This window comes from Ptychodera flava, chromosome 15 (genome assembly GCF_041260155.1).
Source record: "Ptychodera flava strain L36383 chromosome 15, AS_Pfla_20210202, whole genome shotgun sequence".
Lineage (NCBI taxonomy): Eukaryota > Metazoa > Hemichordata > Enteropneusta > Ptychoderidae > Ptychodera > Ptychodera flava.
In genome coordinates this window covers 29187104-29259192 of record NC_091942.1, presented here as the reverse complement: position 1 = coordinate 29259192, position 72089 = coordinate 29187104, and the positions used below count along the sequence as shown (strand labels likewise).

The 72089-nt window shown below is 39.1% G+C and overlaps 2 protein-coding genes and 1 long non-coding RNA gene across 3 annotated transcripts; 1 reads left to right on the top strand and 2 right to left on the bottom strand.

Annotated features, from left to right (window-relative positions):
• Positions 1 to 14276: 14276 nt before the first annotated feature.
• Positions 14277 to 17665, top strand: LOC139151818 (uncharacterized). The gene is made up of 2 exons (XM_070724817.1): positions 14277 to 15367; positions 17516 to 17665. The coding sequence occupies exons 1-2, from the start codon at positions 14450 to 14452 to the stop codon at positions 17531 to 17533; spliced, it is 936 nt and encodes a 311-aa protein (XP_070580918.1). The 5' UTR covers positions 14277 to 14449; the 3' UTR covers positions 17534 to 17665.
• Positions 17666 to 19523: 1858 nt separating this feature from the next.
• LOC139151816 (xanthine dehydrogenase/oxidase-like) lies at positions 19524 to 53917 on the bottom strand. Its single transcript, XM_070724815.1, has 32 exons — positions 53763 to 53917; positions 51708 to 51765; positions 50354 to 50450; positions 49665 to 49773; positions 48883 to 49071; positions 48204 to 48260; positions 47520 to 47600; positions 39845 to 39986; positions 38891 to 39058; positions 38356 to 38432; positions 37609 to 37705; positions 37002 to 37111; positions 36620 to 36807; positions 36192 to 36351; positions 35492 to 35590; positions 35047 to 35164; positions 34654 to 34705; positions 34095 to 34230; positions 33311 to 33430; positions 32395 to 32613; positions 30731 to 30864; positions 28802 to 28976; positions 28043 to 28234; positions 27406 to 27554; positions 26574 to 26655; positions 25512 to 25736; positions 23230 to 23304; positions 22852 to 22904; positions 22337 to 22523; positions 21598 to 21786; positions 20975 to 21148; positions 19524 to 20507 (listed from the first exon to the last, which is right to left on the bottom strand). Exons 1-32 carry the CDS (start codon positions 53826 to 53828, stop codon positions 20469 to 20471), a joined length of 4017 nt encoding a protein of 1338 aa, XP_070580916.1. The 5' UTR covers positions 53829 to 53917; the 3' UTR covers positions 19524 to 20468.
• A 4133-nt stretch (positions 53918 to 58050) lies between these two features.
• On the bottom strand, positions 58051 to 66090 carry LOC139151809 (uncharacterized). Its single transcript, XR_011556495.1, has 2 exons — positions 65828 to 66090; positions 58051 to 58843 (listed from the first exon to the last, which is right to left on the bottom strand). It is a non-coding gene; the product is annotated as an uncharacterized lncRNA (long non-coding RNA).
• Positions 66091 to 72089: the final 5999 nt, after the last annotated feature.

Below are 72089 nucleotides of genomic sequence, written 5' to 3'. Positions count from 1 at the left end.
TTGCAACATGGTAAGCCTGCAATGTGTAGGTACAGAGGTTATTTATTCATTTTTTAAGCAACGTAGAGGTGCAATGTCATGACAAGTTCGCCCTCTGTCACCATTTGTCAAGATTTCAGGACAACTCAATATATTTCTTCCAGGAGTACCCTTGACCCGTTTTGAAAACTGACCAGAGTTTAAAACCTCCCGGAGTGTGACCTCATTTTGCGTCCGATTAAACTTGTATAAACGCATTTTTTATTTCTTAGAATTAAGGAGGCGTTCATTCAATTGTATAATATTCCATAATTTTTTCTGCGTTGTGCAAGGAGATTAACTTTTAGAAATTACTGGAATCCAATTTGGATTAAGATTACTGTTACATTTTCAAGTTGACAAGCACACGTTTTTGTTGTACCCTACGCCTGCAGACGGGGAACTAATCTTTTGGTCGTGATTCCAATCGCTTTGTTGTTCGCTAAGCTTTCAGTGGAGGTTATGTCTGACACCGACACATCTCTTGATGTAAAACCGCGGTGCACCGCTGAAATTTAACCTCAGAACGAACATGTTCAGTTCAGGCCTCAATCTAAAGCCCTGTTTTTCTGAATTTCTGACGAAGAGCGTCTGATAATGTGCTTCAGATTCGCAAAGTCTGTTCTTTAAGAGCAGAGCTTGCGACGTAACGTTGATACACAAAGTGGTGATAGCAACCGGGCCATCGTTTTTAACTCCAGGGCACCTGCTTAAACTGCAGTCACGTGACGTCCTTGTTTGCCCCTGTCCGCTTGGCACAAAAACACGAATTACCGTTGGTTAAATAAGATAATGGCAGTGTAAATGGTTTGTCCAGAAATAACTGTGAAAACAAACATCAGGTGAGTTTTTGGAGTGCTATGCAAACACGCCGAAGAAGCCCCTAACTTTTCATTTACATAATATTATGCGGATTTTGCATATTGATGACGACATTGTGTTAGTGGAAGTTTGTCTATGCGACTTGTGGGATTATGGTGAACATTTAGCATCAGGTTGATAAGTCTTCGTAGAATCCATCAGACATACGCCGTTGTTTTTCCATTCATGTATTGTGCCAAACGGGGATTTTTTTTTTACTTGTTATGCACCTGTTTCGCCTCTCTGCTGAAAAAGGAGTTTTATCGAACAACAAATAATATAGCAACACGAGTTGGATTCGGACGCCGCCGCTGGCAAAGTTCTGTGAAAAGGCGCAGAGGGTCAAGTCAGAAAAAATTCGACACGCACCCTCTACGGTTTGTGCGAGTTTAAACAGATTCAGTTGTAGGCGACGAGTAAACACACTTGTCAAAAACCGAAAACTGAGCTAGGGCAAAGTTAGCGACAGAGACCGTAGGAATCCGTTCAAGCAATGCAAGCCATATACGTTGGCGATTAAAACAAGAATAGGTTTCAGTGTCTGTTTGGAATTCACCGTCGATAAATCGATTCGAAAAAAAAATATGTGTTTGACATTCTCCCTTAAAATACTCAAGCTTTTCCACTCACTATGGCGAAAATTTTAAACATGTCTTTGCTAATGTGTTCCCTTTCAAGTTGTAAACTTTCCGACCTAAACTGAAGAATAGTTGAAATACCATCAACCTCTCGGACATCGATTCCGGATTTGTATTATTGAAATTTGAAAATGAGTGTTCCGATTATCTGTGCCACTCAGACACGTTCAGCCCCTCTCAAGTCAGTCAATTTTGAATTATTGATGAGGTCGATTTAGGTCTAGGGGAGTAAAGTACATAGCTGGACAATGAGAAATCTATGTAATTCCTGTCGGAACAGAATGGCATATGAATACCACTTGATTTAAAACGACAGTGCGATTTTCTGGTTTTTCCCCCCAATGGCAACGGTGTCTTTACATTGACACACTACCATGCAGTGGACAGCGGGTTTGAAGGTCAGTCTTGTACCATTAATGAACCGATGCCCCCGGGAGAGAAACTGATATTGAAAACTTGGAGACAACCAACACTTAAACATTCCAGACTAGACCTTCCGCGTTGATAAAAGTTGTCAACGTTGAATATCACAAGGAAGACGTTGTGCTGTATTCAGTTTTCCATGCAAAATTTGGGGAAATGGACAACTACTGTTGAAATTGATGCATCCTGGTCACCAGGATTAGCTTCACTATGTTACAAGAGTGACCTTTTTATTTTATTTGTTTGTCTTTTGTTCAATAACAAATTTACCTGACAAGGTGCAAGGTTTTATTCCCAGTCGTCCTATAGACTAGTAAAATCGAATAGAAAGGTTTATGACTTTGTGATAATGTGTTAAAGTCCCCCTGAATATTCCGTCCAGCATTCTAGCCAGACTGCTAAAAGCCGAACAAAACCACACTACGCATTATTGTAAAGCATTAATATTGACTTTCAAATGTAATATTTTGAAGTATTTTGTCAGTATTAACTTCAAGTTGAAAGTAGAGACCACTTTCTAAGTCGTATTTCATTTTTTTATATATGTAAATAAGAGAATGTGCCAACTAGAAGTGTATTTTAAAGTTAATAACTCAGATATTCGTTTCCGTCGTAAGACGTCCTTTTCGGATTATTTGGACAGTTCTGTGTTTTCGCACATATTGTCTGTTTGTCGCTTGAACATCTCGACTCAGAGAATTCAGCTGCTTGAAATGTGATCCGGGTGTTTTATCTGAAGCGAGTACAAGCGCTGAATTTTTAGAGTCTGGTTTATAAGGGGGCTGTCGTTAAAACCAGTCAAACGCCGTGGTTAGTGCGATCAAAAACCGGACACCTGCAAAAGAAATGTGTTGTTTGCAATCTTGTAAAGTCACCAACATTCAACAAACAAGTTGTATCTTGCCGGACGTGAGCACTTACACGTTAATCACTGGTTGTGCTCCGAGACTTAACGACTGAATTTGCCAGGGTATGTCACATACAGCTAGCCTTTAACATCACGCCCGGTATATTCTTTGGTCACTGAGTTGATCGTCAATGTTTTCTTTGGCGAACCCAGAACGCCTAACAAGACGTTTCCATGGCGACAATACCAGGTTTACTTCGCCGTAGTTGACATTGAGATCGAGAATTATAAATACGTAGAACTGTTATCATTTTTTTCCCGAAATTCTGTAATATACACAGGTTTGACGAACTCTCTTATGTAATATATTTATAAATCTAGTGTGAATACGAGTCATTTTAATTGAAAAAAATTCATTGTGGACTCCCGCGACTTTGCAACGGGGAACTCTTTTTTTATAGTCGCTGGCATGTAAACCAGCTAAGTCAACTTGTAAATAAAGAAGAATTATTTTTCCTTTTCTTTTGTCATCTTTATGAATCGTTGTTATTTGCTGTTCTATGGCATTGTGTGTTTTCCAGGGGAAATTGTGTTAATGGAATTTGAAGGGTCCTTTCTCTCCAGGACAATGTCTTTTATCTCAATGCCATTCTGCGTTGAATAACAGCAAGTACAGGCTCTACTGTGAGCGCTGGCCGCTCCAGGATGAAGTCATCACGCCAAGGGTCACGAGGGTTATCTCATTCAAACATACTTGTATATGTGTTTGCAACGCCGCGATGTTTTCTGACAACGGCACACATTGGTGAAAAGAGGTTTGACAAATGCTTTTCTCCCCTCGCTGCATGGTCCTGCAATCACTTTTAAAAGGTTGTACATCTTCCAGGCCGATGTAATACGCTTCCCCTTTACGCGGGACGACGAGGTGACCTTTGGTTCTGCACTGAAACCCCGTGGGGACTTCGCGTCCATGTCGTTATGCTCGGAAGCCTGTTAAGGCAGTGTCTGCATTTCTTTAACTATCGCAATGACTGACTTCAATTGTGGTCGGTGACATTTAAATTTTATGTTCTTCAGGGTATTTATTTCGGCCGTTGGCTGACTCTCAGTGGATTCATTGTCAGATCGCGTTATCTTTTATTCCGGTCAGAATGAAAACACCCTTTTTATTAAAAATTTGGGGTAAATACCCGAGTATATTATACCATTTATCTTTATTGGCAAAGACTTAAGCGCATTCCAATGAAATGAAGAAACTTCGTCAAAACTTTGGTCAGTCCCGCTCATAGTGTTTTCGTCGTTATGGCGACAGCGCCGGATCAATATGTCATGATCATGCGCAGTGGGTTCAATGGCCCATGTCGCGTCTCTTCAACACGCTCAGCTTGATCGTCATTGAGTTGCTTTATTTAAGAATGGCCATTAGGTTTAGACAATGTTCAACGTCGCGTGAACTCAACAGCATTGGCGTAAAACGTCAAATTTATAGTAAAAGATATGACTTTGTGATAGTGAAACAAAGCGAATAAAGAGGGGAGAAATTTCAGAAATTAAAATTGACCTAATTGGGCTTACCAACAGCTCGAGATACTATCGGAGATACGCGTAAGCCCTTCGGCAAAGTAATTCAGAGTTTTACAATTCGTAATCAACAATATAATAGAGCCCATCGCTTGGGACTGACCGCATTGTTCCACACATCAGGCAGTGACGAAAGCGATCCTCCGACCTGACACGTAGGCACACTTCAAAACAACAGACATGTACGTTTTGACCCCAGCCACTCCCTACGAGGCTATTGGCTGACCTAAAGTGTCCACAGACTGTAAAATCAAAACGCTTTAAATGTTTCTGTTAGCCCCACAGTTGTTGTGGATTTCGTTGGTTGGCATAGCCTGAAAGTCATTAACCATAGAGGGGGAGGGGGGGGGCGTAGACGGATGTTTTCAAGGCACGCTCGATGTGTAGGGATGGGCGCTGACAAGTTGAAATTTTCGAGTTCGCAAAATGTCAACTTGGAACCAAATACATTTCGCGACTTCTTCCCAAATTGCGGTCAGAAGTTGGCGAAAAGAATTTCACTATTTAAACCCAGCCATCAAGAAACCGGCGCGACTCGGTTACCGGGAAACTGTGTATTAGCGTTGTTGATCGTGCCAATCGACAGGTGATTTGTACGGTTGAATTGGGGATTAATTTTACAAATAATTTACAGTTGCAGTTCACACCATTCACCTCAAGTGGTAAACTTCAACCCGACAAAAAAAACAACAACAATAAATTTAATTAAAAGCAATATCATTACGCCGTGTAAATAGTGACAACCGCCGATCGGAATACGGCTCCAGGTGAGGGTTCACTCATTGAACGCGGCCGCCGAGAAATATTTCCCCGCGATATAACTTCTTGAGTCTCCAAAAACTTGGCACGGACGTTTAAAAGCACAGTTTGGGGTATTAAAATCTATCAAACATATGTTCATTGTTGCGAAAAGCCAGTGTATTGTCGATGTCCGCTATTGTTATCTGCTGTTAGTCATCGAATTACTTGTGAAATTTTACAAGCCTCAAGTGGGGTCTTATTTATTAAACAAAAATTTACTGTCATGTCGTGTTGTCCTTCGTGTCCTCTTGTTTATTTCACCGAAGTTTCCCTTCAGAAAATAACATGTGTACACATAATTCCGGACAATGGCGTGTTCCGATGCCGAATCTCTTGTAAACACAGGCCTTGATTCCGCTTCAGCGAACATGCCAAGTTCCACATAGATTGGACTTTGTAAAGGCAGATGGGTGTCGATTTTGAATACGTCACGACACGAATTGGACATCTTGCATTTTTTTGCGCGATAAAAAATCAATACAAAACAATGTTTGTTATTTTTTCAAGCCTCGTTTTTATCTCCATTTCTATTCAGCGTACTATTGACAAAGTTATTCAGATCGATAGCTAAGTCTCGTATTGAACGGATATAATAAGAAACGACTGTCAATTCCCACAATATTTGAATTTCTTCTGAATGAGCAGGGCTTATCAGGGGCTTACATTTGTCATATTTCTCAGCACTTAAGAACTTTGGAGAAGACAGGTGAAAGTAAGAAGTCAACTGTTTAAACCATTATCTGACTTACGTATTACGCCCACGATGTAAGAACACTTCTCAAACCGGAAAATATTTAGCTGTGAAGCACCAAGGACTTGGTGATATCTTGACTTCAATTATGATTATATTTTCCAAAGATAAACATCAAAACAGTAAGTTTCGATTATTTTCAAAGGTGGACTATTTCATGTGATCGGCGGTTTAACTCCTCAAGAGTTCTGAAACAAGATCATTTGCGAATGCACTCAAAGCATTTTCATTGAATGAGCAAATACTTCATTTATATCATTTGTTTAAGAAAAAGTCCATGGTCAATGTATTATTCGTAACACATTGCACATGGTTCATTTGATAGAAGTGCACATCTAAAAATTTGGATGAGTAGCTGTTGGTAACTCAACACGCCAAACTTTGAAATCCCTTTTGTCCTTTACCACAAAAATCATCTTCCCCTCAAGCACATTGCCAAATCCGAATATTTTACCTGTTAAAATACTGGATAGTGTTTGAAAGATAATTATGGTCTTGTACTTGAAGAGAATGTATGATTGATTTTTTCCAGTTGTCAAATTCCAGTTGTCAAACCACACATGGAGGGACTGCATGGTCCTAAAAAGGAAAATGCCTTGTAGTTCTGTACACGCATCTTTAAGTCTCTTTTCTTGCTAATATTTTCTCTTGCCCGCTACTGTATACTTTGAACACGAACTAAATCGACGCTGCATACAAAAGGAGAAATTGTCGCAGAGCCCTGGTTAATTTGTGTAGAAAAACCTATCTTTACATTAGCTCTATGTCAATTAATAACTGCTGCGCGTACTGAAAAAATGAAACTGGCCGTTGGAATGATGTTCCAAGAGCTCATACATTAAGCGAAATATACTGTTTGAAAATTGTTGAAGACGAATTTCATTTCTGCATGCTCGCTTTACTAATGTATTGAAAACTACCATGTAAATTTACTGCTCACTACTATTATAGTCCATCACTTTTATATAAATTTAGGATGCTTCTATCTTGTATCTTTCCTTAACAAAACTAGGAAATCTCACGATTTTGCTACCAAACAACTCAGGGAGTATATTTTTTTAAAACTAAAGATATAACTAGTAAATTTTGTTTTCTTATATTATATGAGCTGTATGTTTATACTCTCGATCACCAGCGATCTGCATCTCGACATGTATTGCTGTTGTTCTGTTCTTTTGGCCGCAGGCACTGGTACTAAAATATCTATCTATCTATCTATCTATCTATCTATCTATCTATCTATCTATCTATCTATCTATCTATCTTCTCTAAAAGTAACAACAGTGATACATCATTCCTGCATCTCATCACAAATAAAAATAGGGACAACGGATTAATAATGCTTACTGCAGTCGTGGACACAATCATATTCATATTTCCCCTCGATCTATGAAACTATAATTTGACACAAAATGAACACTCTATGAGTCGGTGTCTGTATTCGTGGGGAAAATATTTCACTTATAAACAGAAATCGAAGTAGAAATAGTTCAATGCCGCGCACAAGCCCTAATGTAGCGCCTATTACGGCAGTTTTGAAATAAGTAATTCATGTGTACTGCGAAATCGTGAATAGAAACACAGGAAAGAAAAGGAACAACGCTCGAAGACAAAGCAAGACGGAATAACTGTAATAAGAAAGTGCCTTTTTGAAGTACTGTATTTCGTGATCGACCCAATTCTTTGCAAGGGAGGCTTTCATGTCTTTCAATTGAGTTTACTGCCCGAAATGCGACTTTCAACCCCCATTAGTCCAATATACTGACGCCATTTTACACACCCCCATTACTTCACCTCAATACATAACATAATGGCTTTACTATCGTCTCGGGTTTTCGCGTGTCAAGCATTTGACGAACGAATGTACCAAGTTAATTACGTCATCGATGACGGCTGTCGATCACCTAATATAAAGTACTTTCCATTAAAAACTATGAAATCGTATACACATCTGAGATACAAAAGAGCTGGCAAATATGGAGGAGTCTTCCATTGTTACCCGCAATGCCATGACGACGAGTTTGAAAATGCTGATCATTCTGGTGGCAATACATCTGTGAGACGTTCAGATGGATTACAAATATCTGCAGCATTCACTGTATAACTTGAGGGAAGATTTAAGAAAGTGAAATTGTGACAGCTTGATGTTTTTGATTTTGCAAAAGCATATACTAAAGTCGATACAACCTTATCCACATTTCATGCAGTCCTCAATCCCTGGTTCTCGCATCAATGGTTATTGACATTGACTATTCATGTGATTTTACTTCTTTGTTCTCCTTTGAAATTTGTGCACAGTTAGTCAATTTGCTTAGAGATAAAGCCAAATAGATAAATAAATAAATAAATAAATAAATAAATAAATAAATAAATAAATAAATAAAATAAATAAATAAATAAATAAATAAATAAATAAATAAATAAATAAATAAATGTTACGATAACATGGGTTTTCAAAAATAGGGTAGGGAGGTCGGCAGGAATTTTTTTCCGAAATATTTTTAAATTTGCATTTTTCAGGGGTTCAGGGCGGTCAAACACTGGCCACAACATTTCCAGAAAAATGTATCATACATATAAAAGGAAAAACCATAAAAGACATAATCGTTCAAGCAAAAATCAAATGCCAAGTAACGAACACGTTATTTTACGGTTTCTTTCTTTTTTTCACTTCCCGTGTTTACGTAGCTCTAAAAATTTAGGGTCGGCAGGTAAAAACAGGGTAGGCACCGTTATCGGAACAGCACAATTTTATTTTGTTCGGCCTAACGCTGATAGAGAACCTGTCCCTTTAAGCGCTTGACGTCTTAATTTTACATAGTATAGAAAGTAACCCACTCCAAGAGACTACAGCATTCTTCTCGACCATTTCCCTCCTCTGCCTCCCCTCCCCTCTCCTTCCGAAAATCATCGATAGTCTGTCTCCTTCCGCGGGGTGCTACTTTTCTTCTTCGGCAGCAACTGCGAAGATACGATTTGTGATAGAATGAACAGTTCTGCAAAGGTTTTCATCTTTACAGCATCATAAAGACACTGAAGACAGCAGACAGATGTGTACAGACAGTGTCTTCGAAGGTAAATGACGCTTTAGTTCATCATTGTGTCCCATCGTGCAAAAGTGATGAAATGAAGTGGGTTACTGGCTATATTTACACACGCGTTCGATAATGCAATAAAGGCTATGCAATTCGTCACACATCTGGCGCGTCTGATAGGTGAAATGTACAAACAGCATGTTGCGGCATTTGATCTACAGTTATACGCTGGGACTTTCATGTGTTACTGGGAGGTATAAAGATTGAGACTGCCCCTTCAAATGACCAGAAGCTGAATAATGTAACGTTGACTTATATCCAAGCACATCGTATAGAGCAGGTATTGTCGCATCTCGGACAATTTCAGGGCGTATTTATGAGTAAACTCATTATGCTCCATTTTCACTCAAATTTTTGAAGAAAAGTCGAAAGTCGAGAGTTTACCTTGAAGTTTTCACAATGCCATGTCGTACACTGCGACACGCGATCGCATACAGACCAGGAACGCGCTCAGCTTTGAGAATTAAAATACAACGCAGTAAGGTTTACAACGTAAGGAACGATTGTGGTTCAGCAGAATTATATTACACAAATTCAAAGCTTTTGGTCTGGCAATCGCTCACTGGGTGACTCAGTGATGAATGGATATGGCAGAACCAGAAGAGGGCGCACTTTATCACTCAAGGTCTCACGCTGAGGTACTCAAGTATGTACTTATTCTTCAATTAGAAAAAAAGATGGTTCCACCAATGTTAAAAGCAATTGGACAAAAGTATCTGTGAATACTGTCGAATCAACGTCTCTGCATTGCATCGGCCGCCACATCGTTTTCCAGGGTGTGGGTTTAACTAGTGTTAATGTAATACTACACCTGTACATTGTATATGTAGTTATGTTAACAAAATGATTTGATATGTTTCTATGTCTATCTGTCTGTCTGTATATATATGGATGAATGGATGCATGCATGCATGCATGCATGGTTGCATGCATGCATGCATGCACGTACGCATGGACGGACGGACGGACGGACGGACGGATGGATGAATAGATGGATGGATGGGAGGGGGAGGGAGGAGGGAGGAATGGATTTACACGTCTGTATTTCCTTATTTCTATCTTTTGAGTCCTTTTAGTAATATGCAACACAAATAGCAAGGAACGGTTTTTGTTCGAAATTGCAACCATCAAATGGTCAGCAGTTTCTATTTTAACCTTTCCAGTCCGAATATTTATTTTTTCCACTATCGTATGATTTCTCCTGATGACTGTGACAGAAGCAAACATTACAGTACAGAACCTTAATGAGAAATAAGCTTTGCCACTCATTTCTGTCACCAAGTCAAACACCATCTAGTAGAAACATTTGTGTGTTATTTCCATGGTTTCCTTCTTCTTAAAAATCTTTCATCAATATCAGAACAAAGTAAGCACTTGTTGTGAAACTGCTGACCACTTGGTAGTTGTCGAACAAAATGCCTTTCCTTATGATTTGTGTTGCATACAAAGTGATGAAATCCAAACATCTTGTGCAGTATTCATTGTCGGATAAAAACAAATATGAGTGTCCGATCATGTTGAGGGCGCAATGCTAGACCTAATCCTTGCCCCTTGGCCTGCCCAACATGACTGAACAAAAGCCCCCGTGTATCCAGCATTATGTTAATTCACTTTTTGACCTATCGGGAGAGGCAAGTGATTAAAACTCTACAAGGAATTTTAACATCTATTGAAATATGGAATATCCATACAGTTCCAACGAAGTAGGTCTCCATCAACTTTTGTGCTTTACTGGACAAAGCACTTCTAGCGAATAACAACAGTGCAAATACGTTGTCGGTTTTCCTTCTTAAGGAGGTACGCTACCTTTCCAAAAAATGTTGGGACATTCTTGAAGTTGACTTTTCTGAAAAAATCTTTATGTGTACATTGCAAATATATGAAAAAAATATGGGGTACCCATGCAAACTTTTTGAAAAAAACACATGCCAAAATTGACAGAAAACCACTAAATCTCCCATTTTGCGAAATTTGCACTTGCCAGCAGAGTCTTTATTTTATCGCAAACGATTAACAGATCCCAGTGTGCATAGCACAATTTTACATTGCCAGGACAGCTGCATTAGGACACTCAACTAAAATTTGTGATGTCTTGTCTTAAAAATTAAATATTAGACCCTAAATTTATCATTTAACTGTAAAATTAGTCTTTTTTAAAAATATAAACTTCAAATAAATGCACAAAATAATTTTCAAAATGTTAAAAAATACAGCAATATCTATCAAACAGACAGTGTTCTTAGATTTAGAAGCAAAAAAAGTTGGGGTCACCACGCAAATTTTCTTACTAAACAGCAAAAAGTGATAAAAAAAAAGTGAATTTTGTTAGTCCTGAGATTTGACCCTCTAGCTTACTGATATTATGTCAGAGCTACAATTGTTAATTATTCTCTACTGATCTTTCAAAATGAAAATAACTGTCGATTTTTCAGTGCAAAAATATACTTTCGGTTGTTTTGATTCATAAAAACTTCTGAAAGAAATATTATAAGGTCACTAGCATGATTTTTTGCCATTTTGTCCTGTTATTCACGCTCACAATGTTAGGTAGTCTAAAAGAAACATGTACATCTTTTAGACAAAAGAGGGCGCTCTCCTATATAGAATGGTAGCGTACTACCTTAAATGCAAGCAAAACTGAGCAAGGCCGCGGCATACTTGAAACTGATTCAACAAGTCGACATGACTATGCTACTGAGTTTCTAAGAAACAGTTCCAGTTGATTTGTAATCGATTATCAAAGAGCGGTGAAGAAATACTCGAGTTTTCTGTACCGCGTGTAGAGTGCACGGTCCGATCCGATCCGCTCTGTGTGAGAAATATTCCAAAATACATTGGTTTTCGAGAGCCTGTTTCCAAGGAAACGGAAAGTGAATGATGAACCACAGAGGGTAAAGGACATTGTAAACTCCAGACATCGTTGATATTTTCCATGGACATTGTGATGCAGCAATACAGTCATTGAAGTAATGCATAGAAATCCATGACGCATGTCTTCCTTCAATATCGGCAGTAAAAGTCAATACGTGCCACGGCCTCGTAACTCACAGACATAATTTTTGCTCAAACTCTGTTGGAGGAAGCTTCGAACTATTCTATTCCAAAACGAAGAATAAAAATCGCTAAGAAATGATAATAGAGGGAAAAAAGTTTCGTAAAATTTACCCATATTAGAAATTAAAACTGGCTGCTGTCCATTTTGGATTTTCACAATAGCAAGAAGGTGAAAACTCCACAAGCTTCAAAACGAATCAACTCAATCAGCATATCAGCAAGGTACAGCACATGTACTGTTGAAATATAGAAGTCCAAATATGTGTCCCGAGGCTCAAGCTACCCGAAATAGATATTCCTACACTGTGTATTTTATATACTACAACGGTACTATATTGAAAAGCGTATGCGATTTCTAACTTGTTTTGTCGCCGAGCTCTTTACAAATCCCAAATTTTGAAGACAAATGTATTCTTATCTCGTACGTCATCTTAAACGAAAGCAGCCTGCTTTTCGACTGTGTTTGCATAGCGGTAAGCAAGGCACAACGAATCTTAGTCAGCAAATGCATGAGATGACGGACCACTTGTTCTCATCCAGCGTGGAGTTCGCCTGGGCATTTTTAATCGCATTCGCTCCAAATACAGCGAATGGCGGAATGCCGACACGCAAACACGACTTACAGACGCTGGTCCTGAAATCGCAGACTTGCCATGCATTCAGAAACGATGCGGCTATCAAACCGTTGATTTTAACTTTCTCATGCTAAGTACGCTTAAATTCATGCGATCCAAAGTTGATACAGACGCTAGGTATGGTACCGGTAATGCCTGTTTGTCCGATAAAGTTGGTGACAGAAACTATTCTCCTGAATTTCCTGTCAAGACAGCAGGTATTGAGCGAGTTTTAGTTATTTTCACAAAAAGATAAATTTCCCATAATTTCACCATATATACATGGTCACTGCAAGCACAGATGACAGGACAGAAGACAATGGTTGACGATGTTGCAAACAAATGCATTCACTGTGAAACGTAGAAAGAAGAAAACAAACAAATAACACGCACTTATAAACGATCGGACTAATTTTATGATATTTACAGAATATTCGAAAGTGTCTATTGCAGGGATTCCGAAGCTGAGAGACGAGTTCTTTAATTCTTTCTTGCCTAAGAATGCACATAGTGTGAAGTCTGATAGACATCTTAAAAGTTAACCATCCCACATCTCCGCTGATTTCAAGAACGCTGATGATGCCGGCACAAAAGCGTTATAATTATCAGCAATACCTTACTAATTTATCTGTAAAACATAGCATGTAGGACTAAGATTCAACTAAGTTAGAATGCCCAGAGTGTTTCCCCATATTTAAGTTCATCAGTTATTATTCCCAGAGATCATTCCATGCTGTCAAGGAAAGTGAAGGATGATATATACTATAACTATTATCCGAGCCATGACCCAATTACAATTCATCACCGGTAGAGGGAAGACCTATTTACGTGATCTCCCGAGAATCACGAGAGATAACGTAACATTGCACGGCGTATGGCGGATGAAACGGTAGAGCACGTCACATCACGAGAACTTAGTTGATTGACTGACGACAAGAGATCGGATTATTCTGTTTTTCATGTTCTCTTTTATCCTCCAAAACAGGATTTCAAATTCCCCATTGTCAGTTGTGTACTAGCAATGACATTCAGCGTCATAAGCTAACTCCGATTTTGACGTCAGTCAAACCCTCACTGTGTGACGTCACTCATCCATCGACCGAACTGGAGATAAGCAGGTTCACCATAAATGTTTTCATCTACCTGTCAGGCTCGCGTGTCGATCATTCTGGTTTATTTGTTAATTTTTGTTTACTCGAGTTGTCAGCGACACTTTGCATTATAGATGGTGATCGATTTCTCCCCGTCGAAGAGAAGCTATTGGATAATCATTACTTTGTTGGGCAATTCAAGACCCCCGATCGATATCGTTTTATTTCCATTTTGAAAAGCCAACTCGCCGATCAAGGCAAAGTCACCCCTTGTCACGCTCTCCGTTGTGCTTGACTACGATGGTCCACTAAAGCGCCGAACAGCTATGCATGAGAAGTAGACGACCGGCCGCCGCTGTATCAAATTTCTCCTCATATCACCGCTCTTAAGGTTGTATGACACGAACCGGGCAAACTACATCGTGTTCTCGGGTCGCTAGTTGCCCCGCGACTTGTGTTTTCGTTGTGGAGAGCAGTCAGTCAAACATTTCAATGTTGTACAACGCAACGTGATACGCTCACAGGTTCTTTCAGCTATCGACCGAAAGACCAGAACTACGAATGACTCTGGCAGGATCTGCACATACATGACTAGCACCGTTCTGATAGGAGAAACAGGCGGTCAAAGAATATCTTGTGATTTTGTTTAAGCTGGAGTGGACTTGAGATGTAAGGATGGCAACGGTCACGATGCCAAAAATTAAGGCTCAGGGCAAAGTAACGTTCTCCGAGGAACGTTCTAAACAAAACATTGTGGACACACTGGCTACGGTGTTTGCTGGACAGACCAACCGAACGGCAGAAAGCCAGAGCTACAGAAGATGGCTACCGGGGAAAAGCAACGTCGGCAGGATTCTTTTGCACGACAACGGCAGCCAGGCCCGCCTTCTGGGCATGAAGGTGTCTGGAATCGGCAAGGCGCAGAGACGCACGGCCGCCTTCCTTGACCAACAGCAGAAGTCGTTCGTCACTCGACTGCAAAAGAAACAGGACACTTGGGTCCGCGAGCACTCGCGTCGGGCGATCGCTCTAAACCAAATGGGACCGAAGAAACGGCAAAATCAGAAAGGCAAAGAAGGCAAGGCGGCGGAGGACGTGTCACCGGGGGACATCGAAGAAAGAGAGAAAGCGGAAAACAAGGAAAATGATGACACGCTCCCAAGAATAGGCACGGACGGCAACATGACAGGGAGAGCAGATAAGGAGAAAGTGTATATTCCAAAACGGCCGCCTTCACCTGGGCTACCGACTGGATTTGGAAACCAGAAAGCTATCCAACGTTTCCCGCCAATTAGGAGACCCGACCATCTCATGACACCAAAGGAGGAGGAGAAGCCGGAAAAGATCGAAGAGCCACCGAAGACGGCCGAAGACGAGGCGAAGAAAAAGAAGACGCAAAAGACCACGAGCACGGAGACGGTCATCGCGGAGAATCTGCCGCGTATCAAGGTTACCTACCCGTGCAGCAAGGGCAGAAGGAGGATATCGAAGAAATGCACTCCGCCGAGTGCTGGGGCGATGGACCCCCTGCACGACGACCGCTTCGCCCAGCTGACGTCGTCGCTGGTCTGCAACGACGTGGACAAGAACGAGGTTCGGGATGTCGGTTCTCTGATTGCCGGCATCATGTGCGGTAATAGATACCTTAAGGACTTCAAGAAGCGCTGGAAGAAAAAGAACACAAAGTTTAAAACAGACATTGATGAATTTTACCTCACGTAGTTCTTAAGACAGATGATTGCGTGTTACTCACGGGGAAACATACAAAAAAATATCTATGGCCAACGACAAAATAAGAGCTCGGGTCCATGACAAAAAAATCTGAAGTATTATTTACTATTGTCTAGATTATTTGGTCAAAAACATGCTCAACATTTCGCTCTTGCCATTTATTTTACTTCATAAAAATATGTACTTTTTATTCTCTCGGAGAAATCGCAATTACCTGTCAAGGGTCTGTGTGATTTGGTATTGTCATCAAGATGTGTTTAAACTAAGTGTTCTTGATGCATGTCGAATGTAATCAAATACCACGGCTTCTGCACACCAGCAGTTCAGGCACTGTCTGTCACCTTCGAATATTGACGATCCACGTCAACCCGCACGGTTGCAAATATGCGCAAAAATGCTTTGTTTCAGCACGGAGGGTCACATAGCATGCATTGGGCTTTTTGCCGTACTCATAAAGTTATTCCAACGATTTGTCAGTTTTTTACACCATCCATCCTCAAGGAAGTGATGGTTTTTATCACCACTTGTTCTGTTTATGATTGCACGCAATTTTTATTGTGTGCCGTAAAATTACGGGTCTCTGTTACACTTTGCTTGTAATCTCGTTTTTTCACCTTTTGTTCACTGACTGCAAATGCTTATTGATTTTGCTCGTGAATTTCATCTACGCCACTGCACATCTTGGTTAATTACTCCATTGTTTTCTCTGCATTGTTGCTAACACCTTCAATTTGATTACTTCGAATTTCTCATCTTCCTGCATTCCAAGTCCATCTGTGAATTCCTCCAGGTATCCATTTCCCATGTCGCCGACGTACGATTTTATTTCCTTTTCAATATCGTCGAAAAAATCACTCGTGATTTTCATGTAACTCCTTGAACGAGTGTGCAGGCTTGTGGCACTTGAGCGTGAACTAATAACTTACGTCAACATATAGTTGCCATGGAATCGATCTATATACAGTAAGGTCTTCAGTTCATCGAACTTCTGTAGGCTTGTAATATAATCATTGGGAGCAAGTTTTGTAAATAACCTAACAGATTCAAGAGCTTATGCACCTATACTTACATGTATTTTGAAGTTTCAAGTTTTACTTCGCAAATTGTGTAAATTTTTAAAGACAGTCCGCCATTTCAAAATCGATAATCTGTATTTAACAGCCACCTAGCATCGAAATCTGTACACGTTCCATTTACAATTGTCACATCATGAGTTACGTGTTATTATTAGGAATGCACCATTAAAACTAGGGAGGGAGTGGTCAACACGGAAGGAAAAAATGGAAAGACAAGTTGTCGAATTATGAAATGGGTGCTTTGCTTATTTGAAAATGCAGGAAAGCGAGAAAAGTTACTCGTCCTTATTCTGACTACTCGTCTCCCCCTGCATGTAGTGGTGCATCCCTAACAAAACCTCCCTCTTTAGTCTCCCCTAATTATTACACATAATCTCGGACCAACCTGAAGTGTGGCTATTCTCTGACGTCATAATAGATCCGCCTTTTTATGCCAGGGTTAGATTTTGTGAATGGCTAATTTAACAGATTAAGAATCATTGAAAGATCACTGACTAAAACGTCGTAAGCGACGAATATGTCTCCTGATTTATAGCTTTTAAAGACGCATACTAGAAATTAATGAGTAAATAAGGCATTTTTGGAAATCTTTAGCTTTACCCGAATATATGTTATACTCTTGCGTGATGTCTGATAGCAGAAAGTTATATAACAGGAAAAAATCTTGAGTTGTTGCCGAACTTGTGGAAAGGGTTTTCGATATTAATACGAGAACTGAGATGTCTTCCAAATGCACTTTGAAGTGATTCATGGCACACGTCGAGTTAACTTCATGACTGAGACACTTCCCACGTGTTCAGGCCCCATGGTTGAAGAACAAACACGAGTTTCAATGTTACAGCACGAAATCACTTTCGACGCTAATCGGTTGATATCACAGTAATCCAGGATTGTTCACAATGAAAGTTACGGTAGAATATTCGCTTTTTTACAGCTTTTTATATTTGACTAAAGCGAAGGTGGAGACGTAGCTAATCTGCTCGAAGAGGATTATCATAACCTTAATCCTCAATCGGAATGACGAAACGTTGCAGTACGAATTTTTTTGTCAGCGAACGCTCTCGGCTTGCTTTCACGACTTCCCATAGACTTGTTCAGATTTCCCAAAGGTTTCGCAACCGGGTTTAGCCGAAGCCTTTAAACCAGTGGAGTGTCCTACGCACATTCTGTTTGTACCGTAAAGTTGTATAATGCCAGTCACATTAGACAGTCGGAGTGCATGATATTAGATTTCAGACGGGGAGTAATTACATCACGCCGTTTTTAGGGCGAGGTTTACCTCGGTGACTTGGCATTCTTTGAAAGATGATGTACTGCTGCTATGAATTCAAACTTCATCGTACATTGCATTCATCCACGAGGGGTGCATCGGCGCACACGCGTCAATACAAAGTTCCTTTCCCTCACAAACTAGATCGGCATCAACTGGCAGTTTTGCTATTTTAGCACATATCTTTGTTTGTTAAACACCAGGCATTCTTAAAGTATGATCAACGAAGGCAATACATCCTTTATTACGCTTTCTTTGTCGCATATGAAGTTCATGTTTGGACTGTGGTTATATTGCTAATATACAAAGTAAAACACTGTAGCATTCACAGAAAGCATATTATGGGCAATTCGAAAACATTGAAGTTTCTTTTACGTCAAGAAATACATAAGAAGTACACTGTACTGTACGCCTACTTGATTTTTATTTACTCCACTTTTTTTTTAACGAGAGTTTGTTTTAGTACTGTTTGGACTTTCACGGCGATACATTATCAACTGTGAGGGCGTACAGTATGAATTCTTATGAAATCCATAAAACATAATTCTCTTACACTTTGTGTGTACTCATGTTGGGTATTTCTGCCAGCTTTCCTGTATTTCTTTGAGGTTGCATCTGATTTATGTTTCGATGAACATTTTTTGCGATATTCTAAGATTGTGTTGCCTTCATTCGTGGCCATATCCGGGGCCACATGCCCTCTTTAGGCAATAGTCTCAAGTTATATTGCACACCCGTCTTGGGTTACAGTTTGACCCATTTTCCCCTTTGACGAATACCGTGTGTTTATCGATTATCACGTGTACAAGAGTGTGCTCTACATGCTACATACGCCTCAGATGAACTGGGCTTACATATCTATTCTCCATTTGAAACTAAAATTGGCCGAATTATGGACCAGCATATACACCCGGGACACTGTTTGACAAGAGCGTGTACAAACAAAAGTACATTGATAAAAGAATAACATAAGCTCGTTGGAATTCTTTACAAATTACCCAAGTCGGTTTATTGCAGTGTGTAAAGGGACTATGATGTCATGAATCAATATCATGTTCTGATCTTGGAAAAGAAAGTGTCCCTCCTCGCACTCAAGCGTACGTTTATAATGAGAAATTCTCTAAATCAATATTGGTCCATATTTAAACGCACAGTATCGATAAAATGACGCAAATGATTCGGAGACTGGTTTAAGAAGAGCAGCTGTGAAACTCTTCAATACGCCTACTTTCAATTTCGAAAAGGGCTAGTTGGAAGCAGATTTAAACTGACACTATGTAATCAATATGTGCACGGTGCCAATGTAGATTTTGCTGTTTTCGTTTGATTTTATGACAAAGTACACTTGTGCAATTATATAGCGATGCAGTGTTTCATGACTGATGACAAGGTCTCCTGTCACGAGGTTGTCTGTTTTCTTAAACCAGGCATGACAAAAGTACGTAGAATAACTTATAGCGAATGTCAGACTGAACGTCAAATATCAAAATCATTCGATTTTGCACCTGTTGTATTCGTTGAGTATTATTTCACAGGTTTCTGTAAGCATTCACCATTGTGAATACAAATAAATTACGCTGATTGTCCTGGTTAACTGAGCGCCACCACTGTCATAGTGGTCGCTATACCGGGTCACTGTGATTCTGAAAACAAGCTGACACAACAGAAAGTGTAACCTTTGATTTATTGCTTGAAATTTATTGTCGTTGAATTTAATTTTTTTTTCAAGACGTTGAACACTGCATTTACATTTTGAACAGTTAAACAAACCACACCGATAATTTAATGTTGTTTTGTCACTTTAATTTACAGAGAGAGAGAGAGAGAGAGAGAGAGAGAGAGAGAGAGAGAGAGAGCAAACAATGGCAAGATGGCGACATTTAACAAAAGCGATTTTGTCCTTTAAGATGGTAAACCTGTTTACTTCACATAATATGACTATAATTGGTCAGCTATAAATTCTGTCCATTTGAGTATTTTCCGTTGCACATACAGTCAGGAATCATTTCATATGATCATAAATTTCTCATTTTTACTTGGTATTTCGCTGGTGAATTGTTCCTCGGGATCACTGCTCCTAGTTTTGTGCATTGTCCATTCTGACCAAATATCGTCTACAGTGAAGGGACCTAAGTGTCATCACATGGCTGTAGGGAAAAACACAACTTATGATTCATCGTGCTTTCTTTACAAGGCAACGGAGGAGGCAAAAAAATTCTATAAGAACCAGTACCTTTGTTCAATAATTTCATGAGATTGCCTGCAAAGTCATGCTGTTAGTACAGATGATGGGGCAAAACAGCCACTATAGATGCTGCTTCTGACAAATGAATTCGCTTTTTAATTGAATTATGATAATAATTATTATCATTGTCTAATCGATAGAATAACACGAAGAAAAAAGGCAACGAACAAGTCTTCTTACCAGGAATTTTCGGGAAAAAATCAAAATTGGCAAGTAGCAGAAATAGAATTAGTTAATGCTAAACAAAACAATGTCCATTTAATATGCTGATTTGTGAGACTTTTGCTCGTTCCATTTTCATGTCTCCATTGTTGCTCTGATGTGCTTCTCTGGCTTCGGGTTGACCTCTACTGACCTTTGTAGGAGTAGAGTTCAAGGTCGGATGAAAAACTCGTCATCAATGGACTGATCCTGGAAAGGAAGAAAAAGTAGGGAATCGATGTCATTTGCAATATCTCCGGTGAATTTGTAATTATTGATCTCAAAACCATGAGATCGGCCTTGTTTCTGTGTTTTTTAACCCGTTTTTTTATCACAACCCTGTGAACTCTGCTTTAAGCTGAACTAAAATGCTGGTAAATCAACCTTCATGGAACAAGTCAGTTCCAAATCACATCATCTGGGTCTTCCAGAACCGCTCATTTTTTCTGTCAGTAGAGAATACGTAAACAGACAAGTATTACCGCATAAATCACACCAATGATAAAGAAAATACAAATCTATGTCTGGTCGACAATGGAATTTTATTGTTTTTACACTTGAGTAACTATTACATGACTGACCTTAACGAGGTCACCCGGCAAGGACCGTGAGGTCTTTACTCGAAAAAGAACAATTCTCCGCTCTCCCTCAAGTTCAAAAGAACATATTTTACTCACATTAAAATTGTCAGTGAATTCATCAGCACATGTCATTCTAATTCTTTCCGGAGTGGCGGGACTGTCCAATCTGAATGGACCATCAATTCTAGCGTCGGCTCTGGCCGATGATATGGCGTCTTTTATCGCTAGATGTGCACCAAAACCCATATGAATTGCCGGTTCACCAATGCCCTGGTATAGAAGCAGCAGAGATAATCGTCAAATTGGACAGAAACGAAAGGAAAATACCGAATTAAACAGCAAAACGTTCGAAACCATCGATTTGTGCCTATGTAGGGTGCCAAACCTTTCGTTTAATTTAGTCCAGTAATGTTCAAGAATCCACTGGCAAATCAATATACATATTAAAACGTGTCATAAAATATTATGTTTTTTTCTTGGTCATTGCAACTTTCCGATAAATCAAATAAACTGACAGGCATCAATGATTTTCAGTTAAGAATCAAACTGCCGTGAATCGATTGTGAACTTTTCTTTGTCTGTTCAATAGAGAACTTAATCATAATAGCGGTTCACTTATTTGTTTTAAATTATCACTTTGACAACTTCTTATCGTTTCGTTAATGTCGTTCCATTCGTACGTGATAGTTAAGACGGCGTTTCAATGTGTTCACACTAACCTTTGATGAATATAATCCAACTTTGCATGGCGCCCTCTTCAACAAAGTGACATTGAACTGGCTAGGGATGTCACCGATCTGTGGTATTCTGTACATTCCTGGACCTTTAGTCAATAGTTTCCCTTCCTTGGAGTACCTCAGCTCTTCTGATGCATATAGTCCATATCCTTGCACAAACGCGCCTTCAATCTACAAAAAATAAGCTTTTTTCTCAACACACCCTGACACTAATAATCTTTCATCTCAGAGGTGAGTGCACAGATCATGCGCTTGAAAATTGCACTTGAAGTACACAGTATTAAGTAACAATGTATTGTCAAATACAAACATTGCATTCAACTCCTTGCAAACTGAACAGCGATGTACCAACAATATTAACACGATTGGAACTAATTTGGGATAATTGGATCTTTATATTTTTCAACTTTCTCAAAACTGTTAGATGCCCTATAGCTGAATGTCTCAATATTACAAATTACTCATAAAACCAAGTGTGTAACGTAAAAAGAAAAGCAGATTAGCTTACATTTGCAGATTTTAAAGACATTACTTCACCATCCAATTATCCCAAATTAATTCCAATCGTGTTTTATTCTTTTTCATGAAAATCTCGTGTTCGTCTTGGCCATCAAGCTTTCAATGTTCTTTTCCAAACTACAAATACTTGTCAACTTATTGTTGGGCGAAATGTTATGAATATTGAAATGATAGTCTTGATTCCATTGAATCCTAATCTAACCTGTCCGATATCCAGTGCTGGGTTCAAACTCTCTCCAACATCCATGACTATATCTGTACGTTTCAGCTGATGATCCCCTGTCAAGCAGTCCACTTCCACTTCACAACACCCTGCACCATAGCTAAAATAGTACTGTCCTTTGGTCCCTTTCAAGTTGTCCCAGTCTAAAGCAACCTCGACAGGAATCCTTAAAGAGAGAGTGTGATGAGGCTCCAGTTAATTTCTACAAGAGACCGCAACAACAGCCATGCTTTCTTTCTTCAGAAACATTAACAACTTGATATAGCAAATTGAATACCCCAGTGAACTCCACACTGACACCTGATGCGTATTGAATGAACGATCCCTGATCTCAGTTGAACATTCACCAAATAAGGTGTCATTATCTGTATTGTATTTGCAATTTTCCACCGTAGAGTACACTTTTTTTGGTGATAATCTATGCAGTGCATCAAGATCTAACATCTTTTTCCTTTCTACAATAACACCGGTTGAGTACTCAACGTTTTACTTACTTGAAATGCCCGGATGTAGAGAGGCTAACTCTGTTCATGTATGCTGCATTCACCTAGAATTACAAGGTGTGGTGAAGACAATCATTCTTTGGTTCTTAGGAAGCATAACTCAGAATTTGATAAATACGTCATCGTCGATGACATAGTCCCCGCATTTAAGTTGTTGACAAAATATACTTAATATACATGTGAAGGGCAGTAGAGTTTATAGTAGTGTCTATGCAAACACACTATTGTCAACATGTTAAACTTAATTTTAATTACATGTTTATTAGATATATATAGACACACGTTCATTTCGGTTATTGTAAAACCAAAATTAATTTGCAAACATATGTGATTGTGCGTTATATTTGTACCAAGTTTTGATAAACCTACCCAATCTTCCCATGATCCCTTCGGGTTCTCATACATAAACTTTTCCAGTCTCTCCATCAAAGTTTCACAAGCAACCTGTGAGGGTAGAATGACAAAAGAAATAATATATGTACATGAGGACGATGATATACTGGTAAAATATTGAAGCGAAGCCAACATAGTGATCCTTGAAGTAACCAGATATGAACTGAAAATGCTCACATGTCTCATTATATATAATATAATTGCAGTTATGTGTAAATTTTAACCTTTGCCACATGTTTGCAACTTCATTGAAAGTATTATGATCAACGTAATGAACAATAATTACCGCCAATTAGGTCATGAAGTATACAAATATGTAATTAGCTGAAATAAAAATATTAAAGTTCTTTTACTGCTGTCATTGTATCACCACTTTATATAGCAAATGTAATTACCGTTGGCCAAGTCCTTCAAGCCATATATGCCGAGCTGTGAAAGCTCATTAGACATGCAAATTATAAATTGGCTGACATGAAAATGTGGAATGACTTTCGATATTGTTTTAACCTGGTATAATCATCAATGTACATAATATGTTTTGCCAACTTTGATCAAGTAAATCCCAGTACATATCCCTAATAAGCAAAGTTCATTAAATATGTAAATTAGGAATTGGCTTAAGTAAAAATGCTTAATGATTTTCAATAATGTTGTATCATGGTATCTGCAATATATGTAGCTAGTTTTGTCACCTTTGGTCAAGTTGATTCAGATATATATCTGTAATTAGGAAAGTTCATTTAATATGCAAATTAGGAATTGGCTGAAGTAAAAATGTCTTTTGATTTATATCACAGCATCTTTGATGTATATAACAAGTTTCAACAACTACAATCATGTTAATTCAGATACATATCCCTAATTTGGAAAGTTTATTAAATATGCAAATTGGGAATTGGCTGAAGTAAAAATATTTAATGACTTTCAAAAATGTTGTATCGTGGTAGCTTCAATACATGTAGCAAGTTTCATCAACTTTGATCCAGTCAATTTAAATATATATCTCTAATTAGCAAAGTTCATTAAATATGGAAATTAGGAATTGGCTGCAGTTAAAACGCTTAACGACTTTCAATAATGTTAAATCATAGTATCTTTAATATACATACCAAGTTTGGTCGATTTTGATCTAGTCAAATCAGACATATATCCCTAATTAGGAAAGTTCATTAAATATGCAAATTAGCAACTCTCTTTCATGTCGCCCCTTAATGGTTCCCACTGCTGATATATCTTGGTGTGATCAACATTTGTAGCAAGTCTCATCAAATTGTGTGGAGTCGTTTTTAATGAATATCCGTTTTTTCTAAAATCATTAATTATGCAAATGAGCAAAAAGTATGCAAGCCACACCCACCAAAAACTAATCAGTTCATGCCATTTGCTAACTGAATCTATGTACCAGATTTGATTCTGATCTGATAAGCCGTTTATGAGATATCGGACCAACAGACAGACAGACAGACAGACAGACAGACAGACAGACAGACAGACAGACATCGCTGCGACATATGCTCACGTGTGTAAACACGTGAGCAAAAACTGAATCATAGTCACAGCAAATGCATCAATATCAAAAATATAAACCGTTGACGGACAGAGTGCAAAATAAAACAGAGTTAAAACAATAACGAAATATATGTAAACTTGTGGTCACAAAACAATCTCGATGTCAGGTGTGTCAAAGGAAATAACGACTGCTAATGAACCCGTATTAATAGTATATTTTTCTACCGCTGCAGTGGCATGATGCTAATATTTAATTGTTAGCGATAAACCACCTAAGCGACGGGTATACCACAAGATTTTAACTAATTCAAAACATATATGTACGGGCGATGGCTAGTGTATATATGGATTAAACTGGTCAATTTTATTCAAGTAGCATACCAGTTGTTAAAGTGGGTTGTTGCTGTTATATCATGACAGTATTTGAAATTCTGGAGTGAAACATCAGGGTTTTTTCAGCCTCTGACTGAGAGTTCGCGCTCGTTTAAAATGTGCTATACCGCAAATATCAGTTTTTTCAAAGTGTCGAACAATTGGATCACTGCGCTTGCGCCATCAGTTTACTGGGTATGGTACTATTTGAGAATACACAACATCCAAGGGACTTATGAGTCATGAAAGTACCCGCCTAAAACTTGTCGCTAGATGTAAAACGAATCTGACGAAGAGATGTTGACATCGACAGCTTTATTCAGATGCCCACTATATAAATGTAAATGAATCTCCGTAACACTAAAGCAACTGCCTACCCTAACTGCATTTCCCCACAGGTCGGTTCCAGCTGACCCTCCTGTTGGGGCGGTGTTAGGCACCTTGTCAGTACTGTTCTCGTTGATGTGGATCCGTTCTTGAGGAATGCGTAGAACACGACTGGCGATTTGAAGTGTTTTAGTGTTCAAACCTTGACCCATCTCTATGCCACCATGACTGATCAATACGGAGCCATCCAAGTAAATATGGACCAGAGCTTGTGCCTATAGAAAGAGTGTGTTGTTCATTGACAATATTTTATAAAGGACGGTGAGCCGACAAGTGTTATAGAGGTTCCGCAAGCCAACAGCAGGGTTACCGTCAGTATACTTATGTCATATTTGGGGACAGAAGAAATATTACTTAGAGTTTTATTACAATTTACGTATGTCTCCCTTACTGAAACACTTTGTCATTCAATAATGCTCGGTGTTCTTGAGCTAACCATTTGGGTGCGTGTCCATCATCACCTGCTGTCAACTCGCCAACTTCCGCAATATCAACTGTTGTATTTAAACACTGGTAAATTCTCTCGTCACTGAAGTTGACAAACTGCAGCTATTTCTACGACTATTATGTACATAGGTTCAAAGGAAAGACAGGACTCTGATTTGTTAATGAATTACGTCTTCTCAATGTTTGTAATGTCCTCGGATAGGAATGTTTTGTTTAAGATCGGGAAGATGCCAACGTTAATAATATCTGAAAAACAGTAAACTGTTCATGTTTGATTATAGTACAGAGCAAAGACTGTATGCATAAGTGTATATTAAATACAGAATGAAGACGACATATGGAAAACTGCCTGATGTGATCGCTTTCCTTTTTGAATAATTCAATCGGTCGACTGAAGTAATAATGAACTGTTACCCTAATGGTCAGCAAGAAGAGCACCGGTGAAATGTCGACTTTTAATTCACATTCAAAATCATTTTCTTTAAAATGTGAACATCCATCAACCTTGACCCATTCAATCTAAGTATTAAACTGCTTGTGGTGCGTGAACACTGGCAGGTGGATATTTTCAACAACATACAGAACATAAACATGAGACCAAGTACCTGATTTAGGGAATTTATTGGCAGGCCAATCACTCTCTTCGTTGGTACAATTGCCAATCCCTTTTTCTTCCATCGATTTTCACTGGGTAGAAAAGCAAGGCAACGGGTGAGTTATTTCTTGACAAATGATGACACATTTACAACAACAGTGGCAGCTGTAATATCACGACAAATGTTGAAGATAATTTGTTGGCATTTCACTTAATATGGCTCATTTTTACACTTTGACTATTACAGACTTTGTGCGTGCATAAGTAGTTTTCACAGAAAATCAGCACTATACCTCAATGACTAAATTGTGATGGACGTTACTCGTTTTCTCCTGTTCTGCCCTGGGATCTTGGATAATATCTGAAAACTTTGTTTTTCCGTTCTTTTTTATTAAAATAATACATCCATCAATCCATCTCAGAAAATTTGTGAGCCAGGTGTTACAAATGTCTCACTTTGATTGTGTATACTACCAAAAACAAGTATTAAACAGGTGATTCGGGTCTTAAAAGATTTTTTTCAGAAGGTAGATAGATATTTCATATGTTCATTCTATGAGAACAACAAGGAATTTTTTAAAGTTCAAAGGAAGTAGAGAACTTCTTGCCCTAGTTGACGCCCGTTAGTGGACGTATAAGAGTATTCTACTGGGAAAACGGTACACCATTGTTCCCGTAGTACTAGTACCAATTTTTATGGTCAGAATTTAACGAGGCAGAATCCCCTTCACTATGTCAGCAGGTTGCCCGAGTGTTTCATTATTCAGGCTTGCATATGGTAGGAATTACGTGTTGGACTTCGCTTTCGTATATCAAAGTGACTGGCCTTGCCATCCACTAACCTATTGAAATTGTCGACCTCAGCTCTTCGTCGATAGTAGTCACTTCTCTTGAGACATTCATCCCAGCATCGTCGAAGGTTTACAATGTCTGGAAGCTCTTGATATAGATTATTCACATCACCTTCTTTGTATAGGTTTATTTCACGTATCTGTTGATACAAGGAATGTTTTAATTCACACAACAGTAATAGCTCTTTCTATATGAAGAGAAGTGACTTGTCATAGCTAAAAGGGTAATTTGCTCAGTTTTTGACGGGCAGAATTACCTCACGTTGGTAAAGTTAGACTCCCAAGTACTTCACAGCACTTGATGTATCTTACATGTAATTCTAAAAAGACGGACAAACACGCAGCCTTACGAGATGTAAGATTTGGTCCTCATCAAAATTCTCATTCTTGAAGACAGCCTCCATCTTTTAAAATGCAGGCAGTTGTACATGCAAACGTCGGCTACTTCACTTGCACTGGTGTCAAATTATTATCTCGTCTGTGATTCTTCCTGTACAGAATTTTTTAAGCTCAACTGCTTTTTACCTGACGAATGACGAAATTTATTGCGAAGCCAGCTCCGTGTCCAGATGTTGTTGGAAAAAAAATAGATGCCAGTATATGGCGGAAATGACGCTTTGGAACATACCTTTTCTGGGGGAATCCCTGACTTCCTAGCGACGTTATCCATGATCATCTCAATAATTGCCATGGCTTGTGGCGTACCGGCGCCTCTCATTGCTATACAGGATGGTATGTTTGTCTTACAAAATTTGACAGCCATGATATATGCTGGAATCTTATAGGCATTGCCCAGCTGTGTGATTATTTGACCGAATAACTGTAGAAATAGCACAACATGCAGGCAATGTTATGATCTTTAAAAGAAAATCAATGTGACATAATATGAATATAACTGTGTAGGGAATCGAATACGCCAAGTTTTCCACATGAACTTGTCGTTTTCATTGTCAAAGATTGACTTGAAAGTAGCACAAAATCTCCATTCGTCTTTAATGTACCGGAGACACTTCATGCCACTGCACATCACTGAGAAACTCCATCGCATCAAAGGATCCAAGAACCGTGATTTGCATAAATTATATCTTTTGTACGTCTAGTTACATCATTAATGCACTCAGGAGAACGTTTTTCAACTGTGTCTAGCAATGGGCTACCCATCACATGCTGCAAATTAGCGATTACCTCCGCAGTTGTGTCTATTTTATTTCTAACAATATTACTTTTCCTGTTATCATTTTACATTGAAATATCAACACCTGACAAGGCTGATCAAAACTCGATTTCTCGGTCAAGTGCGATTAACTTTCAAGTTTTCCCAGAATTCTTCTCAGAGACATGTCATATCAATAACATTTTGAACAAATAATAATCACTATTATCTTACCACAGGAGATACTCCTTCAGTGCAACCGGCATTCATGAATACTTCCAGATCAAGTGCCTTAAGATGCCCATCTGAATCACAACCGGCTTTATACCTTGCTAAAGTCGCGTGTCTGGTACCATTGTACTGCATGTCTTCATCTCTCGTAAGCATAAGTCGCACTGATTTTCCATATCTGGATTTTTGAGAATTTAAAGGAGTTAAGTTTTTCACTTCAGAAGCTTGGAAGATGAAAGCAATGTGAGGAATAGTTCAGAAGACGAGAGTACCCATGAAAGTTAAGAAGGCTGGGTAGATACCGTCGTTTTCTCTACGACATGGCAAGTTTTACAGAAATAACGAACTAGTGGAAGTTAGAAGAAGGCTGACATGAACACATACGGCAAACGGGAGCCAAACATATTCTTCATATTATTAACCGGATTATTTGACCTTCACTGAACTTAAATCTCACTTCATGAGCGTGCATTGGCTTACATATTTAAGTAACCTCTGAAGCGAAGCCGACACATTTCTTTGTGGCAAAGTATCGGCGACGCGTTCGAGAAAAATTCACGAGACCCTGTAACCTCCACAAATGTAATAATCTCCACAAATGTAATATCAACCACAATTGTAATAAAATCAACCACAAATGTAATAAAATAGTCAACCATTAATGTAACAACCCGCAACCACAAATGTAATAAACAAATTAACCATAAATGTAATAAAACTCAACCATAAATGTAATAAACTTGAACTTGCATATGTGATCATTTGTTTATCAATGCCCTGAGTAAATAATAACTTTAATAAGACTAGTGTAATGTTATTGCATACTTTCCTGAAACTAGGTTTCCTTTCAAACACACAGAATAGAATACTTTGAGAACGCTATCAGAAAACGGCGAGGTACTGATCAAACCGTTAGATAATGGAAGTGGAACAGCAGTTCTAGACACTGATAATTACATAATAAGGAAGCGTCAAAATAACTCGTCAACCAGTGATACCACACAAAGTTTATGACTGATGACTCAGAACAAATAACAGAGAAATATAAAACCTTATAACAGAAACTTACGACACAAAACATGTTGACGAGAACATATATTTCAATCTAGTAAAAAACAATACGAACACTACCTTGAACACAGTAGAACAAAATTAGACATCCTGGCATCCCTAGTGAAGGAACAAACTTCAAGTGGGACAACATAGGAATACAGACAATCTATCGATTATTCCACACAATTTATCCACGGAAGACGAATTTGAGGAGATTGATTAAGAAAGTACGGCAATTTTCGAAAAAACGGCGTTAAAGGATCGTTGTGTTATACAGTCTTCCCCACTCTGGAGTAGAGACTGCACTTACACTAAGATTACAGCTGTGTCTAGCCATGGCCAGTCAGTTCTGTACACAAAACAGGGAAACGTAAAATACACTTTCAAATATGCAAAACACACTCAACGCAAACAATTATGAATTGAATAATGTGTGGAGTTGCTTTCCTTATTACATAGATCAATATTTAAGGGCTAATTCCTCAATTGCAACGACAAAATAGATTTATTACATTTATGGTTGACAAGTATTACATTTATGGGTGATTATTGTATTACATTTATGGTTACCATTTATTACATTTGTGGTTGGTGTTTTTATTACATTTATGGTTGATTTTTGTTACATTTATGGGCGATATTACATTTATGGGTGCATTTTATTACAATTGTGGTTGATATTACATTTGTGGAGATTATTACATTTGTGGAGGTTACAGACGCTATGTGATAATGTAACTTAACGATGTTTTTTATGTATGTTCATTGCACCAATCATTGCATTACAGCACTGACAAATATCAAAGGGAATCCAAAGAATAACACACACACAATTCAACAGGTGCTGAGCACCTGCTACATGCATATTGCTTTGCTTACTTCTTTGCGGCGACGGCACACATCTTTGCCAATTCTGATGGAAGCATTTCCTTCCCTCCAAAAGCGCCCCCAACTCTTCGAACTTTTACGGTGATCTTATTTGCCGGCACGTTAAGAGTTTCTGCAACTTTCATCTATCAGACACAGACAGGTTATTGACAATATTTTACACTGTCTGAATCTCAATATAATGGGTCGATATGATATCAACGAATAACACTCATTTCTGATCAGAAAGTAAAGACAATGTTTGCGATTTCTAAAAACACAATGACCCGCGCTTTGCGCCAAAGTAGAGAACTGACAGAAATCAATTTTCACAGTTCTTCTCATGTCGATTTTGATGAGCGCTGGCGTCATCATGTGAATTTAATACTGAAACAGTCGTTGAAACAAGTTTTATTAGTCGTCAGGTTAGTAGAGCGAAATGTAAATGAAGCTATTACGAAATACACGTAACAGAAATGGCTTGTTTGAACTGTAAATAAACGAAAGGTGCACCACTTCGAGAGTGAAGACTTAAACTTTTGCTCAAACTTTCCTTGAGGAATATTTCAACCATTCTCTTTCAAAATCAAGAATGGAAATCGGGGATCACCGTGCAAATTTTGGTACATGAGAAACAAATAACTCAAGATTTACCGATATTTAATATTCAAAATGGCCGCCATCCCTGTGTTAACTCATGGAGAAAAATAGAATTTTCGAATTTCGAAAAACTAAGCCGGTGAAAAGTTTTCTTACACCAAGAGCTTTAAAATGAACCCCCCTCCACAAGTGGTATATCGTGCAGAGAAGAATTATAAAAGTGAGCCCAAATTTGTGTCCCCGAGGCACGTTCTTGGTTACAACAACATCACCACGCCCGTATTATTCTGCATGCTTTAAAACAAAATTCTCACAAGCAGCAGACCAGAATAGCTTGTAAAAATATGAACGCATGTAAAACTGTCTCAGAGGCGCATTCTACCCAAGAGTTATGTTTAACGAGGTATTTTAGGATCAAAATTTGGTAAGTCAACGTGTAACAGGAGTATATATCATGAAAAGAATTTGTTTATTTACAGTTCAACACAGCAGGTATCATACATATGTGCTCCAAACATTGTAAAATGTTAAGCCAGTATGTGTTTCTTTAATCTTATCGGAATATATGGTGGGAGTTCGAGGTGATGCCACGGTACGTTGCCGAATAAGCGAAGTAATTCAAGTTTTGTAGGATTTTGACATTAGGGAGGCGCTATGGCGTGATCATTACCGTTTATTATGTCCGTCTTTTGTTTCAGGTCATGATTATTGCCCAATTTAAACCAATCTGTAACAGTCAACTTAATATATAACATAATGAGTTGGTATTACATATTAACATGTAAGAACACCCGTGTAACTATGCTAAGTCGTATTATACATAGTAGGTTAGTATCCCAATTGAGTGAAGTGGTATTGCATACTGGGTTTATATTACATATTGAGATAATCGTTACATATTGAGGTACTATACAAATGTCCTTCAAACACCAAAGCCACACGAGAACTCATACATCTTGTAAAACAGAGAAAGTTAATCGTGGGTATGAAATTTGCTTTCTCGAAGATATATACCACCTGAAGAGATGTATTGGCAGAATATTATCATCGCATATTACGTAAACACCCTGACTGACCTGTACGTCATGTGGGCACTGGGTCGACGATAAAACTACCATCTCATCCCGCTCGTTGGGTCTGACGACACAGTTCTGCGTCTCCAGGTAGTAGTGGCTCTGAGCATTGACATACACTTCCCCTTCCGCGATGTGATCAGATTTCTCGAACTCTGTGGCAACGTCACCTTCTTCGACACGTTGGGAATGTTGGAAAAACGAGTCCCTTTTGATGGCGTCCTGTCAGAGAATGCGAATTGCTGTCAGAAAGGTTGTGTTCTAATTTTTCAGAATGAATGTTACATCTACCTCCATCTACAGTCTACCTACATCATTTACCTGTCATACATATTATCAAGACATATAAACATTCTAGGTGGCACATTTAATCACACAGAAATCAAGAATATGTATGCCCGCGTTTCCAAAAATAGTTTTCACTTCAACAACTGATCTTTTATGCATCTCATTTACATATTGAATTTCAGTTTTATGATCACATTTTTGTCAGATGTAATACGTGGAATTTTTTACAGAGTAATTCAAGAAGATACAGGTAGAAAGAAAAAAAATAATTTAGGCAGTATATAGCTTGTTTCTCACATTCCTATATTTGAGAAACCCCCCTGCACCAATGAAATAACTGCCTCTGTCCATCACTTTAGCTTCAAGGGTAATATATTGACAATAGCCAAATTTATGAGCGCCGGTGCGGATTATACATTTCTCAATTCTACTATGTATTTACATTTCAAACCAATGACATATGTCGCCTGTGCATCAAAGTTACCTACTACCTCCATGCCTTGAACAAAGTATGATAACAATGTTAGTTATTACGATTGTCCTCTGACAAATTTTACGAGCCATTCAAACAATACTCATAGGTTCATTCGCACTAAACTTCTTCCATTATGGACAGACGAGCCGTGCTCACCTGTACAGAAAGAGTGTATTCCTTGTCTTCATAAACAACATTGACAAGCCTAGCTGCCTTGCGGGCAAGTTCTGGAGTCTCGGCCACTATCGCTCCTATTGGCTGGCCAACACAGATCACCTTGAGAAATCAAATGTCAAGCAAAGATGGTAAATATACTATGCACTTCTTTACCCTTTCTGCATATTAATCTGTGTTCTGATTTTAATATGGCTGCGAAAATCACAACAATAAAGGGTATTTTTGATAATTTGCTTGAAGACAGTGACTAATTGCAAGTAATTCTTGGTAGCAAAAGACGAATCATTATTTTCTTTGTCATTTTAATGTAAAAAATGATCTCCTAAAATAATCAACTCTAAAAATCTTTTGCGCCATTCATATAATTCTGTACATCTGTAGAGATTGTCAAGAACAAATGGCACATAGTGCTGTGAGATTCTGTGATGGTCGCTTTCTTTTTACATTAGTTGAGAGAAATCGGTCGTTATATGCAGACCAGGTGTACAAATCTTATGATCCATTTGATTTTGTTTCAATTCTTAACCCATTTCGCATAATTCGTCTCGATCGTCAAGCATCATCGATAGAATCTCGAACGCCTGATGACTGGAACGATCTGGTTATTCCAAATGTGGTAGACATTTGATTAATGAAACTAAAGATGAACGGCATCTTACGGCGCGCATCCAGTCACAAACCTTAACATTTCTACTAAACCATAGTACCTAATACCTATCAATAGTTGGCAAACTCTGGGAGAATAAAAATACTAATGACGCACCTTCTCTGTGGCAAAAGTTTCAGAATCTTCATCCAAAGGGTTTTCAGCGGGATAAGTATTTTTACCAGGAACATCGGTGGCATCAACGTAACCATGGACACCATCCAAGGACAACGCAGCTGATGTGTCAACAGATCTGAGCATTAGGGAAGTCAAAGAATAGCAGAGCAACATTTACAATTTTATAACTCCAGGTACAAGTATTTTTGCCGCGATTTTACAACTGACTGGTGGAAATGTGGCCTATACATCAGGCATCTGTAGAAGTATTCTCTCGTAACTATCATGTACAGTATAAACTAAATTAATGTGGCAATTCCTGCTTTTTTAGCAACAATCTCACCCCATCCAGCTGGTAAACCACAATAAGTTAGAGTATAAGGCACAAATGTAATTATGTTTTACCGTGTTTTTACAGTGATGGCGTAACATCAAAATTGCAAATGCACAACAATTGGCTTTTAAGGAATGCCGCATGGCTCCTCAATTTGACACAAAGTCACGTGCTTGAACCTGCCGTTCAAGGAACAAAGACCACATCAGTGAATTTCATCCTTACATTATCTTTGCATGCGGTCGAGTGCTGAAAACGACTGCCATGTGTAGTTCATCTAAATAAACGTATTCAACAGAAAGAAAGAAAGTATAAGAAAAGGGTAAAGTTCAAAGAACATACCTTCTAATCATACAAGACGAACATTGTAAGCCTTCAAATTTAGATTTGCTGTTCAGTATACGCTCATTTGCAGCTAGGTTTCCACAGCAGTTCATAGGCTCGAATACAAAGGTTTCGCAACAACGTCAATCCAGGATTTAGATTGATTCGTGTTATCATGCTGAAAACCTATAATCACTATTTCTATAAAATTTACTTTAAATTTTTACTTTTCATTCTACATCATTGGATCAATCTCTACTGGTAATTTACATGTTCCGTCTCTTTACAGCTTACCTGGTTCCACGGATACATCATTGCAGTAGACTGCTTCGCCAGTAACCAGCTGACACCCAGACTCGTGCATCACAGGACGACCAATGGGATCAATGGCTGGCTGTCCATCAGGTACAACCTTGAATAATTGTTTAAACTTTCATTATAAGTGTTACCCTATCTTTACCAATATTCCATCATTTCTACAGTAGAATCAGACTCAATAATAAGCTTATGATTGGATGAAATGTACTAATACATGGTTTAAAATCAACCATAGTCCCTGGTGATATCAATCTCTATAATGTCAGTCCATAAATTGGAGAACAGAAAGTCAATCAATGTATCAGTATTGCACTGTCATTAATAAACCTGGACTGAAAGATCCACCGCTCGAGGACGCTCCCCAGGGGGAGCGTAGAGAGCGTCCTCGAGCGACGGATATTCCAGTCTACAATAAACCTACCTGATACAGTTGAGTGCCAGTAGTCGGTGACTTCGCTATGTCAACTAATGCTGATCTGTCAGAGTTTGATAAAGACTTCCTTGCTGCAGAGGTCCCAGACTAGCGGAGACGAAGACGGCGACGTAAAAGAGGGAAAATAAAACAACACAAACATTAGCTCCGATAAGATACGATTATTTAAATTTCGCTGGAATTCAGATTGCTGGGTTCATTCTGAATTGTATTACATTTCGAAAATGTGTATCATGGGCGCGCCAGTTATCCAGTATGTTACTAGAGCAGGGAAGATTAAGTAAGCCTTTATTCTTCAGCTTTGCCGAGCGTTATTCATATTTTGTCCGTTTTAAGGCCAACCAGCTTCTCTATGTTTTGTTTATCTCAAAATATCTTTTATACCATATATCGTTTTTAATTTAATCATTATGCAATACGATTAGTGCATTAATTTTAATTCATTTTAAATCTCACACCATTTTTGCAAGTGGTTATAATATAAAGAAAGAAGGGTATGCAATTTCACAGTATAGACAAACTGACTGGCCATGAGGGTAACAGCATACGCTTTCTTCCCCGAGGGCGTGAAGAGTCGCCCCAAAACAATCTGTTTCGGATGAGGTGTGTTACAGTACGATATGTTCCTAACAATGGAAACAAGATTTTTTTTAAGTTTGGGCAAATATCAAATCTGCATTTTCCTTACCATTTTCTCACCAAGTCCATCTAAGACTTTGATGTAGAACTTGAAGAAGAAACTCTGGAGTAACGACCTTCTGTATTCTACCATTCCACCCTGAGTCGATAGTGGAATTTCAGTGCTGAGCATGTGTTGGACATCTTTCAACAGAGTCTCATCCCATTTCCTTTTACCAGATAAATAATATGCAACGTTGTCAGGGTACAATATTTGAGGTATTACTTGCGACGAGGAAATTTCTAACATTTGCAAAAAGTTTAGATTTAAAATGTCCTACACAGACGCCGCAACGTTGTTCTCTAAGCATAGTTTGATCTATTTAACCCTTAAAATGGATAATATACTAGATACAATTTTTTATCATATTGGTAAACTCTTATACATGAAAATTATAGTCTAAAAAGTTAGAGGAAAATTGGTGACTCAATCCTTACCGGCCGATTATTTTTTGTGATACACTATTTGCCGTAACAACGGTTGGTCCAGTACCTCCAAAACACAAAACAGCTTCCTTAACGACATCGCCATCGAACTTGACTCGGAACGCCGCATTTACTATGGCAACATCTTTGTCACGCCGATGAACTTGTTTCTTAACTTTATAGCCACCGAAGAATTCATTCTTTTTGAACAGAAATATGAAACATAAGTTTAAACTGGAACTTAAATGTATAAAAAGATATTGATTCCGTTCTTTGGTAATTTTCTTTCATGTACTCTGTGCTGCTAGACTTGCGGGAAAAGTAATAATACCTAGAGATTTCACGATTTTTTGCATTATTTACTCTTTTAATGAATACTAAGAAGCCATCATACCTTAGATGAAACCGGAATAGTAAGAGATACTAAAATGTCGTCTTGCTTCAAACTAGTTTTCCTGTAGTCTTTGAAGAAGGTATCATCAAGAAGCATTGTACGACTGCCTCCTGCAGGAAAATGGAATCTTAAAACTTTCAATGACAAAATAACTATTTAGAAAACATGTATACACTTTAACACATACTTGTAGTCGTCTTATTGACAATTTGACAAGGGGCATCGCAACTAGGTCATGGTCAAAGATATGGCACAAATGCATTCAATGGTTACATTGGATATCTCGATCACTGTAAGAACGAATAGCTCTTCGTCCCTATAATATAATATACGAGTTGAAAACTTGCGATTCAAAGTTTTCCTTGATAATGTTAAGAATACATAGGCTGAATAAGCTACTGATATTACAACGGACGTTAAATAAAATCGGTAACAAGTAGCGTCTAAAATGTACGATTTCCCACATGACGTACTAAGGTTAATTTTGAAAGACCTTTGTCCTTTAACAGCATATCTGCCTTAAAAGATTACGTATCACCTTATGCTGTAATGTACACTTAGTCTATCATATATCACGGTGGATATTCTCAGAAAAAATGACACGAACCTTTCAATGACGTCACAGTGACTGTAGTTCCGGACGCTATGAGTAAAGGTGTTAGATCAGACAACGGACTTGCAGCTAGTATGTGACTACCAATCCCCTGTAAAATTTAATAGACATTGTTGATGCACACCAAAACTAACAGGAAGTGTGTTTCTTGCACATGTTCACTTAATTTTCCATCTATATGAGATCGACACGTTAATATTTTCACTTTCTTTGTACACACGGACAGTTTATATATACTTGCTAAGAAAGAAAAACAACACTTATTTGTCGCATCGCATGCATCGTACATGATATTGCTATTGTGATTTCATTTGCAAGTGATCGTCAACGGAGATTTGGTGATTATACCTTCTGTACTATATGTTATGTTGCATAAAAACGTAGTGGATGGGTCACATCCAGACTTCGAATGGACCACAGTACTAACGAAACCACAAACAGAAGTACTAGTGTAGATAGAACTACGTGTATTCCTGCGAGCACGCATGTATCTACATTTTACTTTGTATACAGCTAGGTGCGATGTTTAATGTAGGAGTGGGCCATAAATTAATCTACAGCAACTTAGGACACGACAACAGCTATATATGTACTTCGGAAACAAAGTTCAATGAACAACGGTGAAAGGATATCAGAAAATAAATGGCATCGACATATTATGATTTTTCCCCTGAAGTTGTTATTTCGTGTAACAGCTTCCGAGGAATTTTGCAAAGAATGCCATAGTTGCGATGTACTCACAGAAACATTTCTCAGTTGACAGTCTCCTACCATCATCAACATTTTCAGCAATTCCGCATAGGTTTGACCTTTGAATGCTGTGAAAAGAGATCATCATGTGGTATTATTGTCTTACTGGACTTGAAACCCAGTCTTGCCAAATGATCGACAAGAAACCTGTTTTACGGAAGAATCACATTTGCATTCATGAGGGCATTGCCTTTGAGCAGATCTCGATCTGTCACGTCACCGCCGAATTGTAGCGAAAGCAAAATAGTAAAAATTGATTGAAATCGACGACATGTATGTACGGATTATATTTTGCTACCGACAAAGCTACCGATGGAAGAAATACATACCTACTAAAGGGTCTGTCTGAAGTACGTTGCGAAAGTCAGTGATAATGTGAATCTCACAAATTAGACGGTATTCTCCGTTCACATCTAAGCAAAGGGAAAGCTTGGTCCATCTCAGCAGCTTTGTCATGGAGATTGTAGACTGTATGTATGTACAATTGTCATTTCCGACATTACACATATCTTCAAATTTCACTTACTTGGCAATTCTTCGACGCGTTTGTTTAAGACTTCACACATGCGAGACATCTTGACAGACGATCCAAATACAATGGCATCATCAATCACATCAATCTGAACGAGTTCTGCCACTTGAGATGCTGACAAGAATGTCTTGTGCTGTATCTTCCTTACGGTAGGATCAAAAGCTGAAATCAAATTGGTGACGGAATTTAATTCTTTTCTGTTCGAGTGTCCTCCGTGTACAAGTGCATTCAAAATTGCGTCAGATATAAAGTAGCGTGTTTCAACTCAACAAGTAATGATCTTAACAGAGTTTCACACAATCAAAACATGTATAAACAGAACTTCGGTGTACAGTCCTTGAACGTGATTTAAGTTTTGGGGAAAATAAATGGAAAATACTATTATTTTCTCTGCCTAAGAATATATATATATATATATATATATATATATATATATATATATATATATATATATATATATATATATATATATATATATATATATATATATATATATATATATATATATATATATATATATATATATATCATAAGCTTTTTAACCCTGCATAAGTCATTTTGAAATCAGATACGGTATGGTTTGAAATCCATTTGTTCACATATAATGAAGTCACGGTAAATGATATGATGTATTAAACATTTTGGAAAATGTTTGAGTTTTGGCAATTAGTCTCGTATGCTTGAAATTCATCCTATAGATTCTACGCCAGTGAAGTCATTTTTGGCTCAGCTGTACACAGTTCGAATCGAATGCGATTCAATTTCTCACTTAACAGAAGTTCTAGGCCTTGGGGGGGGGGGTTAGCGAGTTTCGCTCTGACAAGGAGTCGATGTAGAGAAATCACGTGTTGCAGGCCTACTATAACTACAGTTCAACAGCACCTAAATGTAACATGCCAGTTTTATTGCAACATTGTTGCCTTCGAACATTTTTGTCTCTGTACCTACCGACCTCTGCATTCCCAACGACTAACACTGCATCGGGTATTTCTGATTTCAACCTCAGCAGGTCATTCAGCGTTGTTGGTCTGATCCAAGTTGTTGCTTTGCCGGCAAATCGCACCATTCCAGTTCTATACTCTTCGTTCAGCTACAAGAACACACAGTACAGCAATATGAGTATCTCTTGATATATTTTGAATAACATGCAATGGAAACGTCTGATATCATGGAAATGGTGGATCACGAATTTGAATTTGATAACATTTTACACTGATTAGCTCATATTGATATCTTCAATACATTAACGCACAGAGATCACTGTCAGTTGAACAACTTGGCATGTGAGTGAGGCCGCTTTGTCAGTTGCGGGAGATATCGATCAAAAACCTCAGTTTCGTGCTGTTTGTTCCGTCTGCCGAAACGGACATCAGGCCACCAAAGGGGATGTATAGCTTAAAACAGACATTTAAAACCCTTTTCCTGCCAAGTCGGTGAAAATCCGCTTGAAATTCGGTGTAGCTAGAATCTGAGCAGCCACGGCCGTCATCCTGCCAAGGCGGTGGAAATCGGGCTACTTTTTGGTACCCCCTTTCCTGCCTAGTCGACGCAACTACGTGTAGCAAACCCTTGCTCGCGCTAGGGGTCGTTCGAGGACAGGTTTTGGGCGAGGAACGGCGTTTGCTCTCGAAATGGGTTCACAGAGAGTCCAACGACAGGGAAAGGTGCTGAAGCTACCCAGCCAGTCCCCCACCCCGGTGGGGGACTGGGTTTTTTTGGGGGGGACGAGTAGCGTAGTTGGCAGGTTAGCACGGTGACGTATTCTAGCGGAGTTTGGGCTAACTTGGCTCTGAGGCACTACATAGATTGCGGCCGAAATTGACCGTCTCGGCAACGCTAATCTGTAAGGCAACCAGCCGCAACGCTAATCTGTAAGGCAACCGCCTAAGACCGCCTCAGCTGGCGGTGCAATTTTGCCAATGGTGCGAGACGAAAATCACGGACTTGGTCCTGATTGACGGGAAGTGCGGACGGATTTGACAGACTCGGCTTGATTAGTCCCTGACATGGAACTGATCCGAACGGACTTGAGCGACATTTGTGAAGGGTAACCACCGCTTTTAACCGACTTGTTACCTTCTCGAAAAGACTACCCACTCAGATGTCGGACGTTGTCGGCTGCACTTGGCTCTAGACGTTCAAGCCGTGCAACGAAACACACCACCTCAGCCTTGCCATTCACGAACATGGCCTCAAAATTTGATACCATTGTTCACCGACTTGGCGGCTGCGGTTAGGTGCGTGAACCGTTGTTCACCGACTTGTTACGCCTATGTTGTCCCTGTGAAGTTCGGCTAACGGCCGAGTCTAACGGGAGTTGGCAGACCTGCGTTTGGTTTATACCGTAGTATGACCGACTCAGGTAGAGGTACCTGTCGGTATATTCCGAGTTTTACGCACTCGGGCGTCAATGACGGGTCGTCATCACCGCTGATGACGTAGACGTGCTGGCCACGTTATTTGAAGGAGCCATGTTTGCCCAACGGACGAGGCCGAGACAGCTGTTGACAATTTGGCATCCTTCATCTTTGACCGCCTTAGTGGGTAAGCCGCTCGGCAGGCGACGGTTATGACCTAAACAAGCCGCTGAAGCACTGTTCGTTGCCGTACAAGAACGAGACGGCCAGTCCGTTACTGCTTAATGGGCGATCTGTCGGGTTGGCTTGTCACCGACTTGGATGACAATACGCCCTGCGCAGGCGTACTTAGAAGGAACATGAGGTTAAAGATACGGGTTTCCCACCCGTACTAAACATGGGCTTGGGCCAACGTCCTTGGGTGGCAGGTGCGCATGCCACGTACCCAGCTGGACGGAATGTCAAGTTGAGATGCTAATGACATTGACTATGTTATGCTAAGTGCTCGAGGGATTTGCATCGCAAATGAGTATTATTAGCATATCAAATGGTGCGGACAGGCAATTTACATGACGGGTAGGAATGTCAGCGCCGGTTGGTGGACTGATTGCCGTAGGTCCATTATAATAACAGGTGGATGCATATATAAACACCCCTGCGTCCAATCATATCCAGGCTTTGTTTCCCTGTGGCTTTAAAAGGGAGGGACCTGCTAGTCTGTCGACACTGTTCCAGACATGAGCTTGACGGACCGCAAAAGTTTTCTGAAGGCGAGCAGACGACTGAAGCTCAAAGATGCAGAGTCTCCGGGCGGTAGTGGTAGCGATCGTTGTGATGTCCCTAGTAAACGTTCTAAGAAGTCGGGCAAGAAACGCTCCCGTAAGGCGAAGCTATCTCCGGCTGAAAAACCCAGTGGTAAGCGTAAACGTAAGACCGATCGTTCTGCCGATGAGGATGATGACGGGTCACCGGTTGCCAGTGGTTCTCACCCGGCTGCTCGGGAGAGACTACTTCACCTGCAGAGACTACATCTGCTCTTGTGGGAGATACTTCACCTGCACAGACTACGTCTGCTGCTGCTAGTGAGACAGTGAGTAACGAGACGGCTGATGCCATTGGTTTTCCCCCGGCTGCTCCGGGAGAGACACCACCTGTTGCGTGCACCATGAGCCCTCATCCTGCGTCAGGAGAGGTTCCTGTGCCCAGTGCGAAAGAGCTTGAGTCCTCGTCATCAGCAGAGGCTGCCCAGCCCGCTCCTGCCATAGTTTTCGTGTGCTGCGATGTCCCCGCCGAAAAAGATAGTGCGGAGGGTTCGTTACCAGGATAGCCCACCTGTTTTTGAGCCAGATATGATCCTTGATGCCGCTACGGGCGAGTTCAGGCCCAGACGCCCAGACGACGGTGATATCACCGCTGAGTCCGACTCGGAGGTTGACGAGGATGCGGCAGAGGACGATGACTTTATGACAGGCAGTATGTAGGTGAGGCAAGCTCTGACGACGATGATGACGTTGCTGCTGTGTTGGCGGAGGACGACACCCCTCCTGTCTGGCGTATGTCGGAGACTACCGATGCTAATATATTTGAGGAGACCGATTTTGATCATGAGAGAGGACCGACTTTCACCTTGCCCAGCCACTCCCTGAGCTCGATTACTTTTTTAAGTTTATTCCAGCTACACTGATCAGATTGGCCAAGGACGAGACTAATAAATACGCCAAATTCCACCAGCGATATATCGCTAGGAAATAGATAAATACTGGCGTAACGCTGACTACCGAGAGGTGCAGGCGTTCATTGGCGTCTTAGTCTGTATGGGTATCGACCGTAAATCATCAGTGGAGGATTATTGGTCTAGCGATCCCTTTCTGAGAAACCAGGTATTTCTACTGTGATTACCCGCAGTCGCTTTCAGCAGCTTATGCGATACTTTCATCTGGCAGACCCAGAGAACGATCCACGTCGTGATCCTGATGAGGCACGCCGCCGACGTCGGTGTCAGGAGGATCCCCTTTATAAAATCAATCCATGGATGGAGCCCATAGTTGACAGGTGCGTAAATAATTATAAGATGGGTAGAGAGATCTCCATCGACGAGGGCATGGTGCGATTTAAGGGCCGTTCTAAATTTAAGCAGAGATTACCGCATAAGCCTGATCGAGACGGTTTCAAGATATGGCAGCTGTGCGACTCCACCACTGCATACATCGCTAACTTTGCACCATACCTAGGTGTGAAATTTCGGGATCGGACTGATGGGAGACGGCAGGAGCGAGGTGTGGTGAAAAGAATTACGATGGAGCTGGTCCAGCCATTCTGTGGATATAATCACAGCCTATTCTGTGATAGCCTGTTAGCACGGTCGTTACTGCTAGAGAGCTGATGGAGACCGGGATCTACATGGTCGGGAGTTTTAACCGCCGTAATCGTCGCACCATGCCCCCTCAATTAATTCCGCCGGTAAGAGGAAGCGCCTTCCTCTGTCTGTTGGGGATATGAAAGCCACGACCAGAACGGACTCTCGTCTTAACATCACTGCTTATCAGGATAGTAACGCTCAGGTGCTGATCTTGAATACGGTCTATCCACCCTTGGAGTGCGTGCCAGTGGGGGAGGGAGACGAGCGGCGACAAGTGCCTCTGTCGCTTTATAATTATCGCCGGTACATGAGAGGCGTCGACCGAGCCAACCAGAAGCGCAAGTACTTTCACACTGGGCGCAAGAACCACAGATGGTGGACATATCTGGCATGTTACCTGATTGATGTTGCCCTGGTAAATGCATATATATGCTTCAAGCATGTACACCCTGATAGTAAGCTGACCCATAAGATGTTTCATCTGCGTGTCGGGAAACAACTCATTGGCGGTTATTGTGGGCGATCGCAGCCCAGTGTGAGAGAGGTCGAGGCCACCGTTTCTCTTGCCTCGTACATAAATCCACAAAATCAGCCGATGCACGTTGTCAGCCGTTTGGAGGGGCGGCAGAAATGCTGTAAGGTATGCAGCAGAGAGGGTAAGACCACTGCGAGCGGACGACTGTCTGAGACGTCCAAAGGATGTAGTCTGTGCGGGGTTCATCTTCACGAGGGCGAGTGTTTTGCGGCTTTTCATCATCGCATGATGCTACGAGGTAAGAGGAGCGTTGGCGTGCAGACCTCTACTCACACAGCCCCGACGACACCCATCAGCAAGAGAACCCGACGTAAATAACGGACAGGGGACAGCTTCGCCTAACAGTGGCTTGACTGTATTCTTAACACGGACCATGATCACATTTTGAGCACGGTTGTGCCGTTTGTTTGTGCTTTACGATCCCGCTGATTGTAAATTGAAACACATATTATTTTGTACAATCCCCCGATTGTAATCTTTGTAACACGGACCATGCACTCGGACGTCGAGACAGACTCTGAGATTTATTATTCGGCATAATGTAAATATTCCCGAATAAAATACTATCTATGGATCGCATATTTTCGTTTGTTTTGTTTAGACGGATTATTTTGTACAATTCCCCCTATTATAATTTTTGAAACACGGATCTGCCACCCCGATTGTAATTTTTGAAACACGGACCATGCACTCGGACGTCGAGACAGACTCCGAGATTTATTGTTCGGCATAATGTAAATTATTCCCGAATAAAATACTATCTATGATCGCATATTTTCGTTTGTTTTGTTTTTACCCCCACTTTCGTTTTGGCAGATCCGTAAGGACGCTATAGTAATGGATGAACGTGCGTTGTATCACGTGGGAGGGGCACAGCCCAACGGAGGCTGTGCTCGTGCGACGTAGACGTTGTACCAACCATCTGTCGTTTGGGTTAGTGCATAGAGCAGTTGTACTGTCCAGAGCTAAGGTGGTACAAAACTGCACCTTAGTAACAACTGCACAACTAACCTGTTAGGAAACGGTAACACTAACGAGCTAAGTGTGCACTGAACTGGCCAAACCATAGGGGGTCCAATCTCCGATGATGACGATGATGATGATTAAATATTTAAAAATGAAGATAAATAAACATATATTTGGACTCAGTAAATTTGTTGTTATTGTTGTTGTTATTGTTGTTGTCGTTGTTGATACTATTTGCAGAAAAGAACAAAGTATGCGCTGCAAATTTCAACACAGCCTAACTATACATGTGCGTCGCAAATTCATACAGCCTAACTATACATGTGCGTTGCAAATTCAATAGGCCTACAGCCTAACTATACATGTGCGTTGCTGCCTAACTATACATGTGCGTTGCAAATTCAATACAGCCTAACTATACATGTGCGTTGCTGCCTAACTATACATGTGCGTTGCAAATTCATACAGCCTAACATTACCCAAGGGGTGTCACTTCATTGCCACACACTTTTTTTCGATCGCCAAAAATGCACCTAGCATGCATCGAAATCGGTAAAATTCGACGTAGGGTCAAAGCACATTAGTCCTTCTCAATAATACTCCAACATTTTTACCTCTTACCGATGAAAAGTCGAGAAATCAGCAAGTTTTTCAGCGTATCTGGACGTCTCTTACATTTCAGATTTAAAAGGCAAGGCGGTGTATTGAGTCACGTGGGCGCTTTTCAAATCGAACCAATAGCAGAGCTGAATGGACCAGCGTGAAAACCCGGAGGCAACGTAAGTTTCTCACATCTTTGGAAAGAACGATCTCTTGCTGCGGGTGAACTGGAACTGTTAAAGTTACCAGAATTTCGTATGCAGACGCACGCAGACAGTGTCACCCATAGTCTTCCAAAGACGTGAGAAACTTACGTTACTGCCGGGTTTTCACGCTGGGCCCATTCGTTCAGTACGGGCTCTGACCCTACATCGAATTTTACCGCTCTCGATGCTTGCTGGGTGCATTTTGGCGAGCTCTGCTATTGGTTCGATTTGAAAAGCGCCCACGTGACTCAATACACTGCCTCGCCTTTTAAATCTGAAATGTAAGAGACGTCCAGATACGCTGAAAAACTTGCTGATTTCTCGACTTTTCATCGGTAAGAGGTAAAAATGTTGGAGTATTATTGAGAAGGACTAATGTGCTTTGACCCTACGTCGAATTTTACCGATTTCGATGCATGCTAGGTGCATTTTTGGCGATCGAAAAAAGTGTGTGGCAATGAAGTGACACCCCTTGGGTAATGTTAGGCTGTATTGAATTTGCAACGCACATGTATAGTTAGGCAGCAACGCACATGTATAGTTAGGCTGTATTGAATTTGCAACGCACATGTATAGTTAGGCAGCAACGCACATGTATAGTTAGGCTGTAGGCCTATTGAATTTGCAACGCACATGTATAGTTAGGCTGTATTGAATTTGCGACGCACATGTATAGTTAGGCTGTGTTGAAATTTGCAGCGCATACTTTGTTCTTTTCTGCAAATAGTATCAACAACGACAACAACAATAACAACAACAATAACAACAAATTTACTGAGTCCAAATATATGTTTATTTATCTTCATTTTTAAATATTTAATCATCATCATCGTCATCATCGGAGATTGGACCCCCTATGGCCAAACTACGTACACGCCTTCCTTCAATGGCGGAGCTATGTCGTTGACACTACGTCAAAGCAGACTGCACTGTGCGACTCTTCCAAGTCGTTCAAAGTACGTGGCCAAGTGACACGACCCAGGGGAAACAGGACAGGTTTGAGGGTGCTGCCGCACCCATAGCACTAACCCCTGGGTCTTCTACTACCCACGAGAGAGGTGATGTTTCCCCGGTGTGGCCGTGCGTGCCGGCGAACGAGCTTTACTTCCGCAAAAGTAAGCTAGAAAAGGGCATAAAAGTGCACGTCCCCCGGGGCAAACAACGCCCGTGACCTCGTCATTTTCTGGACACAACGTCATCAGTGGTTGCCCCTCTATACGGGCATGCAAAAATTTTTGAAGTCTAACACGTATATGGTCGGTAATCGTACCCCGAAAATGCGGTATTTTCCCGCCAAATGCCTGGCAGGAAAGCGTGCAGGAGAGCCTATCTTCTGTAGACACGGAAAAAGGGGCCGGTTTTGACCGACTTGGCAGGATAACGGACAGGGGCGCTCGGCAGGATTCATTTGCATAATTTTCTCCTCAAAGAACAACGTTCCCGAAGATTATGTATTATTCGCTCTGATATCATAACCATAGATAAAAACCATTTGCCTTATCATTTCACCCCAGCAGAACAGTACCACTACGCCTTCCGCACTCCATCAACAATTGAAGGCGTGGCACGTCCATGTCGCAGTATTCTATGGGAATAGTACCTGTAATTCAGAAGGGAATATGGGTTCCTGTGTTGGATCATAAGGTGCAAAGTCACTTGGTGTGAAGAGGCCAGACACCATCTGCAAGCAAAGATGAAAATCAAATAAAGTGTGAAAATAGCTGATGCAAAAATTAGAGGTAAAGTAATTTAGGTTGCAACTTCACCATATAAAGTGTGTCTTTCGAGTTAGCAAAATAATCTACATGAATCCTTCAAAGACAACAACTATGTCACATCCTGATTTTTTCATGTATTTATTACTGTACCATGCTATGAAGCCAAAGCGGGATAGCAAACATAGCACGTCATATAAACAAGCTATGGCCTTTACTAATTTTCCCGGCATAAAATAATGAACATAAGCATTTGCAATCAGTAAAGCGAATCTCACAAGTGTGTGTCTGGAGTATTCTGATAACTACTACACGACTAATCGTTACTGATTTGAAATACCTGTGCACAACCTCCATATTGCAAAAGTTAAGACCAGCCTTCGTGGCCCCGAGGACCAGGAGGTCTACTTCCTCGATCAGTACTTGAGTGATCAAAGAATAACTCGAAAAAATTGTAGGATGAGGGCATTTTGAAAATGTTGGTGGGACGAACTGAAGCGGCTAAAAGTTACTTTTATCATTCCATGTGTAGAATTATACTAATATCAACAGTTATTTTTCTCACTTACATCGCTGTCATCGTCTCCTAGACCTTGACAGGCTGCAGGGTTTCCACAGCAACCATTCTGAAAATATTTAGTACGAAAATACAAATAAGAACAAAGAGTTGCCATCATCTATCGACGATTACAGAATAATTTTTGTGGCAAATCGTAAATCGCAAATTGAATATCGACCAGCATGGCTGACCAACAGTTTCATGTAACTTTCACTCTTATTCCCACCAGTTTTTCAGCTCTTTTTCACTCATTCCCCCATAATGACCTTGACCATGACAAAATGCCATAATTTCAGTAGTACATAGTACATAATTTAGTATAATAGCAATATATCTACGTACTTCAGTATGTTACTTTGGACAATGACTCTTAAAATGATTCTTATTACCAGCCTCAATAGATACAAAAGCATTTCAGTCATGGCATTGCCCTAAGAATGTGATACGTGCTGTGCATAAAATTGTTCACAGATGTAGACAGAAGGAAACAAAAAAGAACAAACACAGTCAAAATGATGAGTTACATCACAATAACTTTCACAAAAAGTCAATGAATTTCTAAAACGCTTAACGTTACTAGTATGCCTCAAAGTTGTTGAAATTTATTTTTGTGCATACTTTTACTTTTAATTTCAATATTTACTCTCATATGTAATAAGACACAATCCCAGATAATTCGGTTCACGTACCTGTGAAAACGTGTTAAAGCCTTCTATTATCGGTCGATATCCAGTGCATCTACACAGGTTTCCAACGAGAGATTCTTCAATGTCAGCGCTGTTTGGCTGTGGGTTGTTCCTCAGTAATGTGTACATGGACATTACCATTCCCGGTGTACAGAATCCACATTGTAATCCATGAGCCTTTGCCAGTCGTTCCTGATTTTAACAACAGGAAGCATTTAATAATGTAATATGTAATATTAGGCATGTAATATTAAGACACTATTCAAGAGAAAACATCGACCATTGCACTTAAATGAAATATTGCCACATCGGAAACAGCTTTACGATCAAAAATAAGAAATAAGTTCAACTTCACACATGCAAATTTCACCATCACTTGAAAGGGCAGAATAATGTCAGCAGGAGAAAATTACACACAAACTTAATAAGCTGTCGGATGAGCAGTGGTAATTAAAATAATATTTAAACGATAAAGAAGAAAACTGGCGCAATTTTTACTGATCCACAGTTCATCATCACTTGACGAAAGTAGTATCCATAGGTACCTACAGACTAACTTTGGAAGCCATCGGACATGCAGTTTCAGAAAAGATATTTCGACCAAAACTGAGAAAATTGGCCCCTAAAAAATTAAAAATTTCATTTTTATTTTCACAAATCAGTACAAGGTTATCCTTAAAAATAAAACAAATGATTACCGGGAAAGTGGTTTGAGAAAGAAGAACTTTTCATGTAACAAGAAAGATTACGACAAAACTCACTTTTCTACCCATGAGAGACTATACCTGAACTGGGTGTAGTTTAGTTCTTGTTGAACCAATCCCTTCAGCTGTTGTAACAGCCATTCCATGGACAGCACAGACTGGAGTGTAGCAAGCATTGATTGCATGGTGTCTTTGAGCGTCATGAAGGAAATAACAAGTCATCGTTAATGACATAGTCCCCGCTGGATCAACTGTTGTGGGAGCTGTCAATCCCTGTTCGTATTATAACACTTCTTGGTGCAATCATTGACAAGTAGAGTTCTCCTTGTGCAGTATACATGTGTGAGCTGAGTAAATGAGAAATTGAAGTGCATATCATACCTATATTACAGTTTTTGCCTTTGTAACCAATCTTGAATGAAATCAGCCCAGGCATAGCATAGCTAAATGACGGCTGCGAACGGAAGAGTCCAATCTATAACCCCTCCCCCTCCGCTGGGACTTTCGTCTGCCGAGAGTAATAAGTACATTGATACGCTGAGAAAATAGTTAAATAAATAAATAAATAAAAAATTGAGTGCCCACCTAGCGCCTAAAGTTTATTCCTAAGAGCTCACATCTGACAGTGTCATTCCCATTGGTTGTGAAATAAACTAATTTTAGTTGCCTACCGACCAAAAGAGAAATATTTCTCTCAGCCTACTATTATAATAAAAACAAGGATGACTGTGTTCAAGGATAGCTATCTCAGTTGATGTCTTAAAGGATACAATATCTTCTTCTGTTGGTTGTCATGTCTTGATAACATGACAGTACATGCACCACAGCCTCCTTCACCACAGCTGTATTTGCTTCCTCGAAGACGTACTGTATAGTGTTGTCAAGGAAATTGGCATTTCTTTGAAAATTAAGCCTCGTGCGTATTATTTCCTACACCATTATAGCTGTTTGACATGCGTTCTTAAATAATTATCGATATCTCCTTTTAAAATCAATTGAAGGCTGTCAGATATTGAGTTCTTGAATTTCAAGAGGTATATACTATTTTTGGCATTAGAATAACTGAAGTTAGAAAACTTTGATCTAATACGCTGAAGAAACCAGTTTTAACTAATAGGAGTTTTTGATAGCACTGTGCTCCAGCTTCATTTTTGGAATCATCTTCATCGATCTTACATTCTTATGTTTTAATATGAGTTACAGTCGCGGCTTACAAATTTTTAATAAAACTATAGTGGAACTTCAATGACATAGGCATGCCAGCTTTTTACGAGTCGACACGTATTTCAAGTCAATTAATACAAAAATACGTCTCGATCATTTACAGAAGCTGCCCTTAATGTCTTTGTGTTTTACTCGTAATATTTGGGTTTCGTGAGAATAAATAGTTCCTGGCCCGGGAACCATAGTCAGAGTGGAGACTGTATAACTCCACCGTATCACGTTCACCATACTAAAATATTTTTACGCAAATGGTCACATATACACGAGAAATGAATTAAACAATAGACTTGAACCAAACCTACCACGCTACAATCATTTTGACCTAAATGACAAAACCATTACAACACTAATCAGTATTACGGGTAGAGTTTGCGGCTGACAATAATATGAGCGATGGGGAACATACCAGATTGCAATGAGTTATATATACATATAGAATATACAGTGGGTTGACTTGTTAAACATTTTTATAACAAATAATATAGCAATTATAAATAAATTAAACTCATTAAAATAGTCACAGCAACTGGCTATTTGTACAAACAGAGCCGATATGTGCAATATTATATCATACCAGTATATTGATACAACGATTTGATTGTCGAGACGTAAAAATAACAATGCTGGTATATGCCATATATTGTTGGAACGTGCGCGAGCCTGAGCTCTCTAAGACGTTTCACTGCACAATATCAATAAACTATTATGATAATATTGATATATTAGAAATAAACCAACTCAGTAGCGGCTATATCAGTCGGTTTTGACAAGGTCACTCCCTATACATGACATATGCACTCGCCATCTTTCGTGCAAATGTGCAAGGAACTGATAAAATTCTCGTGGTATACCCGTTGTCGGGGTGGTTTATTATCGAATCATAGTTTTAATGAAGGATACACTTTCTTCTGAGATAAGACAGAAGTGACATTTCTGGATCTACATTATGGTCAGTTACCTGGAAAGAGAGGTTTCCACAACTGTTATACAGCAATCATATTATGTCCCCCACGTTGCTGGTAGTAGGGATCTTTTGAGAATCGCTCCGAGTAAAACTTGTTTTAGAATCCGAGAAACGTTTCATGATATCTATACGTTAGTGCTATTACCTTCGAAATTAGAATGCAAATAAAACACAAAAATTTTAGAAGCAAAAAACCTCACTTTCTTCATCTAAAACACATACGAAACATTTTTCAGAAAGAAAAGAAAGTATTAAAAACAAACAAAATATTTGGAGCAAAAATGTGGTTTATTTAAATGTTACAAATCAACCGTAAAAAAAAATAAAGACAAAAGTAAAATGAATACTAAAAACAAGTGAAAACGAAATGAAGTGCATTTCAACCATGGTCAACACCGACCACAGTATGCCAGCTTACTTTTTGGTGCCAATCGAGCTTCACGGTGGAATGGCAGCCATAAACTGCCCAATCAAATGGGGAATGAAGTAAAATGAAATTGTATTCACTTTAGCTACATGTATGGTCGAGAGCTGCCAATCACCTACCTGCCAAATTATAGCAGCTCACAGTGTGTATAATTCAGTGATTCTCGCATTCATAATTATGACAACTGCAAAACCATTTGTATGTGTGTTTTGAATCGATCCTTTTCTGGTATGCCGTAGCCAAAACAACCGTTCTCGCATACTTTCGAAGGAAGCATTGACGGAGGGCGGTTTTCTCAAGGAGGAAATGGCAATAGCGCACTTTGCTGACTTTGGATGTCGTGAAAAACTTGAAACATTATGCTTTTTCGTGGGTGTCCGCTATGTCGAACAACATCGAGCTGAGTCTGATAATTTGACGGTGACACAGCCGCTCGAAATCTGACATATGTAATTTCTTGATGACTGAGTGCGGCGCTGCGTCAAAGGGGGGGGGGCGTCGCAACTGCGCCTATTTCTTGTTTACAAACAATATATTGCATGCACAATATCTAGATACATCACGTCAACATAGCTACAACATTAAACTGGCAAGCATATAGCCAACGTTTGTTAAGACCTCTTAGTGGTCCCCGACTTCAAAGTGGTCCCCGTAGTTGTAATTGAACTAATTTTTTACGCAGTCCAGAGATTATTTTTTCATTCATATATTTGCATAAAGTTGTTGAACTTTGTAACATTGCAAATGTTTACATTGGTCATATAGGTCAATACGACCTTTGAGCGCAGTTCCGACGACCCGCTCTTTTAAGTGTACTATGATAAGAAATACGTGTCAGAATACGCAAAAGTGCATTTTCATGATTTTCGCTACTGACCGATATCAGACAATATTGCAGCAGTGGGACTTTCAAACACCTGCAGTGTGTCAGTATTATCAGCATATAAGAGAATCGATTATCTTTATCATATCGAAGTATATTGAAACTATATCATTCACATAACATTATGCGCCCCTGACAGGTATTATGAGAAACCCTACAGCGCAGAGAAGTCGGGTCATCCAGTACATTGTCATGGTAGACGACGAACGAAGTGGGGGAAAAGGCCCACACTGATTAGCGTACAGGCTGCATTTTTGAGCGTATGAGAACTTATTATCAGCTGTGCGCTCTAGATGACCCTTCACCTTGAACATTGAATACGAACCAGTGACGAACGCTCTAAATGCGTTTCATACCACGGTATGATGTGAGGGAGGAGACATTTAGGGGTCTTGTTATTTAATTTAATTGGTCTGTAGTTTCATTTTTGTTCAAGCATCCGTACTACTATACTGTTCGCCAATATCTCATTCCTCGACTCCATTTGTAGTCCGCTGATATCAGTGATATGGCTTCCCGACCTACATCACAGACCGCCCAGTTGTCCATTCTGAGAGCGCAAACAATGACATCAATCGCTGGCCGTGTGTAGCAGTGAGTCCAATCGTCTATGCCTGGTTTGCATAGGTGTGAGGTTCGTTCAACAGCTATAATGCCTTCATAGTATAAAGTTCCACTTACCTTCTTGCCGTTCACGAAGAACACAAGAGCATCGCTCGTCGCCAGTCGGGCAGATGAATCAGCCATTGTGGACAAATGTAGCAGATGTGAGACGAACGGCCTCAGTGATCACGTGAGTATGTCCATTCAGCTCTTCGTAGAGCTCAAAGGGCATATTTCCAATGCTGTAGAACATACATGTCCGATCTCTGACGAATATGTTAATCGCAAAACAAATACCTTGCCAATGTAGCCAGTTTGAGCGGTCGAGTCAAACTTTATAAAGAGAGCGCTAGGTGTATAGCTGGCAAGTTCAACGTCTGTTTTAATGTTAAGTTTATAAAATCGACAAAGGACTGTCATTCCATTAATTAGACTGTCGATTGCCAGTGACTTCTATTTCCATTTGAAACAGTGATGTTGGTTTAGTCATATGACACCGCTAAACTGCTCTACTCGCCTGATATCTCAGGAACTCCAGCTACATGAAACTCCATGAAATTCCATGTGGTCAGAAATGGATCTCCAAATAATATGTCTGATTGCAGCCTTGCTAATTTCAATATATGGATTAGCCAGGGCCTGCAAATGTCAGTTCAATGCTTTAGCTATTTTATGGACATGATAGGAGTACTATATAGTGTGACGTGATTTTGTGTGACGTTTAGAGAGGCGGTTTTCCATTCAGGCGTGCAGTAGACAAGCGATATTGAATTCTGGAGAGGTATAGGTGTTTGTGCATAGTCTGTCAAGATTTGGATTGACAGAAATATTGTTGCATAAGTTTTTAGTTTGAACAGGCGCTGCAGGCCGTTGATCCGGCTAAACTGTAACTTATCAGGATAACTTTCGATTGCAGTTTTAAAGATATTCTAACAGGCTGAATGGTTAAAAAGAACTTTTCCCGTTGGTAATAAATACGGCAGATTGTCTTCACATCACTGAATTTGTTTATGTTCAATCAGTATATCTGACTGTACGGTCCCCTCTCTAGTCCCAGCGTACCGATTTATACCACTGCACGGAAAAGTGTACAGGGGAATGAAATTGGTTTTGTTTGCTACGTTCTACAGATTAATTTTGCTAAATTTTTCTTGTCGTAGACCTTTCTGGTATGCAACAAGACATTGCTACAGCCATTTCAAACTCTTCATACGCACTTGAAACAAAATATATTTTTGGTTGAGTATACATTGCATCGCAAAGGGTTCGGTGCCTTGCCACCGACGAATGTATCGTCCAAGGTAGCAACAGCCCCCTGCATCAGCTCCCATCAGCCATATTACTCAACCTGGTTCGAAAATAAATCTTCATCATTTTTCATAGTTCTACCACAATTCGGTAAATTACATCTTTGTCACATTTGGCATGGTAGTTGATGCGGAAATTAATATATAGGATCAAAATTTGTTCTGAAAATTGTGCGTGATCTTACAGTTTCAGATATCACATTCTGTAGAACAAGCACAGACTTGGGTTCGAGAGAAGGAACATGATGCCATTTCTTGTATGCTTATAATAGCTACCCCGACCTCAAGAGGGTAGCCGCGCTTAGATTGCTATGGAATGGGGACATTACAGATGTTTTTTCGACGATTAGGTGACCAAAAAATATAAATGATAATGAAATTCCAGCCATCCACACATAAGACATTCAGAAACGTGGTACTGGTAAAAGAATTGCTCCCATCCCTTCACAGTGTAAATAATTCTTATGAAGTCCTGTTTTTCCTAGAAATAACGAATTTATACACCAGGAATAATATATTGTACACAATTTGCCAAATTAAGATCGTGGGTTAAACACCTTGACAGTCTCGTCTCTGATTTTTTGGACCAGTTACTTTTCAGATGACAAATAATTTAGCCAAACAACAATTTTCGCCGAGGTACCGATGGTTCACACCATCAGCACTTTTCTTGTAGTTTCTGCGAATCGCTTCTGCTAGCCAGGTCGCCGTTTTGAGCAATGTCGTTCTGGGTATGAGTAAGGCAGGTTAAATAAGTAGGTCAACAAATAATCACATAATAATGAGCTGAACTGTGAGCAAAAATTTCAATTAACATTACAGTATCGACCTAATAACCTAAAATAGGCATAATTAATATGATATAAAATCGAAATAAAGTCATCCACACTAAATAGTGAAATACTAACTACTGAATAACCAAATAATGACTGAATTCTGAGATAATAACGACCAAATATTGGCAAAATAATGGCAAAATAACGACAGACGAAAAAAATAGTCAAATAGTGACACAACAATCATGACATTTAGTAAATATACACCAAGCTAATTTTGGCGGAATTCTGACCCCGTGACAAGTGCAATGATCATCTGGTAAACACCAATGACCAAATCTATCCTTGGTTTGGCCCTAACAATAAACATTATTTTTATTATTATTTATTTTTTATTAATCTTTATTTATTGCTCTTGATAACTCTATATTTTTTATACAATAAACCTCTTTTCATGGAGGTCGAGACACATAAAAATAACATTTCCACATGGAAAAAATAAGTAAACAAAAGACATGAGACAAGGAAAAGTACAATGGGACGTTTTCAAAATATAGCAAAAACAAAGACAAAAACTTTAAAAAGCAAACTAGAATTACAAAGATCTGTCTTCTAGAAACTGAGTAAATAAATAATTTTTGCAGGCTTTTTTTTTAAAGTTTCCACACTGTCTAGTTTTCTTAAATGAAGAGGTAATTTTTTTAAATCTTTAGCACCTGTGACTCGGAATGACTTTCTAAAAAATTCAGTTCTCGCTCTGGGAATCTGTAAAAGATACTGACCAGCCGATCGTAGCTTCTCATGGGACGATACTCAGTAAAAAGTGAATTAATATAGTCTGGTGTGAGCTTTTTCGTAGCTTTAAAATCAAGGATGAATTACTTAATGTTACTTTAAGGCTTAATGGTAACCATTGTAATCGGGAATAAAGATCCTCGATTGGCACAGTAGAATCATTTCCAAAATTAAACGAATGGCTCGTTTTTGTAGAATATCTACATTGGCAGCCGGTGTAGAGCCCCAAACATTAGAACAATAAGAAAGATACGGTAATATGAAGCTACTGTAAAATATTTTTCTAGAACGTAGAGTCAAAACCGCTCCACTCTCGATAGAAGGTACAGCTTGGGCTTAACTTAAGATTCAATATGACATATGTGATAAGACCAATCCAGATCATAATGTAAGAGTACTTTTTCAATCTTTACACAATCTAAGTCAATGTTATTCACAGAAACGGCAAGTGACTTCATACTGAGGTGGCACCCCTTTTGTGAAGATGTACTTAATATTGATTTTGATTAGTCTCAATTGATACACAATGTGTTTTCGTCACACCAATTACTAATGATCGAAAGATCTTTGTTCAATGCTGTCGCGATTGTAGGAACATCATTACCAGAAGTATGGAGTGTGGCTGGAGAAGTTTCTTACGGCTTCACACCTTAGAAACTTGCAAATGAAGTCAGTTTCTCTTTTGTGTTTGCCCTTTCGATAGCTACAGAATTCAGGGCTCCCATAGAGAGCTAAGCCGAGCATGTGAACACCCTACATGAGCAAAAAAACATTAGGCTGAGCGTGAAAACACCTTACACGAGCAAAAAACATGTTGCATCGTGGGTATTTTCAAGATGGCAGCTGCCATGACAGCCTGCACTGAAAGCTCTGGTGAGTACATATTTTGGTCGATTCTACCGTTGAGAAGCATTATTTGGCTGTCATGGCGGCTGCCGTCTTGAAATTCCCCACAATGCAACATGTTTTTTTGCTCATGTAGGTTGTTTTCACGCTCAGGCTAATGTTCTTTTTGCTCATGTAGGACATTTTCACGCTCAGTCGAATGTTTTTTTTGCTCATGTAGGGTGTTCACATGCTCGGCTTAGCTCTCTATGGGAGCCCTGGAATTTGTGTCACCTTAAATAAACGGACTTTTTTGCGTTTTACCTTCCCGTTTTACGGAGACTGATTTAAAACAACTAAAAAGGGGAAAGAGCAACCACATCCACATCTGGACAATGGAAAATCACTGATGTATTAGAATTTCGTTATGAGAGAATTTGAGAAATCTGTTGTTGACATTTTGTCAATGCATGAGGTTCTTTCCAAACTATCCGTGTGAGGTTCGCACCGTACCAATTTAAATTTTTGATCGAACAACAGTCCTCCTTAATACCCAACGCCTCTCCTCTTCCCACTCACTCTCTCTCTCTCTCTCTCTCTCTCTCTCTCTCTCTCTCTCTCTCTCTCTCTCTCTCTCTCTCAGAATGATTAATTCATAAAATCTACGAATTATGTTACATTTAATTAATGAAAACTAGAACTATAGGTTCAGCAGTGGATGTATTTCAACAAACTTACAAATTAGAGGTGCTAAAATGACGTCATGAATTAAAAGAACATATACACAGAAACAAAAGAAAAGTGTTTGAGCAAAACACGTTTAAATTAGTCGGGAAAAGCTGACACACTGAAAATAATACACCTGTATTCTGCAACCTGTAGTTGCGTTGTGATCGCAATGACTATTTTTCCTATAGGCTGTCTCCCTCTTTCAAGTCTTCTAACAAATCGAGAATACGGACGACAGCGAAAAACTAAATTGAGACATATCATTTGTTAGGATATAAAGGACAGATAAAGTTTCGCCTTGAATCGTCTTCTTTACTTCGTCGATTAAACTAGAATCGCTATATGATGCAAGCCATTTACTAAGTAGGTTTAAGAAATAAAAAGTACATCACTTCACGCCGTGCTGATCAGTACGTAGAGAAACTACTTAGGTATCAAAGCATCAGTATGTCATAATCTTTCAAATTTGCACAAAGAAAATTACAAGTACATATAGAGAAACTAGTTATATATCAAAGCAATGCTATAGTCCAGTTCGTCACGGGGTTAGTTACCGCAATCAGTGGTTACCGATAAGTCGCATCCATCCATTGCAGGCTATTCTATACAATTATCGTCTACGGTCACTACCATGACAAATTCGCTCTTTAGCTTTTGTAGTTAGTAGGCGGAGGTGGAGTTTTAGGTCGCTTTGGCGATTTCGGACGTTCTCTCGGTGGCTTGTCGACTGAAAAATAAAAACAGAGATGTTTTATACGTCACACACACATGGAAGCCTTGCTTCTTTTATTATGAACAGTTAGTACTTTGAGCACACGGGGTAGATTAGAGTGACCACCTTTGTCTGTTTCATGCTCTCGCCCCCTTTCTGATGTGAAGTCAGGCTCCTTCATTCAAAACAATAGATTCGAACCAAAGCAGAGTGCTTGGACAATTCCATCATTCAATACGCACTATTTCTTTGTTTCTCAACCAGACGAGAAAAGAGAATAGTTTGCATTGCTTCCAAAAGAATGCATCAGAACATTGTATAAAGGCAAAAATAACCAAAATACAGGTGATTATGAGAGTCTGTTATACTGTGCACTTCTTATGTTCAAAATGAGATAAACACCGGTGATTCATTAATATTTCATTTGACATTGTTCAAATTCTGTGCATTCAGCTTTGATATAGCCTAATTGTAGAAAGTCACTTATACATACAAAACTAACCAATGTATGATATGATACACTCATAAACCTTCAATGACTACATGTAAATATAACTAATGTACCCCAAAAGTACAATCCATATAACCTGATTCACAGGTGATCATTACGAGAAAGAATTACTAAGTCAGGGCAACATGGAGAAAACTAGAGTTGTCAACTTTAGTCGCATAAACTATGAAATAATCACACTTTGAATGGTTGTTCTATAGGCACAGGCCTCTCAACAAAATTTTGTGGACGGACTGTGTTTTAACATGCTACATCTAAATATTTCTGCATGCTGTGTGTTATTAGAACGCCTGCAAGTGTACACTACAATTAAGCTTACGGCAGATGATAAAACCCGGAACGGAACAATTCCATTCAGGGCTCAAAATTAACTTTTTACCCTGGTAGTCCACTTGGGCTACCATTTTCTGAGGTCGGTAGCCCAGCGACAATGTCTGGTAGTCCGTGCATATTTTAGCTTAGGGATACTGTACTTGTCCAAGTATAAGCCCCGGTTCAGCAACACAAAAAAGCAGTAAAACTATAGGAGCTTCCACTCGAGAAACCCTATGTTATGTGTCATGAACGCTTAATTTATGCTACTGTATGTACATTTTTAACTCTTTCAATCACTTTCAAAATCGGCTTATACATCCAAAGAACTTGTAACTTGAGTAAAGAAAAACAAATAAAAATATATTTTTATGATCTTTATGAACTGGCATGCCTTGTTACAACCGAGTCTCTCCATACAGACTGTAATACATTGATACTGATTGACAACCATAGATAAAAGACAGCGCAACTCAGCCACGATTTCCAAGCTTGTCTGACACAGTGTTTTATATTACTATTTCAAATCAAACTGATAACACAATCTCTGGATACAGAAGTGGCAGTTTTGTGAAATTTCAGCATCAAAACACCAAAACTTGACACAGGTATGTCTTGTATGCTGCCCATCAACAGCATAGTGGGAACTGGCATGCAAAGACTGCACACGGAAAAGCAATTAAACATTCTGGTATCAAACACTCTGCATCTTGTGAAAACAATAACATAGCAGCGAAAATTGTAATAGTCGCCAGGAAGAAACCTCTTCACAGATGAAAGGATAATTGCATGTTGACTGCATTTACCTCGTCCCAAAGTGACGGGCATCGCATGTCAAGCATTTGTCCCAGGCTTTGGTAGTCCGTTTGGGCTACCATTTCATGCACTTTGGTAGCCCAAGGATAAAGTTGGTAGTCTGTGGACGCGGGACTACCGTTAATTTCGAGCCCTGCCATTCCATTTTAGTATGGTTCCAGATTGGAATGGAATGGTTCCAAATTAGAATTCAAATTAGAATTTCCAGTAAATTGTCGTATGATTGATTTTACAATTTCATCTCTACAACGTTGATTCGTGAGTCGCGAGACTCACTCATCAGGAGACTAGACTGGAGTGAATCTACATGGGCTAACATCGCTGGTTACACAGGTGGTGGAATTTTGGTTGAGATTGACAGTTGTTGAATAAAAATATATTGCTGCTGCTATGAATATTCATGTTTATGGAGAGGAATAATTTACTTCGATGGATATACGGGAGTTACTAGTTATTGCATAACAATGTCGAAGTAAATCAGTCCTCTCCGTAAACATGAATATTCATAGCAGCAGCAATATATTGTTATGCAACAACTGTCAATCTCAACCAAAATTCCACCATCTGTGTAACCAGCGATGTTTAGCCCATGCAGATTCACTCCAGTCTAGTCTCCTGATGAGTGAGTCTCGCGACTCACAAAACAACGTTGTAGAGATGAAATTGTAAAATCAATTCTCCAGCATCCTTTATATATCTCGCTCTACTTTTGTATTGAGCACACTTTTGTATCGGACAAGTCGAACCGCATACTTCGTATATATAATATATATATTATATATATATATATATATATATATATATTTCGTATATATATATATATATATATATATATATATATATATATATATATATATATATATATATATATATTGCTAGACGTGGAACTTGTCGTGATTACTCTACAGACTGTTTCATGCGCTTGGCAATCGTCAGGAGTGATGTTGGCGGGCTCGTTGCTACCTATATATAGGGTCAGGTGTATATGCAAACGAGGCTGTTGTTCTGGCGCGTTCAAGTGTTAATGAGAAGGAATTTGCTTCTGTGTCTACATTTCGAAAGAAATTCTGTACGTTTGTTTAGCAGTGTCGACTTGTCCGAGTTGATAATGTGAAATTTCTCCGTGATGCAGAGGTTACAGCGTTTTGTCTTGGTTGAGTAAGGCTGGGCTCTGTCAATGATAGACCATGTGACGTTGTATTTTGTTTCGCTGTCCTTGAGGGTCCATATGTATTTTGAGAGTTCCGTGCTGTTCCTGTGTTTTGATGTTTTGAAAGTATATTTGTGATATGTATATCTTGTTTTGAAAGCTGAGTCCGTGAGTCCGATATAGTGCTTTGTATCATTGCTTGTATTTACGGTGGCTTTGTATACTACTGAAGGCGTGAGACAGTTTCCGGACAATGGGCAATCTTCTTTTTTGCGGCAGTTACATGGTTTGGTTGGTTTGTTGTCGTTGTGTAGGAGGTGGTTGTTATGGGCTCTGATGATACTGCCCATATTTCTTGTACAGCTGTAGCTGACTTTCACATTGTTTTTAATGGTCTATCATTGACAGAGCCCAGCCTTACTCAACCAAGACAAAACGCTGTAACCTCTGCATCACGGAGAAATTTCACATTATCAACTCGGACAAGTCGACACTGCTAAACAAACGTACAGAATTTCTTTCGAAATGTAGACACAGAAGCAAATTCCTTCTCATTAACACTTGAACGCGCCAGAACAACAGCCTCGTTTGCATATACACCTGACCCTATATATAGGTAGCAACGAGCCCGCCAACATCACTCCTGACGATTGCCAAGCGCATGAAACAGTCTGTAGAGTAATCACGACAAGTTCCACGTCTAGCAATACCTATGCCCTGCGGAAACGCATCGAGCACTATACATTGCCTGAATTGACACCAAGCCACTGATATATATATATATATATATATATATATATATATATATATATATATATATATATATATATATATATATATATATATATAATTATATATTATATATATATATATATATATATATATATATATATATTATATATATATATATATATATATATATATATATATATTGACATACTTTCTTGGGGTAAAGCATTTATTGAATTGGGGAGGGGTTTGAAGGATTCAAGGAATAATAATTTGTAAAACCTTCCAGGAACAAAAAAATATTTAAAAAATATTTAAAAAATATTTTGCCATACAACCAGCAGATAAATTTTACATTAATAAAACAAGCTGAACTACACTTTGATCACTACTCATGATCAGTGAGTGATGTTTTGCATCAAGGTTTTTTCTTGGATGTATATTGACAGTTATGTTACATACAGGAAGTATTCAATATATTGAACTCTCTTCGATCCTGGCTGTCAACAATCCCTGACATCAGCCAAGTTATCACATGACAGTCTTATCACCACTTTGGTGAATTACACAATAGATAAAAATGACTTAAACAACTCAAGATTTTGAAATAAGAAGTGCTTTACTGAAGATCAGAATATCATGCAAAAATCACTTTTTGAAGCGGTGGTCTCAAGTTTATCTTAATGAAATGAATGCATGAGTCTGCATGATTATTGGAAATGTACCGAGCAAAATGTCATCATTCATATGTTATGCTACAACATACGTTCTGCAGGAAATGACATGAATATTTCAGATTCGACTTGAGTTCCGGTAGTATTGTTTTCCATTATATTTAATAGACACGACATTGCATAAAGGGTAATTTTACTTTGAAATATATGTTTTTTTAACTTTGTAAAGTTTAGAACCGAGTAAGATTAGGGATGCTGTCATTTAATTATTTCAGTATAAACTGGTGCATGTTAACATATTTAGACAGATGGAAAAACACCGATTTTATTATTAACACAAAGTTTTTATGGAAGATTTGTATCACCAATGGTTTGAGAATTATCAGTTACATGAAACCATTTCAAGGGTTGATAGTCATACAAAGAAACCACATACAGAGACCTTTTCCACTGGGAGTACTGTGTGATTGGTGGAAGGGTGGAAGGAAATGTGGTGTCAACACGTTTTTTAAAACCCAAAGTGTTTTCTTGACGTAAAATCAATCTGTTGGAACTTTTGGTTTTAGAGCAAAATTAACAATTTGTTTCTTTAGTTGTTTACAAATGTTTGTTCTTTAAACTCTTCAACCCTTCTCTTCATCAAATTAACCCTCTTTCCCCCTGAAAGCCTGTCGACGTGAATTAAATGAATAGGGGCCTATGCCAAACAAGCAATTACTTTGCTACAACATCTACTTTTCAAAATGCTGCAAATTATGGAGAAGCCCCCTAATCTGAACGAGACACCTGTACTGTAAATTCCAATTTGGAACCATTCCATTGGAATCATTCCATTCAAATTTTTAATCCTTCCATTCCAATTTGGAACCATGCCAAAATGGAACGGAATGATTACATGCCATGTTTTATCATCTGCCGAAAAAAAACAACCATTTGTTTAATGTCTGTGAATGCCATGCTGTGAGTGATCAGTTGGCGTTGTAACCTCCACAAATGTAATAATCTCCATAAATGTAACATCAACCATAATTGTAATAAAATGCACTCATAAATGTAATATCACCCATAAATGTGACAAAAATCAACCATAAATGTAATAAAAACACCAACCACAATTGTAATAAATAGTAACCATTAATGTAATAAAAAATCACCCATAAATGTAATACTTGTCAACCATAAGTGTAATAAATCTATTTTGTTGTTGCAATTGAGGAATTAGCCCTTAAATATTTATCTATGTAATAAAGAAAGCAACTCTACACATCATTCATATCTTAATTGTTTGCGTTTAGTGTGTTTTGTATATTTGAGAGTGTATTTTACGTTTCCCTATTTTGTGTACAAAACTGATTGGCCATGGCGAGACACAGCTGTAATCTGAACGTCAGTGCAGTCTCTACTCCAGAGTGGAGGAGACTGTATACTACTCAAATTCGTCTTCAGTGGATAAATTGTGTGGAATAATCGATAGATTTTCTGTATTCCTATGTGGTCCAACTTGATGTTTGCTCCTTCACTGGCGATGTTAGGATGTCTAATTTTGTTCTGCTGTGTACAAGATAGTGTTCGTATTGTTTTTACTAGATTTAAATATGGATACATGTTCTCGTCAACATTCTTTGTGTCGTAAGTTTCTGTTATAAGGTTGTATATTTCTCTGTAATTTGTTCTGAGCCATGTGTCATAAACTTTGTGTGGTATCACTGGTTGACGAGTTATTTTGACGCTTCCTTATTATGTAATTATCAGTGTCTAGAACTGCTGTTCCACTTCCATTATCTAATGCTTTGATCGGTACCTCGCTGTTTTCTGATTGTGTTCTCTAAGTATTCTATTCTGTTTTTCGGAAAGGAAAACTAGTTTCAGGAAAGTATGCAATAACATTACACTAGTCTTATTAACGTTATTATTTATTCAGGGCATTGATAAACAAATGATCACATATGCAAGTTCAAGTTTATTACATTTATGGTTGTGTTTTATTACATTTATGGTTAATTTGTTTATTACATTTGTGGTTGCGGGTTGTTACATTAATGGTTGACTGTTTTATGACATTTGTGGTTGATTTTATTAAAATTGTGGTTGATATTACATTTGTGGAGATTATTACGTTTGTGGAGGTTACAGGCGTTTTGATACACAGAACCACTATTAGCATCGAACAATCACAGCGAGCGCTCATTAGCTTGCCAATGGCTAGCGTCTTTGTGTAATCTTTGTACACGTACAGATTGTTGTCGCCTCTATTCTTTACAATCAATCACGTGAGCTGGACATGCGATCCACCAAACGTTGTTGTTACCACTGAAGTGACGCGTGACGGGCAAAACAACATGGTGCCAGATGCTGACAGGTTGACAGGACTTTTTTCACGTCGAAGTTTACTCAACTTTCTTGATTTTCCCCCTTGTGTATAACTTCCGTCGGTATGCTAAATATATTTTTCCAGCTTCCCTATTTTATTTATTATTACAGCCATACACGTAGCATGTGTCAGGCATTGCATTGCATCGTCTCCTGCACAGTAGTACTGCATACTGCAAGCGGAACGCGCGGATGTGCATGGTCAAGGATCATCTACGACAACATATCTCAAAATGTAGCTTAGCAACCTAGAACTGATAATCTGATTAGTTTATATGTATGCTGATAGTTTAACTGCGCGTGATAGGTATTCAAATATAGACAATGCAATGTGCTGACATATATAAACGAAATTTAGATTTCTTGCTGTGACAAACTATTTTGAACATTGGTTGATAAAGAATCACTGAGACCTTTCTGTAACAATAGAGACTTACCTGGTCTTGCGGCCGGGTCATAACCAGGTCTTGAAGGCTTATACATTTCTCTATTTCCAAGTTTCCTGCGTCGAGACAACTGTCAACGTATTGAGTTGGAGTCGTCGATGGCTACACCTGACGTACAACTTATGTCTTATGAAGTTTGATACGCAGAAAGGTTCAAAAACCTTCACTCTCGAAAACGCACGTCAACAAAAGCCCATGAAATAGTGCAGTGTTACTCTAAGGTTCGTCACACCCTAACTCTATACTTACCTGGTTTCCTTGTTGCCGTTTTGACGGCCTCAGACTAGGGGTATTCATATACAAGAAGTCATACTATTGGCTTGTCTGCTTTCCCTGTTTGCATAATTTATTATGCGGTCGGCGTTTTGTCATGTAAGGTTACATCGCCCTTTTCTGAATTTGAAAGAATGCCAAGAATGGGTCAGTAAACAGTCCCTACCCCACTTTACGGAGCTCTGACACTCGAACCGCAGTCACTTCACCACTAGTCTCGACTTCCAGATCCTCGGTCGCTTCGCTATTGCAAAATAATCATGTTGTGAATTTTGCCTTTTTATTCCTTTCAATTTTTTTTAGTTTTATTGTATTGTAATATTTTATTTTATTCTACACAGGTCCTCCCTGGAAATCAGTACATTTTTGACTGAGGGAGCTAACCAGTATAAAAATAAATAAATAAATAAATAAATAAATAAATAAATAAATAAATAAATAATAATAATAATAATAATAATAATAATAATAATAAGTTATAATCATCAATGTACATAGCATGTTACGCCAACTGTCAAATAAATCCAAGTATATATCCCTAATTAGGAAAGTTAATTAAATACACACATTAGGAATTGGCTGAAGCAAAAATGCTTAATGCATTTCAATAATGTTAGCCTACATAATAGTATCTTTAATGTACATAGCAAGTTTCATCAATTTTCGTTATGTAAATTCAAATATATATCCGTAATTTCAAAAATTCATTAAATATGCAAATTAGGAGCTGGATGAAGTAAAAATGCTTAATGACTTTCAATAATGTCGTATTGTAGCATCTTAAATGTACATAGCAAGTTTTGTCAACTTTGGTTTAGTCAATACAGATAAATATCCCTGATTATGAAAGTTCATTAAATATGCAAATAAGGAATTGGCTAAAGTTTAAATGCTTAGTGACTTTCAATAATGTTCTATCATAGTATCTTTAATGTGCATAGCCAGTTTCATCAACTTTGGTCTCTTCAAATCAGATAAATACCCCTAATTAGGAAAGTTCATAAAATATGCAAATTAGGAATTGGCTGATGTAAAAATGCTGAAGTACATTTAATAATGTTCTATCATAGAATCTTCAATGCACATAGCAAGTTTCATCAATTTTGGTCATGTAACTTCAAATATATATCCTTAATTTGTAAAAAGGCGCCGTGGAACTTCAAGACTGCGTCCCATGGATAGACTGATGCAAACCGCATGAGCATGTTCAAATGTCGTAAGCGTACCCGCTTCTCGGTGTCTGAGATGGTGTCCGAAAGCAAAATCGATGTATAGCCCTCAACGAATTCGTTCATAGTCATAGAACGTAACTTATTTCCTTGCCACCCCCGAATGGTCGTGGTTGTGCCGTCATATGGGGCCATGAAACCGACACAGTAGCCTTGTCTTTTCTCGTGAGAAAACGTTGAGACTTACCCAACTTAAAATTAGAACCAATGTCCTGCGTTGTGTTGAGAAAATCGGGAACATCGCTGTGCTGTGCCTCTCGCAATTCACGCTGAAGTTGGGTGTCTGCTGCCATCATGCTTCTCAGCTGATCGATGTTTGGCGCGGCGGGTTCATTGGCGCCAGAATGTTGCAAGTTTGTAGCATTTGCAACATGACTGTTCCCGTCTTGATTTGGCGTGGTAGTTTGAGTTTCAGTCCCAGCGTCTGTGGATAAATTCCGACTTGAATGAATGTCGGTCTTGATGCTATTCACTTCTTCTCTTAATGCTCGGAACTCTGACAAAAATTCGGAAGCAATGTCCGATGAAACAAGCTGATCCAGTCCGTCAGGAGGTGGATTCGAAGCTTTTCTACCTCTCGGCCTGCCACGTGATGTTGGCTTCTTAGCTGCGGCTACGCGACTCAGCATGTCGAGGAAAATGTTGACGTTGTCGTTGTAAGAACTAAGATGAGTATTGATCTTGATCGGTAGCTAGAGGAATGGCCACCAAACTGTGTCTCGGTGGTAATGTCCGAAAAAGACAAAAAGGGTAGGTTCAAAGATTGCCAAAACTCAGACGAGCTGCAAACACAGGCTAACTCGACTGAAAGTTTGATGTCAAAGGTCACAACTCTGAAAAACTTAATTACTCCCTTTGAGGGCGGTCGACTCGCTCCCCCAAAGGGGCACAAATACATATCCTTAATTTCAAAAATTCATTAAATATGCAAATTGGGATTTGGATGTAGTAAAAATGCTTAATGACTTTCAATAAGGTTAAATCATAGTATCTTCAATATGCATACCAAGTTTCGTCAATTTTGATCGAGTAAATTCAGATATATACTCCTAATTAGGAAATTTCATTAAACATGCAAATTAGTAATTATCTTTCACGTCACCCCTTTCAAAGCTGATATATCTTGGTGTGATCAACATTTGAAGCGAATCTCATCAAATTGTGTGCGGTCGTTGTCAATATATATCAGGTTTTTTTAAAATCATTAATTATGCAAATGAGCAAAAAGCAAGCAAGCCACACCCACCAAAAACTAATCAGCTCTTGCCATTTGCAAACTAAATCTATGTACCAGATTTGATTCTGATCTGATGAGCCATTTTTGAGATATTGAGTACACAGACAGACAGACAGACAGACAGACACACAGACAGACAGACATCGCTGCGACATATGCACACGTGTGTCAACACGTGAGCAAAAAATAGTATGGCAAGCTTTGGAAATGGCAGAATTAACAAAAATCTTGTCTTTGTTTCGCCTATTCTGCCGTAAGCAAAATTTATAGATAGCAATGAATATCTGCGAAAATTAAATGGTAACCTGAGGTTGGTTAAATTTTGCAGTTACCTCTCAGGCCCTTTAACTGGCTCTAATAAAATCCTGTAATGTTGAGTTTGCTTCCCAATGCCAGAACAATTCACTTAGGAACGCACCATTAGACTTTGTGAGGGGGTGGTCACGATCGGATTCTGAAATCTCCACCGTAATATAGTTAAACAAACACCATGTTATTTGTGCACATACTAATATTTATTAGACATCTACCATCGAGAACAAAAGAAATTTGCTGTAATTTGAATATTTAAGGAGTTTAAGCAATTTCCACTATAAATAAAGAACCCCTGCCTCAAACTCCACAAAAGTTGCTCGACATATTTGCCGTTGCCATGCCATTGCTTCGTTTAATAACCAGTTAATCAAATGCCTAATTGACAGGAGGAAATTCGAGACCATATTTGAATACTAGTATATATTGTCCTCAAAATTACTATATCACGGCCCAAGTACTCATTGCCTTCAGCAATACTGCCTTGTTATTATTATTATTATTATTATTATTATTATTATTATTGTACTTGGGCCTCAGCCCAAGTACATTTGTTTTCATTCCGTGGGGAAAAACTCTGTAAGGTATAACCATTTCTGGCTGAGACCAGGGAGGGCAAAATGTCTTGGCTTCATCTTTCTTGGCATAATAAATGGCGTAATGATGTTAACTGAATGGAAGTGCTGCTCTCAGCCAGTCTTGAATAAGTGAGATTGAATATTAATGCTTCTCTATCTGAGGTTTTGCCACAAAATCTTCTGACTATAATCAAAATGTGCATCGAAATGCAACAATTAATGCACCCTCCGTTTCCTAGGCGATGGCACGACCCTTGCTACACCCACTGGACAAGCCAAAGTGGGAGGGGTAATTTCAGTTTGGTCGAACAAGAGTGCTCGAGACCAGAATTTAACATTTAAACTTGAAACATGTTTAATCGCTGACAAGATGTGGACTAGTGTTAATCAAAGTACTAGTGTGAAAAGGAAAGGTTTTATATCCCGGACACAATGAAAAACATTACGACTGGAAACTGTACCCCCAGTTGAGAATAGTAATGCCCACAGCGATGGAGAACACTTATCCTTGAGCTGAGAAAAACAGACCATCATTTCGAAATAGAGCTGCAGATTCGAGAAGCTCGTTCAAAATAGCTAGGTACACCCCGTATAGTGTGGTTTAGAGTTTTGAGGGCAAATTTCGCCTCCTTCATATAGAAATCGTACGTTTGTTTTTCCAGGAGAACACACCATTTGACACAAAATTTGCATGTAAAGGGGTCGCCAGTAAGCACGTGGTCAAATCTGGCATAAGAAACAATATGAAATGTTGGGTAAAGCCAGTCCAAAATAAACTGATTTGAACTTTTGTGTTTTGTAATTTATACCACTGCAGTAACATTACCTTTTTTTGACAACATCACACAATGTAATACGTTTTGAAACTGAATACTCCGACGTATTCTGTGTCTCCTTTGCTAAAAAATACGGTATGCCGATTACCATGTAAGGAGATGATGACGTCAAGACAGATTTGTAGTGCGTTTGGTCCTGGATGGTGCACGAAGTTTAGTCAAGGTAGCTTGTGTATTTATTTCCTAAATGGGAGAGATTAGGGTTGATCTAAACGAAGGCCGAAGAATGTTATGATACTCTAAAAAGCGAGCTGAACTCTAACGCGAATGGTTGGATAATTTGGAGGATGTCTAGAATGATCTCGTCTCATTAAGATTATTTGGCGGTCAGTATTGAATTTCAACTGCGTCACAAGTTTGCGAAATCAGTGAGTATTCCGTCGAACGGTCAACGAACGATATTTTAGAAATCTGGAGACATGGCACATCGCATTTTATTTTAGTATTTTATATTTTACAAAAGATTTAAGAAGCAATGATTTCGTCGAAAATTCTGAAAAAAATATAGGAAGATTTGATCGCGAACACATTTTCACTTGGGGTCAACTAGCCCTGCGTACGATGCTGTGTGTTCTGCTACAGCTAATCGCCCCGCTCACCACAGCCCTGCAAAGACCCGTACGTAGGGTCGGTGACTTCAAATCCATTTTGGGACTTGACGTAAAAAGCCAAATTACTGCCGAAATTCAGCGTTCTTGGGCCCAAGTCGTATCCCAGCCTACCTCAGCTACTCAATCGCTTCCAAAAATGACAGTCGTTTATTCACTTCTTGTAGATAACCGTCGATGTCGGCAACTCTCTCGCTAGTCCTGCGTACGATGCTGTGTGTTAGCTGTAGCAGATAGCACGTGTACGCAGGACTAGGGGTCAACATGGGGTCGCAGCCATGTTGCCTCAAAACTTATTTCTGTCTGCACTCAAAACTCAAAAATGTCGGATATGAACCTGAAAAATCGATGCAATTTTGTCAAACTTCGGCGAAATTTCAGCCTATAGAAAAAATTTCATCTAGGTAAGGTAAATCTACTGAAATTTGATCGACAAATAATCCTGAGCTTGAACGTGACAGCTCGCCTTCTCCTGGATGTCAAGTATCCAGCTGCCCATACACAGTTGCCCAATGGCCAGGTTTATGAGATTGTTTTCAAGCGAAGGCGGCAGACCGTACGGGGCTCTGGATATGAACCTACTGCCGGTGTAGCTGTAATAACTGTTGCGTTGTTTTTAGTGCCCACGGACGAAGTCCTGGGGGAGTTATATGTTTGGTCATGTCAGTCCGTCCGTCCGTCCGTTCACGCAGATATCTCAGACATGCCCTGGTCAATTTGTTTAAAACTTTGCACAAGAATAGTACCCAACCCCATACAGATGCACGTCGATTTGTTTCACAATGCGATCGCATTTGGCCGTGTTAGAGGACGTTTTAGTTTACACCTCCATAGACTCCCATGTATGAGGCAGTTCTCCATAGACTCCCATGTATAAGGCCAAGAAAAATAAAAATTTAGTTTCTCATCGTATTCATATTGTCTAAAGGATGCAGTGACACAGTTTTTTGTCCCCACGGATAAAGTCCAGGGGGCTTATAGATTGGGTCATATCCGTCCGTGAGTCTATCAGTGAGTCCATCGGTTCACGCAGATATCTCAGACATTTTGACAAAATATCATGTGACCTTGGTGACCTTTGACCTCAAATATACATTATTGTCCATAACTCAGTAACCACAAGTGCTAAACCTTTCATATTTGGTATGATGGGACACCTTATGACGCCACATATTGTACC

What these genes read in the sequence shown, in the direction of transcription:
- LOC139151818 (XM_070724817.1), top strand. Translation starts at nt 14,450, where the DNA reads ATGGCAACGGTCACGATGCCAAAAATTAAGGCTCAGGGCAAAGTAACG.
- LOC139151816 (XM_070724815.1), bottom strand. Translation starts at nt 53,828, where the DNA reads ATGGCTGATTCATCTGCCCGACTGGCGACGAGCGATGCTCTTGTGTTC. An exon ending in AGTGCCCACATGACGTACAG is followed by an intron (nt 30,865 to 32,394) that starts GTCAGTCAGGGT and finishes TGTGTCTGATAG; the next exon opens with ATGAAAGTTGCAGAAACTCT. An exon ending in CAGCACTGGATATCGGACAG is followed by an intron (nt 21,787 to 22,336) that starts GTTAGATTAGGA and finishes TATTTTTTGTAG; the next exon opens with ATTGAAGGCGCGTTTGTGCA.